Source organism: Numenius arquata, chromosome 5 (genome assembly GCF_964106895.1).
Source record: "Numenius arquata chromosome 5, bNumArq3.hap1.1, whole genome shotgun sequence".
Taxonomy (NCBI): Eukaryota; Metazoa; Chordata; class Aves; order Charadriiformes; family Scolopacidae; genus Numenius; species Numenius arquata.
The window spans coordinates 14,805,233-14,871,829 of record NC_133580.1 but is presented as its reverse complement, the minus strand read 5'-3'; the positions used below and the strand labels follow the sequence as shown (position 1 = coordinate 14,871,829).

Below are 66,597 nucleotides of genomic sequence, written 5' to 3'. Positions count from 1 at the left end.
TCACATTGAATCCCTTTACTCATCTGATTAAATGGATGTGTAGACACATTCAGATAAATCCAGTAGGGCATGTATGTGCATGCCCGTATTATTGACGCTCTATAACTGCTAGTCTGAGTATTCCTCAGCAAGCATTTTTGAAACAGGTACCCTCACAGTTTGGTAAAAAGCCTGCCCTTTCAATTTTATACCAAATAATTATTTACTCTGGTGAATCCTTATTCATACAGTATGGTAAATAATGCCCTTCATTTCAGTTAGAGGTCCAAGGTATAGCTCAGAAAATCCAGTGTTGGGGAAATAACATGGTATTTTTGGGGGGGTTTCCCTTTAATACTGGGATTAACTCACAATTTTAGGTTTTTCTCAGTCTGATCTGTTCCTCCCTCACTTTTACAGCTTTTTATTTTTATTTTATTGTCAGTGAGCTCTGTTCTTTCAGGTTTTTTTCTGACTCTGTGTTGTCCTCGGGCACGGGGAACTTTTAACAATGTTGTTAAATGCCAACTGCATAAAGGATAGTAGCAGTTTTCAGTTTCACAGTTCTGGCTGCCATACAATTCAGTTAGCTCCCAAAAGACCTCTTATGATCTATTCTACAGAGTAACCCCACAAAAGCAAGCTCTTGGGTTTGAGTTTAGGCGTTAAACTCAAGAGCAGAATCCCAGGAGAGAGAGGAAAGGCGCTGTGCAACCGGGAGGTGAGTGATCGGTTATTCTTCCTTTCACTGCTGAGCTGAAATGTTCCATCCTGGCTGGCAGACACGTCCTTACAGCCTTCCTCAAAGGAGGAACGGTATTTTACATGCCTGTTGAAGTGACCACTAATCAAAAATTAATTCAGGTTTGTGAGCAAAGATCACAGAACTATCCTTCAAATGTAAGATAGGGCTCAACCGTAATTCTGCTCTCTCTGAAAAAGTCATTTATAAAGGGTTTTCTATACTGGGTTAACAATGCTTTCTGTTACTGTTCTCTCTAGATAGGAAATTTGTGCCACTGACAATGAAACCTCTTGTTTTCTCTGAGCTCTGCTGAAATAGAAAAAAAATAGAACTGTGATTTGACACTGTTTGAACTGTGTTTTCCTGCTGCTTTGACTTAAAATTCCCATGACAAAAAGCAGGATACTCTTAATGAGCGTTCTTGGTTTCATGGTCAGTTAAGTCATCCACCTTTATACAAGAAAAACTTTCATTGATGATTCACATTTTGCTATGTCTTGCTTTTATTTCATATGCCAAACAAATAGAAGGAATTAATTTTGAATGAAATACTACCAGATTCAAGCAATTATGTAAATCCTTTTTTCTCAAGGAAGCTGGAATCCTCTTTAGGATGTGCAGCTGCAGTAACACCCATCTTGTCCCCTTGGGCATGTTGGTCTTTGGCCCTTTTCTTCTGTAGGGTGACAAGACAAAAGTGGTCGTGTTTTCATACCCTGGAACACTGGACAGTATCACAGGATATTCAGGAAGAAGGAGTGTAAATTATATTCCTGTGGGACAAAATGCTATATAGGACAATACTGTACAGTTGTTCATTTTTTTCTTTTTTCCCAATATCAGTGTTTATTTTCTGTCATACGTAAAACAAAAATTTTAATGCTATATTGCCATGGCTGGTATTTGAAATCATTGCAGCAACAATAGTTCTGCTACAGTGGCTGAAGAGCAGCTTATGAGGTCTTGTAACATAACACTTAACCATCCTTGAGAGTTACGGAAATACATATCCAAGCGTGGCACTTCAGGCTAGCACCGCACACATGTTTTATAATTTAGGGGTTTTTTTTGTTTGCTTGTGTCCCTAACAGGCAACTTAATGTGCGAATCAAGTTTGCAGATTGCATCCCAGTCTGTGTAACTTGTTCAGCTGGACCTTAGAACAGTGTGAGAGAATCGGGCACGTTCCTTTCCAACTTCGTCCCCGTGATTGTACTGAGAAGCATCTCACTGACAGGCATCGCATTCTGAGACACAGTCACTGGGACACTCGTTTCCAGATGAAATTCTGGAATGAAGGGGATGGCTCTCTGCACCCATGGCGTGTTAGGATTTGGTTTATGGTTATTTCCTCCGTTCATAGGATGATAACAAAAGCCCACATTTAGTGCTAGTTCATCATTTGCATACTCTCCATGACAGATAAAGCTAATGTTGTGTTCCGTTACGCTGACAGAAATAAGCCCCCTTTGCTCCTTCACTCATTGCGCTCTGTGATTTGAATAACCGCTACAACACAAGTGCCATGTATTGGTATTTTTATCGTCTTTCTGTGAAGGCTCTCATTTGCTTTGGCCGTGAAAGATGGCTTCCCGGCATTGTTTATCCCTAACGTATCTGTCGGAACAGGAGTGATGAAGTACATCTTTCTGAAGAAACCAAAGTGGGGAAAGGTAGTTCAGAACAGACACTTTAACCAGAGACAGGATGCTCACTCTCCTTGGGGAGCAATGGAAGCCTTTGATACTAGCAGGCTTGCTTGTAGTTAAGAAACCTGTTTCCTGAAGTGATGCCTCTTTTCACTTCCCTGCAGATGATGCTTCTGTCTAGGTCTAACAGGAGTGAGTAGTAGTAAATATTCTAATAGGTGATTTTTTGGCAGATTTAAAAGTACACGAGCAGATATACCATACAAGTGTCAATTGTCTTGAGTGCTTGGTTCTTGAAGCAGCACTGCACTTTAATCTTTCCAAGTATTTCTTTTTCGCTAAGGCAATAAAAAGTCTGAAAGTGACAAGCAGATTGTAGGCTTCGCAGTCCTCTGAGGGAAAAAAGGAATATACCGGTTTTATCTTCATCTCTTAAATTGGGAAACAGCTTATCAATTCCATTCACCAAACGGAGACAGCCGTATCTACTGTTATGGTTATACAGTTGAAACGATAGGAGAAATCAACAGTATCATCAACATCCTTATTGTGAAAATGAGAATTACTGCGTAAAATGGATCAGCTTTCCGATCTGGGGTCTCTATTGCACTACAGTAGTAGTAACATTAAAAAGAAACTAATGCACAGCACTACCTTTTCCCTAGGTACTCTAGTCCTACCTGGTTGTTGGTCTCAGGATACTGATAGCGTAAGGAAAGACAATAATATGCATAAATGGAATAGCACAGAATATCTGAAACGTGAAGAATTTGTAACTTGTAATGTTACAACCAAAAGCTTGGTTTACTACCTCTGGTCCCGCTGCCCAGATCCTTCAGGCCAGTGGGTGATCTTCGAGGCTGCGTTAGGCGTTGGAAGGACTGGCAGCTGTCTAACCCGCAACTTGTGTTTCCAGATTCTGCCTTTTCTGCCCCAAATCATCATAAGGTTGAGTAAGGTGCTCAGTTGTGAGATGCCTGATGAAAGGTAGAGGACGGTTAGTGAGAAAACTCCAGCTAGTTACTAGAAAAATCAGGAGCTGGTTTATGGCGTTTGATTTCTCTACCCCATTAATATTCTAGCACACTGGCCAAATGTGAAAACTTAAAGTTTATGAGCAAAAAAAAAAAATGACTAAGTGGTACTACAAAATGGTTTTTTTTCCATGGCAGAATAGGATTTTATTCTGACTAAAGAGTATTTATTTGTCTCTGAAAGGCGGCAGCTGACATTTTGGTCAGAAGAGGACAGACACAAATGGGATAGAAACTTGGGCTTGTAGTGGTGGTGGTTCTTATTAAACAAATGAACAATTCTCTTTGGTAAGAGAGACGCTTAAGAATGTCCCTGGAAGGAAAATGGTTCCAGGTCAGTGCTTTGGTTCTGGGGAGCATTTTACTGTATTACTGAACTAAGTAAATAATTCTTTTCAAATTCTGTATTACATTTTACACGCACTACCTCTGAAACGTGACACCACCTTTAAAACCACACAGCAAATGTGAACTTCAAACATATTTTTTTTAACATTTTATAGGCAATAAATTATTTCCAACACGCATCCTTCAATTTTGTGCTTGTTTTTTAGTTGAGTGTGAGACATTCAGTTTGGTTTTTGTTTTAGTACTGGTTTTATGTTTTTGTCTTAAACACAATCTATGGACTAGGAAAGAATAAGAATGTGATTATTAGGGAGAAAAGATTAGCATATGTTAATGGTAGTAAATATTTCTATTAAAGCTGAAGGATGATGTAGTAACTGAGATACCTGTGCTATTTTTGGTACAGTTAGGGTAAGGAATGGATATTATCCTTTATTCTGGTACTAAATGATTGTTGTAACATTTCTAAATACATCATAGATTAATTTATCAGAGAGAACAGTCAAATAATGAGTCTCAGCAGTGTAATGAAAAGGAATAGGATTTTACATTTTCTGAGACATACAATTTCATAAATACGTCCTCAGATTTTTTTCAGCTATTGTTTCTTCCCTTCTTTTGCATAACAATATGTATAAAGACCTTGTAGAAACTATTTTGATTTGCTTGTAAGCGAGTTTAAAATTGAAATGAATCAGTAGCAAGCTAAGGTCTAAATGTAGATGTAGACCATGTTTTGTAGCAAAGTTTCATCTTAAAAGAGTCCCTGTAATTTCCCCCATCCCATTTCTCTCTGAAATGCATGGGGGAAGGCTGACGGAATGTTCAAGCCTCTTCAGCCAGGGGCTCGGGGGGGAATGAGACACCAGGAGGCATTTCCGCTGAGTGGCAGAAATGAAGATCCTAGGGTTTTATTCAAGAAAATGAGAATAAACTAAAAAAATTCTATACCTTGGAAGACAAGAGCTTCTACTTTATCTTCAAATTTTTGTGAAATACAGTTCAAAAAGTTATTGGCAAATCCACTGATTTGTGTTGGGGAAAAAACTACGCTCCAATGGAAATTATATAATTTTTATGATTATTTCTAGAATTACTGAGTGTATATGAATACACGTAAGCATATTTATAATGTGCACAGATATACTGAACTTGATCATCATATTAGCATCTAAAAAGGTATTTTCACTTAAGATGTTAATGTAATTCTTCTGAAATATATTTTATTTGCTCTCATTTTTATGTCTTATTATATATTGATTACATAGTTTTGAAATTTAGTCAAAAATCCATACAAATATTGTTTATAGTTTAAATCCTTGCAAAACTGGTAACTTTTAGGCTTGGAAATTTATTAAAATACTTATAATAAAGGTATTTCTAACTGATCTTGGCAAGTAAACAAACTGCTGTATTTATGAAGAGATAATGAATTTTCTGCCATGGTAATTTATGTTTTAGTTTCACTAAAGGTATCAGTTGGGTTTAAAAAAAAAAAAATCTGAAAGTTTAAATATTATTGTATACCTTGGATGTTTTCCTTAGCCTCTAAAACATAAGATAATTGACCATCTTAAAACTTGTATCATTTCTTTCTGGGCCAATTTGTTAAGCTTTGTAACCTGAGTGTATTACTGAGTTTCTCTGTGAAAATCAATATTTATATTGCATTTTTATTATTTGTATCAGTATGTGTAGCAAAGAAACTACTACAGATCTTAAACTGAAGTACCTCCGCTATGGTCCAGGACATGTGATCTTGGCTTATTTGAAAGATAGATGCCTAGTGAAATATTCCATACGTTTGTATTGATTTTTTTTTCTGTATATATAAGGGTATTTATAATCTTGTATTAACAGAGTCATCATGAGAAATGCTTATTTCCTTCTTTAGAAGCCTGCTCAGCTATTTTTATATAAAATGTTGGTCTCCGCCTTAATTTTTTTTTTTGTGAAAAGTTGTGCCATCGGTATTTTAACTTCTCCACAGATAGTTTACAGAATTTGCTTTTACTTGTCTTTAGTTAATTATTTTTTCCTCAGATTGTTCTAAATTGTTTTCTCTTCCAAATGCGTTTCAAGGTTGTTTTGCTTTCTTAATTATTTTTTAAAGTTTTGGAAGATACCTTCATATGCATGCGTTGGTAGATCAGGTTTTTTCTCTGTAGTTTATTGTTTCTAGTTTAGCAAAACCTTTCATTGGGGGAAAAACAACAAAAAAAAAGAAGTAATGCTTGTACAAAATGTATCTAGAATGGCCCAAACGGTCAGAGTAAAGGGCTATTTAGCATTGGTAAATTTGTCTACTAGACTCAAGGATATTTTTCTACATCTGTCAAGTTTGGGACTACGGAGAAATGAAATAAAGGTTAACTAACTCCTTTTCTTATATGAAGTTCTCAGTTTCTGTATTTATTATCGTCTTGTACAAATTCAGTCCTGTTCAAAATATCGAGAATTAAGTTAACTTCAGGGCTCAGTGAGGCACGTGCGTGTTCTGTTTCCCTGATTCTTCAGTTCTCACTCTATCACTAGGCAATAGAAGTCTCCATCGAACAGAAATAAAACCAGTTTCCAGTTCTCTAGGTAGAATTTAAGAAGAGGCAGTAATATTGATGGCAGGTTGGGAATGGTCAGCAGCTTCCTCCTGCTGGGCTGCAGGGTCATTGCCCGGCCAGGGCAGGGGCTTAGCAAAAAGAAAGTATTTCATTTTTACTGGAGTACAGTTCTCAGCAGCTTACACCGCTTTCTGTGTTTATAAAAGCGAAATAGAAATCAGGGAAAAAACATAACCTGTGCTGTAGTTTTGTATCGACCTGTCAGAGAGCCCCTGTATTGGCTGCAGCCGTTCCTGGTAATGAGTTTGTGTTCCTTTGGAACAGGGCCAGGCCGGGACAGGAGGGACACGGCACTGCCGGGCAGGGGGGAGCTTTGCCGGGGGTAGGGGAATAGATGCTGTAACACATTCATTGAGTTAGGAATATCTTAAATTAATTTGTTATTACTTTAAGGAGAGGCTTTTCAGAATTATTTGAAGAAGTTGCAACCCCCTGTCTCAAAACCACTTCTGAAATGGTCTGCCTTTCCATAACGTGAATTTATATCTAATGAAAGCAATTAACATGCAACCCTAACAACAGCTCGGACTAATTCAGGTGAACCAGTAATGCTCAAGTGTGTTGTTGTTGTGGGGTATTTAAATTATTTGAAAGACAAATGTGAGCTTTCTATGTTGCGGTTAATCGTGATGCTGTTTTTTATCACTGACAACCTTGAGAATCTCCAGAACTAAATACTGCAGCACTGACTTCAGCTGGCAACCCAAGCGCCTGGTGTGACCTGCAGATGGAAATCGGGCAAAAACTGTTTGTGCCGATTGCTGTTTGCTTTTTGAGCGAATGTAGTTGATGAGAATAATACCAGAGCTGTCCTGAAGAGCTTCCAGCATGGTACCACGACTATGGGAAATAATTTAAAATGATTTCAAGACCAGGCCAAGGAGAGCGAGAGAAGGAGTAAGCGAGGTGCAGCCCAGCACTGTTTGATTCAGGACTGCTTTTGTTCCCCAGCGCTGGCAGGTGGCAGTGTGGCTGCATCCATCCCTGTCGCACGGGCCCTCACCTGACTCTCCTCTTAAACTGCACACACGTATAAACCTGGTCACTGCTTGGAAGTCAACTGAACCCCCCCAAAACTCGGAGCTAAGATGACATCCAACTCCGGAAATGATGGCTGTGGAGGAGGAGGTTAAGAACCAGAGAGAGAGAAGCAGAGGAATGAACAGGAATTTAATCTGCCTGACACTAAAGTGTCAGGCAGTAACAAATACAGTAACAAATTTATAGGCGACGCTGAACTTGGATGCTTTGGGGAAAAGCAGCCCCGAGCGGGGATGGTGGCTGGAGCTGTATCGCCACCTGGTGGCGAAAAACCCCGGTAATTGGGGAAAAGTGCCTTAAACTGTCCCCACATTTCACAATGAGAAACTATTTTTATCTAAATGAAAAATCTAATATTAAAATAAGGAATTTGGAATTTAGTAATGAGGAGACTGAGATAAGGTTGAATGTTGTGTAGCCTTAGCTCTACCCTTTTAGTTACGAAAATGATACAAATGTTTGTGTGGAAATATGTAAGGACAGGAAGGCTTGATACAGAGTTCTGTATCCTTAATTGTACTTTCAGATTTGATTTTGATTACACGTTTTGATAAGATCATCTGCAGAAGTTGAACCAGTGCATTAAAGTAACCAGATCGGTTGTTAACTTGTTGGGGTTGTTTTGTTAATTCAGTGCTGTGCAGAAGTAATAACTAAATAGGATTTTGGGGACAATATCTAAAGAGACTCGACGCCAGTATTTTTGGTAAGCCGGTGAAGAATGAGCAAGTATGTATCAGGTACGCAGAACTTCCTGGATCTCTTCAAACCTGAAGGAAACTGTTCCCGGAAATTAAAGCGAAGCACCGAGGGACTTGCAGCCCGACACGGGGCTTCCAGCCGCTTTGTGTTCTCTCCTGTCTGAACACTGCTTCTGCAAGAAATGCTTGTAAAAGAAATACTATAAAAAAAGATATAATATTGTCTGCAGTCACCTTAGGAGTCCTGCTGAGCTGTATAAAGGGCTAAAAAACTTCCATAACTGTTGGCTTCAGCCAGAGGGAGGTATTTTTCGGGTTTGTGGGGCTTTATGCTGCAGCAGCTCTGCTCTGACCCTATGGCTGAATGAACACCTGTCAGTGGCTGAAGATCATCAGCTGGGAGCATGTTCTGCTTTAGTCCCCTCTACAAGGAATTACGTTTGGGGGTACCGAAGCTGCTCCATCGGACGAGGTGATGTGCGGCAAGTTGGGGCAGCCACTCTGTGACTCTGTGCTCCTACTGCAAATCAAAATGCTCATCTGGCTACAGGTAACGCTGTATTTATTCTTTGTAATGTGGCTGAACAGAGCATACATGGCGCTGCTGGTTGTTAAGATGTTAAGCTGTAAGAGAGATGGGTTGGGGGCACCTTTATACACATTAGTTGGTTCTTCTCATGCAGCGACTTCATCCACAGCCAAAATATTCCCCAAGCCAGCGCGAGTGTGTCACACAGCACATACAAGCTGGGGACACAGAAAGGTAAATAAATCTTTCATAGTGAATGATCTGACCAGGTAAACATGAGCTCTCCAGGAGCTGTTGTCCATGGAGAGCGAGGGTAAGGGGAAATGGTAATTGAAGAAAAAAAAGGAAAAAGATTCCCAACCCCCCAGGGAAAAAAAGGTGTTTCTTATTTACTTGCAGTTTGTTTAAGTGGAAAAGAAAGGGAGGAGGAAAGGAGAGGCTCTGTTATGCCTGCAAAGGAGATTTGAAATTTTTCAGACTTTATTTAATATTTTATCTGATTTTTTGGGGTATTTCTCTCTTTTGCTGGAAGTCTGGAATAATAATGGATTGCATGAAATTTTTCACTAAAAACCAGCTGATTTGAAATTGTTTCTAAAGAAAAATTCTCACTAGCCCCAATCTTCCCACAACGGTCTCCTCCTCCTTTGTTTAATGTGAATTTTCAATTAATGGTCCGTTACCTCTTTCTTTAGAAGGGTTTTGGGTACAGCTGACCTCCCGCTGTGGTGATGGGGGAGAGGAAAGGATCATGTACTGACACTTGCTTGAACCAGCCCTGCCTCTTGGTCTGGAAGGCTTTAAAAACAAGACGGCAGTGTGTGTGTACTTGGGTGTGACGCAGCTGTATCACCTGCCAGCTCCCAAAGGGGTCCAGCCTGGCCAGGCGAATGCTGGAGCTGTCTGTAAAGCCCAGTCTTGCACAACAGCATCGCCCGTTTTCTGGAGGGACGCGCTGGATCCCACCTATTGTGTCCATGTGAACCAAACATAAGGTGATCTTTCTCCCAGCTCTGCTGGTTCCTTGCTTCTCCCGTATCACTTAATTAAATAATTACCCAGCAAATCCCTTCCACGTGCTCTACACATCATGCTGAGGGCGTGCATTTGCTGTTTGCTTGGTGTATGTGTTTTCCTGCAGTGGCCAGGCTGTGCAGCCCCCAGCAGCCCCTCGCCAGTTGATGTGTCTCAGCTCTCAGGCAGGGAGCACCACTGGGCAGAGCCACCCTGTGCCCCTCGAAACCACAAACACAAATCCCTGCAGCGGGGAAGGGTAGTAACGTGCAGTGGGGAAGGGTCCAGAGCATTAACCTTAAGAGGGAGATAGGGAAGGGGAGCTTGGGGGAGACACCCTCGCAAAACAGCTTCTAAATTTCAAATAAGAGGATGTTTTCTCCTTAAGCCAAGATTGCTGCCAAATAGCTGAAACCCTATTTAAACACCTTCTTCCCGGTTTGAGGCTTACAAACCGGAGCAGTCTAGAAGACAGCAGGGAGTGGTAGCCCTGTCTCCCGTGGACTTTTCTCATCTTCCCAGGTGACCACTTGGTTCACAAAACCAAGGCTGTGGCTGTGTAATTGGTGCTTCCTTCCTCTCATTACTTAACAGGTGATGCTGGTGTGAGGCTAACACACAGGTTCTTCCCCATGAGCATCTTTTCTCCCTCTGGCTCGTGTTGGTTTTCCAGGTAGCCCCAGGTGCAGATGAGCTACCAGCCCTGTGCCTGGAGCAGTGCCTGCTCCCTGGGCTCCCTCCTGGGGAGTACAAAGAGGATGGGAGCAAGGCCAGTGGGGAAAAAGGTAGTGAAGGCTAAAAGAAAAGGGAACATAAATTGAACGAGAGAAAGAAAGGACAAATGGAACAAAGTGTTAAAGGTGAGAAAGCTGGTGAGAGGAGGGAAAGATCAAGGGTGGGGGAGAAGAACAAAAACCTCACAGAAGCACTTGGAGCAGAAGGGAATTTAAAGTGAATTAAAAAGAAGACAACCAGCAAGGATACCCTCATCAAAGACGGATGGAGCCTGTAGCAGGAGAGCAGCAACCACACCAGCAGGCCACATCTCGGGATGGCCAAGTGACTAAAACAGCACCCAAGAGCAGATGTTGACCGTCCAACACCGTGCACAGCAGAGTGCTGTGCCTCACAGGTAGCCTTGACAGAGACTGCAGGTTAATCTACCTGTGTTGAATATTCTGTTAATACTTCCACTCTGTAATAGTTACAAAACCATTGCACCCAAAATCCCTTAGATCATATTTCCAATAATAGTAAGTAAATGGCTCACTGTGATCTGAACTATAAACAGACTTTACGAATTCTGCCAGAAATTTAATACTGAATTATTTCTTTATGCCCACATGTCTTTCCTGGTTTTCTTAATTCTGCCAAATATTTAGCTCAGCAATCTCTTCTCTCAGCAACCCACACTCTCCTAGCTACATAATCCCATTTTTGGACCATTATTTAAAATTTCAGCATTTTCACAGAGCTGGCCAAAGAAGCAAGATTGATTGGAGAGGACCAAAACAAATGAACTTGTTCATCTCTTGTTTGTGGATGAGGTTATTCACCCCTCACACAAAATCCGGACTGCCTGGCAGCAGGGTTTGAACCCACCCAGGGAAACCTGAGTGAGCCCCAGCCCTCCTGTCACTGCCTGGCGCAGACCCCTGGCACGGGGTCCTTCTTTTAACCCTTGGTGGGGCGAATCACCTCTGAGTGTCTGTTGCCTTCTTGTTGAGCTCAGTGCCACTAAAAGAGGATGGACACATTTTTTGCATGCCTTGTGATCACACTTCAGAATATATGGTTTTCTGAGTTTCACCGCTTTAAAATGTCCATTTATCTAAAATTCTTCTTATAAAACCCTGAGTGCTTGGCTGAAAATGTCATTTCTTGCTGCTGCCAATGGGTTATGAGCTCACTCAACACCTGCTATGATCTATTTCCTCCTCAAGAAACAGGATGAACACACACGACTTAATTTTCAGAGTATGTATTGCTTATTGTCTGAATGACACATAGAAAAAACTGTGAGAAAATAAGCCTTGCTCAACAATCAGCTAATAAAAACCCCCATTTTGTGCAAATATTTGTAATGAAGTCATATCACCTTTCTATATTATGTTTCAATTATTTTTCCTCCCTTTAAATCAATTTTCAGCTGAGGAAGCTAACAAATACTAAATCATTCCCTGTAGCTGCTTGCTCAGGCGTCCCGCCGTAGCAGGGAGCGGCTGGGGCTGATGGAGCCATTCCCACAGCTTGCTCCCACCCGGGATGGGGACAGGGACAGGGACAGGGATAGGGATGGGGACAGGCAGCATTGCCGACTGCTCGCTTCTCCCACGCCAAAGCGATGTGTTGATTCACTCTGTAATTGATTTGGGCAACTCGAGGCAATTGGTTTCCAAGATACCACATCCTTCAGATATTTAAAAAATCATAACTCTGGCAGCATATTATATTTAAATGTCGATGTATAATGTGTGTGTATATATATACACACACTCATAGGTCGCTATGTGAATTGAAAATGTATGGATGGGCAGGGAAGCGTGTGTAGCTGCTGCACCTCACCTGAGGAGGCTGCTGGCAGCTGGTTCAGTAGGTGGCCCCTCTCTGAGTCACCGCACAGTCAATATCTGAGCACGGCCTTAGAGGTTCCTGTTGGCTCTGCTGCCCTGGGGTTTTCAGTATAGCTCAAATCAACATCCTGACCACGTGCAGTTATTAAAGAATGAGTTCAGGTTTTTCTTAAAAATACAGGGCACTGACCAGTTCCAGCTCAGCAAGGCACGTTTTGTTGGCTGTTTCTGTGGTTCCTCACCATCACCTCCCAACCTCCACATTACTAAGCGGCTGCCACGTTTCACATAGGGATCGCTGCCTTTCAGCAGTGAACACTTGGCTTCCTATATAAAGGAAATTCCTAAAGGAGAGAGGGGAAACTTCTGTGATCTCCCTCTGGCTTCCCAACAAAAAAAAAATGTTTAAATATTGGTTAAATTGGTTTAATATTATGAGCCCCCAGAGCTGCACAAACATCTTTGTGAGCTCTGTTTTTCATTGTATGAAAAGAAAACTCGTGTATGTAGAGGAAGATGGGGAAGCTCTGAGCAGGTAGGAGGGGAGGGATACCCTGGAAGGTGGATGGGGATGGGGACACACGGGTCACCCCATCTTGGACTGGCTCTGCAGGTGACAGCACTGAGCAGGAACAAGGGGAAGTGTTCCCAAACTCCCTGCTTTGGGCTTCTAGAGCAAGAGCTATTCAAATCCTGAGGTCTGGCATGAGCCAAACTTAGGCAATGCAGAGTTTTGCCTTGTTTTGAGGTCAAGACAAGGTGTTAAGAATGGAGATAAAACAAAGGCTTGGATTCCTGTCCTCCCAGGTTTGTGGTCATCATGAGTTGGATTTGACTTTAAATTCAGGATCTGGTATCACCCAAAACCTCATTTCATCCCTCTCTTGGGCACAGAATCAGAAACAGGGTTGGAGAAGTCACCTGAAGATAAGCCTGTCATCCGGGACTGCACTGACTGGGTTTGGCCCGGGTTCAGAAGGAACAGACCACCCCTGGTGCGGGATGTGTGCTGCATGCCGCCTTGACGATGCTGCCTGTAGGAGTATGAGTGGGATGAAATGACGGTTGATTTTTGGCTCAATAAGGAAAAAATCAAACCCAACCTTTTTTTGTTTGGTTATATCCTCACTATAAGCTACATATTGTGGACTTTTTCATTGAAACATTTTAGGACTGTATTACATGCGAAAAATAAAATCTATGCACAAAATAATAATTTGTATTAAAAGCAGTACTACAATTATAGGCAAAAGTTCAAATACAATCCATTAGAAAATCTCCTGCTCAAGAGGTTTTAAAGGCTGTTTTTACCCTTGTCTAGTAGTGACAGTGGGTTCAACTCATGCCCTGAAATAACCTGAGCCACTCCAGCTTTCTCTAGCCAAGATCTGACCCGGTAACTTAAATTTACATTTTTTCAGTGACTCCTTCAACTGGTCAGTCATTTAAAATACACCCACAGGCTTATAAATGTGTATTTCTTACTTGTAGTAAAAGGAGGGATTGTATCCCAAAGGGGATCTTGCAAGAACTGTCTGGCAGCGGTGGAGCCGGCGTTGTGTGGTGCTAGTGGGAAGTGATGCCGGCCATTTCCAGCTCCAACCCCGGCTGAAGCTGACCTTGCTCAGATGCTGCTTCTGAGAGATTTCCAAATGTGCTGCACCGGGATTATGATAACCCATGTGTAAGACTGGAGCTCCCCAAGGAGTCTGAATCTCTCTGGAAATCTGAAGGACGACGCAAAAAGGTTTTCGCAGCTCTCTGTGAAATGGATGCCAACTGAAAGATGGACAGGCTGGAGGCAAAACAGCCAGTTCTGTAGCACTCGATGTTTAATAATTTTCAGCAGACTCGAGAAGAAATTAAAACACCAATTGAGAAGCACTGGACTCCTAGGGAAATAAAACAGAAGAAAGATGTTTTTACATAAAGAGTGGGATGAGGATAAAAACACAGAAGGGCTTAGGGCTGCATTAGGGCTGATCAACCTACTTGTCGTTTGGGGGGTTAAGGACCCCTGTAAAAGCTCAAACCATGATTTCCTGCTCAAAAACATTTTGAGAGAAGAGGGACTGGGGTCCTTGGTGTGTGTGTCGACAGAAAATAACTCAGTACGTGTGAATATTTCAATAAAGTTGAAATGAAAATGTATTAGCAGCTGTTTTGGCAGGTGATTTTCAAAATGAACCACCAACCCCTGAAGATTAATCACCCGCTTTGGGGCTGGGCTCTGCTGAAGAGCTGTTTCGTTGTGCTCAGCAGCCATGGTGTTTTCTAGGTGAGCTCTCTGTTTTTTCCTGTTGTATAGAAAATAATGAAATGTAGGTGTCACTTTGACATGCCAGTACATTAAAAAAGCACTCCCAGAGTCTCAAAACAGCTTTGGAAGAAGCCAGAGCTGCAGGGTTGAAGTTAAACAAACAAGAAGACAAACACAGAATGACAATTTTCATGTCCCCTGAGCTTTCCGCAGTTATCGGTGGGTTAAGCAGATCTATCAGTGGGACATAAGGGCGTTCGGAACGAAATGCTGAGCACTCAATGCAATGTTTTAGGGAGGAAAAATCTTTTACAAAGAAAATACTTAGGGCAAAATGTTCTCTTGTATAGAAAAATGATATAAGCTGTTGAGCCCATTGAAATCGTATCTAACTTTGTACCGGGACTTAGGCACTGCAGGAGTCTTGTGCTGGTTCTGCGCTCAGGAAAGCACCACCTTGCTCATAATGCCACCTCTCAATATTAAATGGGTACATGGTTTATTTGTAGCTGTTAATGCAGATAGAATCATCTCTGAGTGAAAATATCTTCCATCTAGTAAGCTAAATAAGCAATATTAATAGCTGGAAGTAAAATCTCTGTAAAAACATAAAATACTTTATAATTGTCTTATAAAAACGCATTAAGCAATGAGGACTGTCATAACAGAAGAAATATCTTACTTACTTAATAATTGTGCTTAATGACCCATTGTTTGGTGACTCAATATTTAGAAGGGTGTTTTGATTTAAATTTTTAAGACTTCTCAGAGTTCATGTGCTTTAGAAAAGCATCATTGGAAGACAGTTGTGGCACTAAAATACACAATTTAGCACTATATCTGAAGTTGCAGAGCAGCTCACCCAGCCACATGCTGCCTAAAGCCCTCATTGCTGAGCTCAGTGACAATTTTAGCTTTCATTTAACAAGGCTGACTTCTCTCTTTGAGTTGATTTGAACTTCAGCCCTTTATCATCTGCCTCTGTTTATGTGCATTTATACATGCTTTAAAATTTTCAAATTAATATTTCAATGTGAATATTTAAAGTATTTTAATTCTGACTATCTCTTTCAATGGTTTCTGTAAAATGGTTTCTGTAATTACAAGGTACGTCATTCACTTTAGATTTAAATATGCTTCCTTCCCACACAAACCCAGCATTATTTCTTTTTTCCTTTATATTACTGTTAGCATATTTTAAAAGTGAGTCTTATTAATTTTTTATGTTAAGAAATTAGATCCTCCTCTTTTTAAGAGTCCTGCCCTGGTGCTTTTTGCTGTCCTTCCAAAGATGGTACTAGATTGTGTTGGTCGCAGGAAAAAATATCAAGGGCTCATCCTCGTCCTTTTATGAGATAAAGGTTGATGCTCAGAATTACATGTTTTTAAAAAATCACAGTGTTTAATAAAAGTAGAATGTTATTTCCCCAGCCATAAGATACACTGGTGGTTCTAAACTCTCGAGTACTTGGCATCCATCCATTGGATGGGGTCAGGGTCAGCTGAACCACATTTGAAGCTCCAAAGAGGGAAGGCGCAAAGCCAGCCCTTGAGCACTTTACAGGGGTGCGGCAGAGTCTTACACTGAGGGGGTTATTGGTGCAAGAAAGTAATTTCATTACCTATTACCTACATCACTAGAATAGGAGCAAGCCTGTTACCCAGACTTTAAAGAGAAACAGCACTGCCAGGTCATTGCTATAGAATTGCATTTAGGTACAGCCTCTGCCTTTTCCCCTTCCCCATGCTCAGTGCCCAGGTGACAGCAGCACTTCAACAGTGAGGCTCTAGACATAACTCCTTTTTGCTGTATTCTTTAAACGCTTGTCCTATCAGCTCTAGGACTCAGTTCTAATTTGCTTAAATTCAGTGAAAAACCACTAACTGGTGAAATGTTGTAAACTTACACCAGGCTGGAGCTGACCTTTTGTAGCTTCATTAGGGTTTTCAAGATACCCCCTACTAGCATTATTCTTCCTGTTAACAGAAGATTATTTATTGTTTACTCTGTAGCAATCTGCTGATGTTCTGGTTTGCTGGGTAATAGCCATTCTTTAAAAGTCTGACCTCATTCTATTAGACGCTTCCTCCGCTGAGTGCTCTCATTTCTCACTGAAGCCAATACACAACGTTTACTAAAAAAGCCTGCCATTAAAGGCGGTGAGAATCTGCCTCTCAGATGGCGTGGACTGTATTTTTTCCTTATCATTAAGAAGTCTGTTCGTCTGTCATTTTTTACTGCTTTCATCTGTTCTGCCATGGCTACTGATCGATGCCTGTGACAGCTCATCATTAAAAGGAGAAGCAGCTCTTTCAGTGTCAAAGTCAACTTGTTGAAAACTCTTCATAATCGCTTGTCCGCATAGATTTATGGCAAATGAGAAAATATTACAAAGAACTGGGAACAGTCGCAAGTAATGTCCTTTCTTAACTTAGCATTCAGCTGCCCCATGACCACTGCTTTTTATTAAAGCAGTAGAAGAAACAAGATAATGAAATGAACTGCGAAACATTTTGTGGCATTTCCCTGTATGAAAGATACTGTTTAAAGATAAATTGTCAGTGTAATTGCTGCTTCAGATTTGTCCTGGGAAAGCACAATGTGACCGGGATAAATAGTTTTGACTTTGCTGGCAGTGCTGGGTTATCAGATAGCATTGACAGGACCGAGAAGTTAACTCCTGCAGAGCAGCAGTTAAATTAGAAAGAGAAGTAATGAGCAGTTTGGAGTTAACGGTAGGTAGAGATTCTGTATTTAATACACATGTATAATGTGAGAGAGTAACGTGAGCCACAGGCATGCTTCAAAGTCCAACTCGCATCTTCCCTTAGTCTTTTAAACAAACCAGTACGTGACTGTAAAGGTTCCTCAGCCTGACATCCAGCCTAGTATCGAGTTTCAAGTAAGTTCTAGTCACTTACCTGCTCATCTGCATATAATACTGTTATTTGTCTAATTGTTTCTATTCTTATATGTTTGGTATGTAAAAATGCAATAAAGCCATTATGCAGGAAAAGAAAAGGAAAGTAGTTGAGATGATTATTCTGTTATCAGTCATGACTAAGATGAAGAGATATATACTAGCAAGACATTGTTCCTAAAATAGATATCTTGCAAACAAGAAATGTCAGTCAAACGAGGTTTAAATTAAATTCCTGATAGCAATTACTTACAGAATGATCATGTTCCCATTGAAATTATTATGAATATTGTCACCATTTTTAATGGAAAAAGAAGCTGGGCTTCAGATACTGGTTCTGAAATGTATTTCAAAATGTCCTCAGTTTTTACCATGTACTTACATCATGCTGAACCCAAAGTCACCCTCCTGCAAGATAGATACTGGGCTGACTGGTGCCTTTAAGCAAAACTCCTGGCACAGGACAGTATGAAAGTGAATTAAACTGAGAAACGGGTACTTGCAGGAAGTATTGAATGGCTACAAACAAGTGACCTCACTGGGAGGAGAACTGATGAAGTGAAGAAATGTGATGTGCATTCCAAATAAAGAACTGATGAGTCAAGTTGTGCCCCAATTGGAACAGAAGCAAAGTCAAGATGTCTTGAAAATAACCTTGAATAGCGGAGAAAAACTAGCAATCAGTTCCAGTTATGTTGACCTCCAGAAGCTACAAGAACAGCAGTGGGTTGGGAAGGTACGCTGGTTTCTCTTCCTCCAGCAGTGGGGATTCTTTAAGTACTACTGCTACAGCAATTATCTGAAGACCTAAACTAATATTACTGAAGTGGTATTCAGTGACTTACTCTCTGTTCCCAGTAATGGATCTATTACTCATGCAGTCAAGTCCTTTTGTTCCAAAATAAGGAGAAAACAATTTCTAAAAAAATTATTTTAAATCAGTATCTTTATACTGCAAGACACAAACAGCTGCTGATGATTTTTTTCTGACAGATACTAAGTCCCTATTTCATCTTGTATGTTGAGACATTTTTCTAAGCATGGCTCAGTAGGAAGTTAATTATAATCTTCCAAAACGGGAAGAATTTTCACCTGAGATGATTAGGATACTGGTTTGAGGCATGATATGTGGGCTCCTAGCTAAAGTTAGGATCTGGAAACATACTTGGCTCTGTACCATTTCAGAAGTAACACCCTCTGCTGTCACAAAAACTTCCCTGAAGACTGAGATCACAATGATTTTAGATGTAATCAATTCCTTAAGTATTCATCATTGTTGATACATTTGCATATTGGAACATCCTAATGGTTTATTCTGTGCTCTGAAGAAAAATTCACTGTGAATTCAAGTTGAATTTTTCAGGCTTGACTTCAGCTTCAAGGATTAAGCAGGTTTGAAGATAAATAATGAAGTCGGTTTTGGAAAATACCAAAGTACATGAGATTTGGTTAAAAAACCAGAAAAGATCAATTGTTTGCGGTAGATTTGCCATCTGTTGTTGTATGCACGCTGCTGCAGTGACTTATTTCAGTATTTAATTACTTTTTCTGACCTGCATTTGGCTCAGCTAACCTTGGGAGTTTATACGAGAACTATAGTTGGTTAAGTTTTCTTCTGTAGTCTTTGGAAAGAACTGAATTACCAAGAAAATTCTTGTTGATGAGTATTTAGAATGAGGTTGGATAAAGCTGGGCCTTTGGGTTTTTCCATGTCAGTCATTACGCAGAGGCTGGAGTACATTTGTGGTTCTCTGCTGGGCTTTTCTAAGCACAGACTCCAAAACTGTACATAAAGCCCCAGTAGCTGTCTCCACATTGTTGCTCTTGTATATTCCTTACTCGATCACTGCTGGTGTATCCAGTCCTTGCTGCAGGCTTGTAATTTACTTTGAGTTGCTTGTCATTTCCCAAAGGACTTAGATAGCTAATGACTGCTCATTACTTTCCTTTCTCTTTGTAATTTGTGCATGTTATTGGTAGTTATTTTATATTTACTTCCAAAACACTAGTGAAAATATGTACAGAGAGAGACCGGAATTTCCCCACCCTTCATTTACGAATGACTAAACAGCCCAGGGATCTTCAGCCTGGGAAATAGAGCAGAGCAGAGCATGGTATGGTAGAACGGTGGTGGTGTGATGTGGAGAGGGTGATTAATCAGTCTCCCTTACAATGTAAGGCTAGGGAACACCAGGTGAAACTAAGCAGTAGGCTCAGAGTGAGGTACTTTTGACGTAAGGAACAGTTGTGGCACTTGTGAGAATTTACAGTTGCTGAAAATTTAGACACTCAAGAAGGCTTGGGCAAATTGAAGGAAGAAGTATCCATCAAGACTATTCCGTGCAAGATACTGCCCCTGGCTCATGAAACCTGAATTGCTGGAGGCTGAAAACAAATTCTGGAGAAGTATTCTTAGCTACCGTGTACCCTGTTTGTATTTTTCCTCTGGCATCTGGCCAGCATTGGAGACAGGATACTGGATCTTTAATTCAACTGTATGTAGCTTTTCGTTTGACCACAGAATTTCTGAGATATATCAATTGGTTGGTTTGCAGCATTCATTCAATTTTTTGGGGAAAAAAATATTGTAGGACATTTGAATTCAAAATGCATTTTGAAATCAAGAACGACTAAGAAGTTTTAAGTGAAAAAGATTTAGACAAGCATCAAAAAATCTAGCGCCTATCTGCAGGTTTCATTCACTGCTTAATGCAGTATGATCAGCAGAGATAAATTCATTGCATTCTCCATATGACTGAGATCTTTCTTTAGTTCATTTTGGACAAATGTGGCAAAATGTGCTGCTCAGTTTGTCCTGTGGTCATAAAATAGGCCAAAAGAAGAGTGTTTGCTTTGACGGTGAGAGCGAAATAGTATCGAGGATCTTTTTTAAGGTGTTGACCTAGGAGCATTGTCTCAAATTGCCTTCCTTTTTCATCTGTGAGATTTTTTTTAATAATCTGAGATTTTTAAAAAACTTGCTACAAAAGTACAAAAGATGTAGATGGAAAAATACAATCATAAAGCTGAAGCAGGCATTCAGTAAGGGCCTCTTCACTTGTGCTTCATACATTCAGCATAACCTTAACTGAGTATTAGTGATTCTTGTTGTTTCCTCAAATAAGTGACTTCTCTTGCCTCTGTAGGGTAGGGCAAAGTATATAATAGATTGTTTAACAACATCAAACTGTTTATAGTATATTTTATACCACATGTATATACAGGATGGGATATGGACTCTTGTTTCTATTTCATATTCAGACTAAGATAGTATTGACTAAAGGTTTTGTCATGGTACTCTTCCATAACTCAATCCAAATACACACAGATCAGCTCTTTCTCTGGTCAAATTCTGGTGTAGACACGGGCATACAACTATACATTTTCAAAGCATCAGGACAGTTCTTTTTCTTTCTCGTACGAGAACGGGTTATGCTAACAGAAGCTTGCTTTGTACCCACGTAAATTCATCCACACAGTAGGATAGAGTTGTGCTGTTCTGACTGTGCAAGTGTTGTTAAGTTGTATGGTACAAAAGATTAAAGGTGAAATGATGATGAACTTGAATAAACTTGCCCTGAGAAATTAAATGTATCCCCCCAAAAAATCCCTTTTACAATCAACACTGAAGTTCACAGTCTGCCTTGAATTGAATCTACAAAACCTAAATTTGTACCTGTTCCCTTTCAGGGATTTTACCATCGCAGGAAAAACAGAATAAAAACGTCAGTCTCGGCTTGGGCAGCTTCCTCAAACTTTGCCTTTTGTGTAGTTTCCTTCCTGGGATCTTGCTGAACTAGATACTATTCACATATTCCTATATTCACACTGTTTTTTCTGCTTTGCTTTCCAGGGTGGAGTGGCGCTGTACTTGCCATGGTTAGCGTGGTTCAGATTCCAGTATCATTAGCTGGGGGGGGGAGAAGGGGAACAAGACTCTGGCCTGATGATAATATTCTTATTTTTCCTTTTTTGAAAAATATTCTGGGTGAATGAACACAAAGTTTGCAGGATTCTTCTGAAATAACCTTGTTAAGGGACAAAGTCGATAGAAATTGACAGAAAACTTAAGACAGAACACAGTTCTGTGTCACGCCTCTCTCAGAAATGTCCTACTAGGCATGATATGCAGGAAATTTGCAGGGATTTTTTTACCTCATAAATAATCTGTTGCTCGTATTTTCAAGTATGACTGATACTTTCAGAGAAATTGAATGAGTAAACTAAGCAAGGATGTTGTCAGTTGGCTGCAGCCCTGAGGTCTATAAAAGGGACAACTGAGTGGTTGGAGTTCACACTACTGACACTGAACAAGCTGAATTTGGGCTGCAGATCCCATTTATTATTATTATTATAATTCCTTTCCTATTAGGCTCAGTAAAAGAGCATTGTCAGCAACTTTGCCACGTCATATAATTTATTTTAAAGTGAATAAATATTTAGAAACTGGTTACTTTGAAACCTTCATCTAATAAAAGCACTTGACAGAGGAAAAAGTGGTTGTAATATCATGCTGATCATGGAACGACCTGCTGAGGAACATAACAGGCAGAACCTGCTGAACAAATTAAGGTGCCGGAATGTAAAAAATATTCAGCTGAAAACTGCGCACCAAATGAGATGTGATATCCTCATCTGAAAACTGCACACCAAATGAGATCTGATATCCCTACAGTCATGGACACAGGCTAGATTAAATGTTCTAGAAAAACATACCAAAAATATCCACATATATAATATTTAAATATTCATTTGAAACCCGAGACATGAGGCTTTGGTCTTCCTAAATTAATAAATTGCAATTATATTTTTGATGCTTTATTTTTCTACGAAGGACAATTTGGGGGGATATCTTCCTAACTTTTAAATTTAAGTGACATATTGCCTTTTTATTTACCTTTTGCTTCTTTGGTTGTGAGACCTAGAGTAAAAGAAAATCTGAATTTACTTTCCCTTATTCGGTCATTATTGTATCTACATATATCATAATTTCCCTTTTACAGTCTTTGACATGAATAACAATCCTAACGTTTGATTATTGCTTTTCGCCATATTTCTCAAACATTATAGTGTTAAGACTTTGGGAATGCAAAACACTTGTTTGCAATCTCTTATTGTTTGAGGCAATAAGAAAAGTCAGACACATGGAAACGGCATCAGCAACACAAGTTTTAGACACAAGTTCTTGCTGAGCACTCAAGCACATTCAAAAAGTCACTTCATTTCCTTTATATTTAAATTAACATCTGCCTCCTAGCACTACTCAAGTACAACATATTTAATCTCACAGAAAGATTTGGCCATTTGGCTTCTTGTTGGATGCACAGCAGTTATATGAACAGAGGCACAGGGGTATGTAGCTGTGTGTGAACCAAAGGCCCATGAAGCTGGGGCTTGTCTCTTCATCTCCAGTCACTTAACTGCTCTAAAAGCTCCATGTTCACACATTCCTACTGTAACAAAAATGTCTACAAGTGACCTAGCCTAAACAGTTGTATATTTAAAATGTAAATTCTCTCTTGATAGTAAGTACTGGTAACTTTGGTTCTACATTTTCTTGCATACTTTTTATTTTCCGAAGGATGAACATTACTGGTACACAGTCCCCTTTTCAGTCCAAAACTTTTGTCTTCCACAGTTGAGTTACAGACCTTTAAAAATAGGTTCGCAATGGAAATGCTGACATGCCAGCTGGCTGTTGCTGCAATGACACATTCACAATAGGCAACGCTCCTCAGCAGGCTCAGTGACAGGAACCAGTAATGGTTAGCTTTGTCAAACACGTCGCTCTAATTTAATCAAGGACTACAGCAGCACAGCGTCTTGCACTATATGTTTGTACAATGATTGACTTCCAAGTTAAAAAAAATCCACACAGGAGAGCATTCTGGACTATGGGGTTTACCAGCTTGTTCCCTTGGTCATGCTAATTTGATCAAAATTGTTTGGCAATTAAGAATTGTTTGAGACTTTCATTGCTAGCTTTATGTAAAGGGCTGGGCTTACTAATAAGTCATGCAGAATGCTTAAATAAAAATGTACTGACGTTGAGGCAGTTTTCTATCCTTAAAAATATGTATTTTTGATAGTGTCATCTAGTATTTTCCAGCTCCTAAAAACAAACAGTAATGGAAAAATATTATTTTTTCATCCACGGCCTTTTTTTCCTACCCCCTCAGATTTGTAAATACTGTCGTGTTACTCTCTGAACACACACCTGGACACAAAGGTGTCTGTCCCCTGGGTGTTTGTAGCCAGGGTGAAGCAGGCTGCTCAGCTCTCCCGCAGACCTGCACAGTTTATTGGCACCTTGCGTCTCACCAAGAGCCCAGTAGGAACCAGGCTCTGATTCTTCCACATTCCAGCCGCCCGTACTTTGTATCCTGCCACCTTTAAATGTTGAAAACCAAAATAAACTTGGTCGGTTTTACCCTGTCACTTCATGGGGTAGGAGAGCCAACCTCTGAGGTGTCGCCTTCCCACGCAGGAGCTGGGCCCGCCAGCGTTCGTGAGGGGAACTCACCGCACCCAAGGCAGGGGCCGGCCGCGCCCCTGAGGGCCGAGGGGTCTCACCGCCCTCACACGATCGCTTTTCTTCCCCCTTTTGTTCTGATTCGAACGCCCCCCGTCCCCCGAGGCCCTCTCTCAGTTTCCCCTCAGGTGGCGCTGGTCCTTACTGCCCTTCACCGCGGCCCCTCAGGCGGGACGGCAGCGCGGCTGGGCCGCCCTCACCGTCGCCCGGTGTCCCCCCGCCCCATCCCCTCAGCGAGGCGCCGCGCGCCCGTGGGAGCGTTAACGGCGCCTCCGCGTCACGGTGCGTCACCGCCCCCCCGCCCCATGCAGGGGATTCTCCGGCCCGCCCTGACGTCATCCCCACGCCGCGCAGACCCCGCCCCCGCCGGCCGCCATGTTGGGGGGTGTGCGCGGGGGAGCGCAGAGCCGAGCCGCTCCCGCCGGCCGGCAGCAGCAGCAGTAGTCCCAGCGTTGCCGCCGCCGCTCGATGGGCGAGAGGAGGGAGCCCGCCGCGGCTGCCCGTCGCCTCTGAGCCGGGGAATGCGCAGCGGCTGCCCGGTGAGGAGGAGGAGAGCCGGGACATGGTGCCGTTCGCTCCGCTGGAGGAGGCGGAGGAGCCGGAGCCCTGCCACAAAATGGAGCTGTACGTGAGCGGCAGCGAGGTCAGTGTGGGGCCGGGGCGGGCGGGGCTCCCCGCGGCCACCTGCCTCCCCCGCTTCCCGGCCCCCGCAGACCGCAACGCCCCCGGCCTCTCCCCGCCGGCCCCCGCCCCTCCCCGCCTTCGCGGGTCTCTCGCCTCGCTGCCCCCGCTCCGCACGCCGCCCTCCCCCGAGATCCCCCCCGCCCCGGTGCTGCCGCCCAGCCCCCGCCGCCCGGGCATCTGGCCTGTTCCCGCCCCCTCCCCCGGAGCAGCCTCCCCGGGCGCTCGGCCCGTCCCGGCGAGGCGGCGGCCCCCGGGCGCCACCCGCAGCCCGTCCCCGCTAGCCTCCCTCGGGGGCCGCGGCCTCCCGGCCCGGCGGGCGCGGGGCGGGTGGCCAGGCCGCGGCCCCCGGGTGCGGAAAGCGGTGGGGAACCGCGGTCCCCGCCGGGGTGCAGCGGTAACACGTGTGGAGTTAGAGCAGAGCCCGCCGAGCTCGTAGGAATAACGCTGTTAAAGAGCACTAAAGGCCGGCGTGCTTTGTGCCGCCTTCCTGGCGGTGTTAATGTCACAGCTGTCGCTGCCCGGCTCTCATGCCGCTCTGGAGGGTTTCTGTAAACTCTCAGTTTTATAGCCGCAGTTCCTGTGGAAAGTTGCTTTAACTTCTGAAAATTTGATTGTACTAATCTGGGTGCGCATCCAGGTAGGTTGTCGCTGGGAGAAGTCCCTTTGCTTTTTCATTGGATATATACACAATAATTATCATACATGCAAGTAACAGAAAGAAGCAGGAGTGCGTGACAGGTTTGGAAGCTTGAATGTTGTGAAGAACGAGGAACAACTTCAAGAGTGTCTTTTGAGCTTAGCACTCTAGGTGCATCCGTAAGCAAGTACCAAATGCTATTTAAAAACAAATAATTAAATGGTAAAACTGATAATAATGCATGTATCTCAGCAGAATGTGACACTCAAGGATTAAAACTTTTGCACTTTTAAATCAGAAGCGTAGGATTGCGTATCAAGTATCATCAAGTATGACAAATAAAAGATTGCACCTAGGCGTGTTAGACACATAAAAGATGTTATCTAAATAAAGCTTCTTAAAACTGGTTGGACTTGCTTTCTGTGATGCAGTAGGCTTTTCTTATCGTAAGTAAAAAGGTCTGTAGCAAATTCATCTCTCAGTACAAAAGCACACAAAAGAGGCATAGGTTAAAGTTTTGGGAAGAGTGAAAGGATATCCTTTAAAGGAAATTGGTGAAATTTTATTCTCTAATAAAAATGTATCCATGTAAAAAAACCCAAACCAATAATTTACAGTAGAAATAAAGCCATGAGGCTTTACATTTCTTAGTGGTTTTTTTTTTGTTTTCTGTGTCTACAAAGTGCCGCTTCCAAGTCCTATAATTACTGGGCATGCACTTCTATACCATGGCTGCTACATGTTAACACTTTAAAATATTCTAATGGTCTAATAGTGCTTGATGCCAGTCCCTGTACCTTAATATTAGAGAAATCCTAATTATGTTAGTGAAGCTACAGGTAAGGATTAAAAAGTCAGCAAAAGTATTAAAGCTTATTTATTAATCCCATGGTTTGTAAAAATAGTATGCTACAGTTAAGGTATGAAGCTTCTTGAAGGTCTGAGAACTTTCTTGGCCCTGTTGATCTGTTCATTAAGAATATTGCGATACATCAGTGCTAAAATAATTAAACTTATTTTGTATTGCAAGCTGGTATTGCAATATTGCAGTATTGTAGCTGAAATGTGATCATTTGTGGTTATTGTGCATCTCTTGGTGTTTTTTGGCAGGACAAATACCCCTCCATCAAGGCTGGTGCAATTTTTGGAGTATTGTGTTCAGTTCTGTCCTTGTGTACAGGTTTTGCAATAAATGCTATGTTGGCAGTTAGCAAGGGGCTGGAAAACCAGCCCTAGCTCCAGCGCAGCAAAGCTCAGACAGGTGGTTCGGCTGCTTGTGGTGATGTTCCAGGTATCTTCACATACTTTACTGGGCTTGGGCTAATAAAGAGACGTGAGCTTGACAGTGCACCGCTGTAGGAGCCTGGCTTTGAAGTCGTGCTCATCTAGCTAACAGGGCATAGGATGGTGAATGTCTAACTGAATTAGCTCTCTGTTCCTAACATCTGAAGGCAACTGTTTGCAACAGTTGTTTAAATTGTCTTTTCCTCAAGCCCGTACGTGAACTTCTTACTTAACAGGGTCTGTGTAAAACTATGTCAGTTGTGCTCTGATTACATTTGGCTAGCAGTGTTTGAGACTGTTTATACCATAACCAGTTTCTTCAAGTTGCTTATGAAGTTCCAAATTACATTAACACATACTTGTTATTGCCATAAAACTTTATATTAAAGTGCATCTGAGGGATATGTAGTACTTTTCCACTTGTTGGAGTCTGTGTTTATGTCATTTGGGGATTTAACAAAGGTTTATTTTATGTTAAAAGGAATTTTTGGTTTGGATTCTTCACGTAAATTTTATAGAATTATAGTATAGAGCCTATAGTACTTACTACAACCTTACGTTGGCAGTCTGGTAGATCTCGGTGACCTTGGCGTCACTGAAACTAGTCAACAGTATTCCTGTGAAATCGTCCTCTGTTTTGAAGACAAGCTTATTTGTGCTTATGAGTGCTCTTGTCCGTCAGTTGTAGCATAGGAGGAAAAATTTGAGAAACAGTTCTCTCTGAGGAATCTGCTTGTTGATTAAATTTAGGATTGTGTTATTAGAAATAAGTGCATTGTTAGGGAAGTAGCACTCGTGTCAACTTGATGAAGTAAAAACAGTTGGCAAGGGAAAGATGTGGTCTTGAAGGTAGGAAACAAATTTTCATCCTTCAAGGCATAAAAACAACATGAAGTTTTGGAAGAACTTTAGGATTGAATTATTTTGGCCTTTTCATGTTGGTGGTCTTCGAGTGTGCTAAGGGTTACATTTTGGACCGTACACTGTGCTGTTCCTGTCTGCTTTTATATTCCTGTGGCGGTGTCACTGGTGAAGCAGTTCTGTGACTGTGGGAATTCCTTAAGCGTAGGTAGAAAGCGCCAGTGTTATGCAGTTTAAGCTTCAAATATTGAGTGAGCTTCTTTCCTCCTAAATAGAGGATTAATAAGTATTTTCATGTTAATAGAAAATAGGCACTAGGGTGTTGATTTATAATCAACTGTTGTAGACTATTAAAATATGATTGCAGTCTATAAAGAAACAGGAAAGTAAATGTTAACATTTTATTCACTGAGCTGAATGAAATGCAACAGTACTTCGAATTGGGCAGAATACAGTAATTTTGGAATTTTCTGCCCATTTAATAGTAGTAGTCTTGCAATTAACAGAAGTATAATTGACATAAGTGTGTGTTGTTTGCAATACATTAATACTGTGAATTGCATAAGTGCGACCTCATATATTTATTTTTGAAATAAATACTTCAGAAGCCAGTTGCCTAATTGGCTGACAGTGACAAGGAAGACAAGGCTGGAACAACAAAGTGACCAGAAATCAAAGTATTCTGCTAGAAAACTGGGCTGCATTGGAAGTTGCTGCCTTCTGAAAGGCATGTTCATGAGTTGATCTTTGCTGCTGTTGTACATAAGCTGTTGCCTGTGCCAGTTTAAATAAATACATCTTTGATTTTGGCCAGTGTTTGTAGCCCGTCCTCTTAAGCATGTTCTGAGTCTGATCTGTCAAAGGCCACTGAATTTTGTCAGTGTTGGGAGTTGCATAACTCCGTTGTGAGTAATTACTGGCAGCGACGTGGATGACTCAGCTACCTAGTTTTGTGCATCTCTGAAAATCTCCACAATTAGGTGGTGGTATGGTAAGAAAAAAAGTAATAGTATTGCACGTGACTTGAACTAAGTGCCCTCAGCCATTGCAACAATGTACAGGTTTTATAGAGACTTACGAGAACAAACTGCCTTAAAGAAAAGCAACCACGTTAATACTCTGATGGAAAACAATGAGTGTCTTTATGCGTTGAAAAGTGCTGCAATATAGTAATAATAATTCTGGTTTGGTATACCAGTTTTGAAGATCGCTTTGGAAATCTGCTATGGTGTTCTGAGTCTCTAAATGGAGCAGGGGGTCTGTTCAAGGTAGCTCACCTCAGTTCCCACAGAATAGCTTTAGAGAGACTTTGCAATAACCCTAAATCAAAAGAATGGTAAGATTTGTTAACTCATAGTATGCAGAATTTTAATACTTACATAGATGTACTTCTTTACTACTTTAAGAATAAAATTTTAGATATGTTGTTTTCATGAAGTTTAAACCTTACACTTTTCCAGTATTCTCTAATCTGCCATTAAGCATGATTTCCAGAGTGGCTGCTTTATGCCCTTTGATTATGGGATTCCTGTCATCTCCCAGACAGGCAGTAGTGAAAAGATCTCAAGTCCTTTTCTAGTTCAGTGATCCCTGTGCTTACGGTTCGGTGTGTGTCTTGTTATTGCTGTAACTAGTCTGAGACACACGTAATTCTCCCCTGATCTCCAGTAATGGGAAGGATCAAAATATTCTCTTAAAATCAGTAATTATATGTGGCTGACGGTTTGTTATCCTGTCTGAATGTATGAATTATTTGCCACAGAAAGAGCTTTATAACTTTCCCTCGTAATTGGTTACGGGTTTAAGTATTTTACAGGTTTTTTTTAAGGCAGGTGGCTTTATCTTCCTCTCTTGGTATGTTTAATGAGAGAGTGAGTTACCTGCCCTCTTCCTTTTGTGGGAGGAACTGAGGAACTTAAGATTAGCACGGGGTTGAGAAGAAAATTCAGCGTAGACCTGCAGAGTCTCACGTGGGCGCTGCCATCGGGGAGACATCCTTCCTCTGGTCACATTGCGGTGGGGTGGGACTGGGCTGTGGTTGGTGTAATTCTGTGATGGGTAACCTTAATCACTGCTTCGTCTTCCATGTCACGGGGCTGGTTGCTGCACTGGGGGAAATTCTCCCTTCCCAAAAGCATGTGAGCCCAGGCAGTAAAGAGCACCGAATCCAGCTTGGGCACCTGCATGCAATAACAATGTCTACTTTGAAAAAAAAAAAAAGACAGCTGTTGTATGGAGAAAAGCTGTGGATGTTTTACAGGAAGAACAGGTACCTTGAAGCTTCAGTTTTGTTCACAGTGACTTTTAGACATTTTTTAAAGATTAATAAAACCCCTCACTTGTTTGGCTGTGCACAGAACCCCCAGATTTCTCAAACCTGTCTCAGGAAATAAGATTCAGTAGGCCAGTGTGTTGCTAATTAAGTTAATGATGCAAACTCTCTGCAGTTGTAATTCAAAATAAATGAGGAACAAATGTGGTTGTCTTAACAGGGGTTTTTTTTTTCAAAGGATTTTTTTTTTTTCCAAAGTCTTTTCAAAGTAATTGGGGTTTCTAATGTAAGCTTCCACTCTCACATTTTGAAATAAGTATTTGAAGTAATACTTTTGTATGTGGGGAAGCAAACTGGTTTGTCTTGTGCTTGTTGAGAGGTGTAGGTCTGGCAACTGTAGCTGCAGTAGCATAGCAAATTGAGTGCAGCGAAGGAAGAACTGTGGAGGATGCAGAAGCTTTTGTCGATCCTTATGTAGAATTTTACCTGTTTGAAGCCAGACTAGATCATACATGAGTGGTGATGAATAGCACTTTCTACTTCTAATAATACTGTGATTATAAAGTTCCAAGTTCTGTTTTTTCTATAAAACTTTTATTTGTTTGAATATTTAAATGAAGGCACATAAAAAGAGGGCAGAATGAACAAGCTTTAAATCTTCTACTGTTTTTCTTTGTAGTTAGGCGTTTTTGCTGTCCATTCATCTAGCTTCTTTCAGCCAAAACCTATAGAGCCACCAAACCATAATGCATTTACCATGTAAACTGTTAAAACATCCCTAATATGGGGGGAAGATAGCTCTAGTCTTTGGTAATACTGGTATTGCTCTGTTCTGCTGTAATTACCAGAGGAAAAACATGTGCAATAGTAGTTAAGCTTTTTACCAGCCCACAAAAGCCCTTTGGATGTTCTCCCAAGGTAATAGGGTATAGTCCCAGCTAGTCATGGGATCCATGGCAGCTATTTAAATCAGAAGCCAGATTGCACTGTGTTACCTCAGAGGCAGTTTGGCATTGGAGAATTGGGTCTCTTAGCCTGCACCTCTGGAAAAGTAAGTTTCTTACCTGCCAGGTTGTCTGACCCTAACTTTGTTCTCATCTCTTTTTTATGTAGTGACTTTGGTTATTTTTATACTGATCAATAATATGGAATACTTCCTCAAACTTTAAATTTTTTTATTAGGAAAGTATTGATACTGTTTGCCTAAAGTCTGAGTTTAGTTTTTAGTTTTTAAGGAAAGTTAATATTTGAAATGTTCAGTTAGTTGTAGTACTTCAGCACTACTGAATGAGAAAATGATTCAAGGATGAAAGAATCTCCTTAGAATAATGGTACTTGCTTCCTTTCACCTGTTGTCTTTATAGACATATGTGCTTTCTAATTCTCAATAATAAATTTGTGCATTCATAGATAGCAAGTAAGTAATGACTTAGAGGTTAAAATAGTTCTGTTCTATATGTTTGTGCATAAATATTCATGATTAAATTACTAAAAGGGGTCCCTCTTGGCTGCGGAAGCAGAATTTTGTATTTGGTTTCTGTAGAGGTGGGAATTAAGTATTAATTGTAACTTCTCTTTTTTGCCTAATATGGGGTACAGTGGAAACTCCTTGTTACTGAAACTTGGCCAGTATAAGTAATTGTACAGAACAGTAATGATTTGATTTTTGTCATTGCATTTTCTACCTGAATAACTAACAAACTACTAGACTTTGGGTTGTAATTTAGTGGTTTTGTTGTTTTGGGTTTTTTTATTGGACAGTCACCAGGGTTCACAAACAATTAAGGCAGAAGTGTAGTCGTGTACATCAGGCAATAAAAGTAGATTCATGCGCTTGAACATAAAATTCTTTGGACTAAAAATTGGCAGGTGTCCCAGTCTCTGTAGTTACAGAGTCTGGACAGGAAAAAAACCAAGACATGAGCAACAGTGATGGGGAAATGTGTATGATAGGAAATTGTTAATTAAGATGACATTTGATTACCTGCCATAAAAATCCAATAACTTACTATATTTGATTTGCCATAAAGCTGGAAGTATGCTTACATGGCGTGCTCAGGAGCTATCTAGATCAAGTAACAGGCTGATTTTTGGTTCAAACCCCCATTCCAGCAGTGACAGCTTTCTGTATCTGATTGCCTGTTGTTAAGCTGCTGTTTTCAGTGTATCTGCAGTTCTTCTGGCTAGTGGTATTGGTTCCAGAGTTTAAGTAAAACACCTTGGAAAACATTGACCATATTTAAAGGGAAAAAAAAAGGGTGAAACACATGCTAAATTCACTTGAAATTAAAGCCCATGAGTGAGGAATTGTATCATGTTTCTGAGTACCTGGCGTGGAAACTCATTTTCTTACTAGGTCCAAATAAATTTTTAGGACAACTTTGGGCCTTGCATGAATTCAGGCTTGAATGTAATCTGGTGATATTGTGAAAAGAAATCACATGGCAGTGAATCGTCTGAAATTAGGTTGGAGTTCATATGTGGTATGAACTCAGGCGTTATTTCTTGATGCATTGAATTAAATCATACAATAGTGAGTATAGTGGGTGTCTTATCCCTCCCATTATCTAATTTGGAAGAAATAGTTATGCAAAAAAAATAAATTATGTAGTAAATTAGTTAGTAGCATTGGTTTCTGTAATGTATGTGAGGTTTTTGAATTCAGGTTAACAGGTTAGTGATTTTTGGCCCTTGAGAAATTAGGGTGGCAATGCATGATACGTATGAATGACGACCATGTGTTGAATATGCCAGCGCTGGGTTAAACTGATGGTTTATAGTTAATGTGAAGAGTGTGTGTGTAAAGTGTGGTTAAAATAAATAGAAACTTGGAGGAGACTTTTTTTTTTTTCTTAGTGAAGATATAGTCCAAAAATAGGTGCCAGTATCTTGATACAAAAATTGGAGAGTTAATTTTATCAGTCTCATTAATTTAGCACTTAGCTCTTAAAAGCTCTACTTGAAATCAAGAGTCCTAGAAGCAGCAGTGGCAGTGGTTGAGGGTTACTTAGATGACGCAGACATGGTGATAGAAACCTGTCCCTTCAGCCCTACCCGTTTGTCAAGTTTTCTGTTTTGTTTTTAAACAGGGGCATGGTCTAGATGGCATTTCAAGATTCTTTCTAGTCCTGTGTTTTACCAGTTAGAAACTGATAATCATACCATATTGCAGTATCTTAGGCATGTATTTTAGATAAATTCAGAAGTACAAGAAAAAATGTCATTGCCTGGTCTAAGAGCTTCATTTGTTCAACTTCTGTTTCCAGGAGAAAAGTAGTTTGAGTCTTCTTATGTTAATTCTAGTTAGTATTTTGTTTTGTGAGACCTATGCCACATGAAGGTAGGGCTGCTGAGCAATTAACATATAAATAAATTAGCAATTACTACTAACAAAATCCATAATTGGCTTCACCTATTTTGTCAGGTATTTCCAGTTTTTAATTAATGCTTTGCATGTTGAAACAGAGCACGTCCTTTATATTTCTGTCATTATTTTTTTTTTTTGTTTCAGTTGTTAAAAAGCATTGGATTGTTTGTTACTTAGGGAGAGCTTTAAACTAAATAACTTTATCTATAAATTAAACTCTTTTTACTGTGACTGGGGGCTTGATATCTTCTTTGTTGCTTGAAGTGCGTGAAGGGGGGTAGGCAAATGCTGGCAAGTATTATGCTCATTTGAGAACATGTCATTTATTTGCTTCTGTCCAGATGCATATCATACTTTTTTGCCTCTTAAAGGTGTTATTTTTTAAATCGATCCACAAATATTTTAATATACAGATGTACAGTTTCTGAAAGTACTTTGTTAAAGTTTGAGTATTCTATTTGTTAGATACTTAAATAACTTTTGATGCAAGCAAATTTTTAGAGGAATCTAATTTTTTAAGGAAATGGATAATGAATTTTATACATAAGAATTCTGTGGTATGTATCCTCCATTCTGCCTGGTATTGCACTTCTCCCTTTTGCCCCCAAAGGACTTGAAATCACTTTTGAATCTTTTCTCCTTAAACTGCAGACTAAACAGCAGGAGATGTTACGATTTTAGGTTTCCGAAAAGCATCCGCAACACAATTTTTGTGCTTAATGGAAGAATTTTACATTAGTGTTATCTTGTATGGATGGTATCTATAGCTTTTAAAGAAGGAATTTTAAATTAATTCCAGTTAAATAACTACTGGATGGCATTTTACGAAGGGATAAGTTACATGATACATAAGGGAGAGCTAAATGTAGCTACTAAGCAGTAGTATTTGCTTGAAACTACAGGTTGAAATTAGAGCAACAAGGACACCAGTTTTCACTTGCATGCTCTGAAATGTAAATTGGTCAAATTATGAACTCTGCTTATTTGAAATTGTTATGTCTTAATGTTGTTTTCTGTTTGGTTTTTTTTTTTTTCTTATACATTCCCCTTCCTTCTCTCCAGCTAAATGGCCTTAAAATGGCAGACGAGCCTATGGAAGAAGGTGAACCATATTCCTACCACGTAAGTATATTTGATAGATGTTCACTTTAGACACTCATTAGCATGATTTCCTTTTGAAGCAAAATTTATGCATTCCCTGCTCTTTAATAACTTCTAAACCTATCGTTTTATTTGACCAGATCTGAAGAGGCTCTAAGTCTCAAAGATGATTTTGAAAATTAATACCTTGGTAGGGTCCATAAGTGCCTTGTTTGGGACAGTTTGCTGCATGAGGCAGTGCTTTATGGAAAACAGATTCTGTGTGCTGGAGAGAGAGCGTTTACACATCCCTCAGCCTCAGAAAATGCTCGGTCCAACCTTGAACCTTTTATACACCATGGGCTTAATGTTGCTCTTATTACACTGTCATCTGTTCTTCCTTTGTATTTTTTAATGTAGTTGCTGTACATTCATCTAGAAGGTACTTAATTCCTGCTATTTTAAAACAGAATTAATTTTTTTCACTGATATGTTAATTTAACTTTTATGTAGAAATATCCCAGATGAACCCTGTTGAGCATGATTTTTGTCCAGTGCCTTGGTCATGTGCGTATTTAGGACATGCTGAAGATCAGTGTTGTGTATGCTGGCTAAATCTTGGACTAAACTTCAGGCTAATTCTGCTATGTGGTAAAATGCCTGACTTGTCATGGAAAAAACAGCCATCATTTTTCAACACACCCATCCATATATTTTTTTGGTCAGGATCATGGAAAAAAGGTATCAAGTAGATCTACTTCCCAGCTGTAACCACTGCTTTGTATTGCAATAATATTTTTTTGAGTGATTTGGAGAATAAACTTGGGGGTAGAAACACATGGTGCTTGTACATTTCCTGGTGTGGAGTAAGCAAATAAACCGTCAGTGTCATTGTCATCTTACAGGTAGGAAAGATGAGAAATGGGTTGTCTCAATCTTTCACTGTACTTGAACCAGAAGGATGTTGCTGAGCTTGTTTGTTAGGTCCTTGGAGCTACATACCAGTCAAGCTGCAACGAAGTAAGATGGCACAAAGCTATAACCGATCACGCCGTTTCTTTCAGCGCTTTGTCTTCTGTTGAACCTGCTGGGAATAGTTACTTCTTGTGCAAGGCAGCTCAGGGGAAGCCGGTACCCGAGCCCTGAAATAGATTTGCTGCTCGAGCAACAGAGCACAGAATCAGATAACGAATTTGCAGTTCATGGAAGCCAAACTAGAAATGAAAATGAAACTGGCTTATGTATCTGTTCAACTCTTTACCTGCTCATTTCTTGTTGATGATGCAAAGGTCTTTTTATGCTTCAGTCATGCCAATTTGTAGTACTTTAATGGTAGTTAAGTAGGTGAAATTATATAGACATCTATTATGAAGGTAAAACACTTCTCATTTCATACATCTCAAGTTATTCTCTATTTGCATGGAAAACATTTTTCTCCTCAGTTCCTGCTTAGAAATACTCAGTTTCTGCAGCAACCACATGTGATGTCACAGGCTAATGACTCAGGGTGAGTGACAAACAAGAGCAGGTGAACTCTGAAAGATCTTTTCTCATGCAAAAGTTCACAGTGTTAAGGAATACAAATTACAATGGTGAAGTCAAAAGGCTTCTAAATAGAGTATTTACATATTTCATAGAATGAACCAGCCATTAAGGCTGTTGTGCAACTTGGTGTATAACTAAACAACTTGCTGCTTTCATCTGTCATCGGATGACTTGAAATGCTAGTGTTCTTACCTGTCTTAAATTCCAGGCATGTGTTTAAGAAAATAAATGAAAAGATGTGTGCATTTTTCATATGAATATGTATCTGCATAGTCAACAAGATGGATGGATGAAATGAAGTTGGGATGTATACACTGTATCATCAAGTGTATGTCGGCTGCTTTTTTTGTGAACAGAGAGGGGAAACGACTTGTGCGGTAACAGCTGTAATACAGTTTGTGAAAGTGCTAAGATGTTAGTTTGACCTCTTTCTTTCCCCGTCTGGACAAACGAAGCAATTAAGGGATAGACAGTTAATGCAGTGTGATGCTTGCCCCTCTCCTGTTTTTTAATTATTGCAGTAAGTACCTACACATTGGATGCGTACATAGATTTCTACCCTGAATTTCTGTGTAAACCCACCTGTGTAAACCCACATCTAGATACTCTAGGTTCAAGTCTGATAATGCTAATTAGAAGTTTTCATGCATGGTCTTGGGCAGCCAGGCTTTCTGTAGCCAACCTGGCTTTAGAATGATGTTCTTCCCTTAAGCAGTCTCATCAAGTGGTGAGGCCTTTTTATGATGGTGTTCTACTTGGAATTGAGCGAGAGCAATGTACTGTAGGTTGGTAGGGTGTTTTCCTGCTCTCTGCTAAGAGAAGCTTTCAAGGTGAAGACCTAAAGAGAGGATAGGAGGACCGTTAATAATCATTCGGATACCCTAAAAGCAAAGTACTGCAAATCAGATGGGATTTTCTATTGTGATAGGTGTGTGCTTGCTGTGTACAAGAAGTTCATTGATATTCTTCATAGGGCTTGAGAGGTGCTGCTCCTTTTCTGTATGCAAGCTGAGGTTGCTGTTGTAGGTTTTAGCACGTAGCGTGTAGTTTCAAGGGTGCTTATTTTGACATCTTGTTTTGGCTCACAGAAGCTTCTCTTGCACCATAAAAGCTGCAATACATCATCTGATTTGTTTTCATCATGAATGTTTGTCTTTTCACAATTGTAGCTGCTGTGCCCTGCTTTGATAAAGGTGAGAGTAACAGGAAGAAGTCAACAGAACACTAAGTCTTTTACCTACTTCCCAATTACCCTCAGCTTTCTGAAGGAGGTCTCCACACAGGGTAGTCTTTCCATGAGCTCTGCACTCCAGAGCTGTTTCTTCTGTTGGATGCAAGAATTTGCAGAGCTCTTAAGATGACTCATATCTTATTTATGCCCTTCAAATAATGCATATTCCTTTAGCTACAACTGAATGACCATATTTATTATTTGCTGCTGTGAAAAGCGGTAATTACCTAAAATGATGAAATTCAATTTAGATTTCATTAATACTATTTCAGGAAAGAGAAAGGTGAGAAGAGTAATCACTGGGAAAACTAAAGGCTGCTAAAGCAGAGGTGAAGTGCAGAAGGATCACCTTGTACTTGGTTTAAAAGTCTGCATATTTATTCCTTTCATGTAAGAAAATCCATCTTTGCTATAGTTGTAGTATTTGTGACAAAAGGAAATAAATGAGCATTCTTTGAGAATTTTGCTTCAGTTTAGAAATCTTAGGTGCATTTATTTAAGAAAGGATGGATGGGAAAGCTTCATTTGAACAGTTTTTTACACCTTGTTAGAATTTCAATTATATTATTAAAAAAAGCCAACAAAAACCAAGAAAAGATCAGAAATTTACACATACTTCTAACGAGAGTTGCTTAATTAAGGCCTGTTCATTGCTGTATTTTTCTTTGCCTTGAAATAATAGGATGAAGGAAGTGTGAAAGAAATTCCTATTACACATCATGTGAAAGAAGGATGTGAGAAAGCAGATCCAGCACAATTTGAACTACTTAAGGTTCTTGGTCAGGGATCATTTGGAAAGGTAAGATAACAAACTGTTTTCATGTGATGTCCACTCTGAACTTGCTTTGTCTTATTAATGTTTTACTCCCCTTACTTCTTTAATACTACGAGGTTGGGTATAAACCTGACAAATCTGAGTATAGGTAGATATCTTGTGGAAATTTCCCTGTTTTGAAGGAAGTTATCCATCCTGTTTTGCAGTTGGTTGATGTGGGGTTTTTTTTGTTTCTGTTTTTATTATGACAGCCTTTCTGGCTTCACCTTTTTTAGAGGAAAAGCAATGTCTATCTCAATAGACCTTTCCAGACAGTCAACCTGGGAGGGGTTAGCTCAAGTATGTTTTTGGATAAAGAAGGCAGTGCCATAGCAGAGTCTCTGGGAATGTTTGAAAAGTTATTGACAAATTTCATTTTTTCCCAGTCTTGCTTTAGTGCCAAGGGAGCACTGTTTATAGCAGGACACCAAATCATATCAGAGACAGAGAGGCAACAGCTTCAGTTTCTAGGCAGAAAAGGATGAGTCAGTGGCAAATTTTAGGTCTGCCATGGGAAGTTACATGCCTCTATGTTCAGTTAAAGCAAACTGTTTGTGGTTCATCTGGACTGGCAGCTGCAGCTTCGTGAGAGCTATGGCACCAACAGCAAGGGATTTTACCACTTGGGTTATAGAGTTCGGGTGGCTTTTATTTAACAGCTCTGGTGTTGTCAAGCTCTGTTTGCCTAATGCCATGGCTATTGGAAATAAAATCGTGGTGGTTTTGACTACTTCAAGGCTTTATTGCAGCATGTAGTGAGGAATCAGAATGAACAATATTTTTGTTCCAAATAGGTTGCCTCGCGTCTCCTGTAGTTTAGCTTGATGCTTGGGTGGCATGAGCACTGTAATAGAGATCGATAGACACTTCTGGAGGAGGTGGTGATTTGTCTGTTATTGATGGTACTTGACACAATGTTTGACTTTCTTCAATATATGAAATCTGTATTGATGTGGGTACAGAAGAATGATTGTGGTAGTTTGGAACTTGAACCAAAGTAACAATAAAGTAAATAACCTGGGAAATGTATTTCGGTGTTTCTGTTCTTCTGTATTTGTCAAGTGATCTACAGCCAAAAGACACTAAATGAACAATTATTTAAATAGGTTATAGAAGAAATATGGGATTTTTTTTTTGGTTAAAATAATTTCTTTTTGTAATGTGCCACTTGGTGTCACATTGCAGAAATGAAATTAAAAATCAAATGTCTCAGTCACTAGTTTGAAACATGTTAATTAAAATATTAATCATAATGTATAAGAAGCTAATTTATTTTTTAAACCCAGACTCTTAAACCAGGTCTCTTGCAACACACAAAAGCCAGACAATCAACTCTACGTATGTTTCCATTTTCCTGTTCTTCTGCTGCTTTTGCCTGTCTTGTGACAGGAGTAAACCTCTACAGAGTTGTATGAGAGGAGGGAAAAAATGAGACATTAGGAGGGCATTCTGTGAATAAGTGATAATTTAGAATAATTTAGACTTTAAAATATTTCTTGGTGTTTTACAGCTTAAGAAACATTTCTTTATCTGGTAGTGTTTTTGCCAACTCTTTCATATGCCCCTTGTCTTCAGGGGCTAAAAGGTTCCATGCGTTTATTACTCCTGACTTGAGATGTCTTAGGCTATCTTAGGGTTCAGCACATCTGGTATGGACATCTTAGCCCTGACTCAGACAGGTTCTTCTACTTACAGAGTTCAGACTTCTGGCTCAGAATCCCAACAGCTTGGTGAGACATCTGTTTTAGAGCTTTTGAAACCTGGCAGTACTTGGTTCAGAAACCAGCTTTAAGAATTGGACAGTAACTGTTGCCCGTCTGAACAGAGCTCTTTTTAGCTAGTATTTGTTGCATTCTATTGAAAAGAAAAAACAAACACCGAAGATCAATAGCTGTTGCTTTCCTGGTGTGTGTTTTCTCTCTCCAGTTCGTATTTCCCAGGGTTCTCCCCTTGGATTTAGCAAACACAAGGTTTGTTTGCTTTGGCTAGTATAGTGCTGCAGCCCATCCTCTGCCTGACTTTTTTGACACCTCTGCAGGATTTAACACTGCTTTACAGAAATAAGGGGTTAAATCTCATGTCTTACTGAGTTTCTTCAACCTTTGATAACCTTCTGAGGCTTCAGCACTCAAGTCTACTGAGAATGGTCTTCCATTCCCTTAGGTGAATCACTTTGGACAAGATGTCCCCATCTTGATTTTGCTTTACAATTGAACAAGGGAGCATTGTATCTCCTTTGCAAGATGCTGGATTATGGAGACTTTGTCTGCAAAGTAAATAGACAGTGCTTGAGTTGTTTTCAGTGGCTGCTATTTCGGTCCATAGTAGCTAGAATTTGTAACTAGTACTTGAATTCCTTACATTCTTACAAGCTGCTAGTTATCAAGTACTAAAATATTTGTACATGCTTATTAATATTTTACTTTTACAATTGTGGGTGTATTAATCTACAGCTGTTTTCTTATTTGCTGGGGTTTGAATTACTCCCTTTACTTACTGTGAGTATCAACATCATATAATAGGAGGGCAGTGCTGTAGGTCAATCATTGGACAAAACTTAAATAAAACGCCTGATTACCTTGAAACTTGATGACATTTTTCTTCTAACCAGAGCTTAAAATGAAACAACCCCTCTCCCAACCTTATTCAGCTTAGTCAGTGACAGTGTATGAATTTCTGATTCTAGAATGGCAAATTTGAAAAGCTTGTTTGATTGTTTCTCCAAAAATAATTTCTAGATATTTAATAATTTCCAACAGTATATATGTGAATAAATCCAGTGTTAATGAAAATCTGAATAAGATAAGATCAGAGAGACAATTTTGAGTATCTCTTGGCATTCTCTTGTGACTTGTACACTTATTTTATTTTATTTTTTACAGTACAGACATTCCTTATAATTAATAATTGCAATTATAAGAAAAACAACTTAGGAACAGGAGCACGTACCAAGCCATTTCATAAACTGAAAGACCTAGTAGTTAGAATATTAGTCAATGAAGATACATGTATTTGTACTGCATTATTTTGTCTAATATTACGCTTTTCTTAGTGTCAAGTTATATACCATCTATCTTCAAACTCCTCTGGAAAGAAAAAGAGTAGAAAAACCTGTTGGAGTTGCTATTCCCAGAGGGAAGGAGTGCTTTGATCTTAGATGGCGAGGTTTCCTTGCTTTCATCTCGCCACTCTTACAGAATTCATTAGTATGGCCTGTTACGTATTTGAGACTTGGCTCTTAAACCTCAAAAATCTCTTATGAGGTGGCAGACCAGGCAAAATGGTCATTCTCCAAGAAACTAATGTAAAGAAACGCATTTATCTAAGTACTTATTTGATAAGTACTTATTTAAACAGCTTGCTATAGGAAAGAATGTATAGTTTGAGTAGTCTGAATACTTGAGAGAGCTTAGTGGTGCATGTACCTCTAGTCTGGTTAAGGAAATGTCATTTTGCCCTTTCTTTAAAGATGTGTACTTAGGAAAGAACACTGAAAACTGTCTGAAATTAATAGGCGGTTTGTAAATCCTTTGTGGTAGTTGCTTATTCGATTACTAAGCTTGCATATGCAAAAAGACTTGCTATGAATATTTGGCATCTTTTCATTCCTCAGAGTTTTTGAGGAATGGGATGGAACTAGGGATAGGCTATCTCCCTGTCTGTATTAATGAAGTTAAATGTAAAGACATAGTAATGGGTTTTAGTCAGGTTTGCATAAAATGTTTTTCGCAGCGATTTTAAAAGTGGTGTTTATATTACCAGGTCTTCCTCGTACGGAAAATAATTGGTCCTGATGCTGGGCAACTTTATGCGATGAAAGTATTGAAAAAAGCTTCTTTAAAAGGTATGTGTATCTTTTGAACTGGAACTTTAGAAAATAGTTTTCAGTGCACCTGTATCTCTTAAATGACTCTTATAAATACTTCTTTTTAAAATTCTTTTATTACTCTTAAATATTTTTCAGTGAGTTTATAATTCTTCTCTGAAAGCTTTTTTTTCCTAGAGTAACTTGTAAGTTCATGTTTAAGAATTATTTAAAATCTGGCCAAATAGCTTTAATTATGTGGTAAAAAGTACTCTTTCAAAGTTTAAAATTGCATTATTTAATTCTGTTTAGTCTTTCCATTACATTAAAATGACCTAATTTAATAAACAATTTTCCTTTTGTCTTTTGTTAAGTTAGAACTCTACTGTGATTAAAATTGTTAAGTTACCTTTTGTTATAGGTGCCATAGCAAACTAACTTACTGTTTCGGCTTTCAGAAGACATTTCAATGGATGCAACTTCATTGTGTGTAAATAAGGACTGTTACTAGTTGAAGAGGAAAAAGTAATCTTAAGAGACAAGATATATATTCAGTACGGATAGTTAATTCGGAGGTTGAAGTTAGCTGCCTGGAAGTGTAGATGTGAGCTTTTTTCTTGAAAGTAATATGGTTAATCACAAAATATCGGGATGTGTTGGGGGGAAAAATGTAGACGTTAAGGACATTGGGACAGGTAAGAAACAAAATAGAGTTGTCTGAAAGTATGTGTTGTGTGGGAGACTTAAAATTTTAAAACAAATAATGTAACAAGGAAAAGTATTTCTTTAGATAGCAAAGACTTTCCGTATGCTAATTTCTGCTCCATTTGTATTATGCCAAATACATTTGTTTCATACTAGTCTTTTTTCTTTTTTTTTTTTCCTCAGTTCGGGATAGAGTTCGTACAAAAATGGAAAGAGATATATTAGTAGAAGTAAATCATCCATTTATCGTCAAACTGCACTATGGTTGGTATTTTTTTCCTGCTACAATTTCTTTCAATACTTGAAGGCATAGCTGATCTTGTTCTTTCTCAGTTTTGTGGTGTCTCTTTTAGTGCCCAAATTAGGTTCTTGCAAGTTTAAATCACAGGACTGAAAAATGTAAATACACATGTATACAAAAATTTTACGTTAAGTCCTTTGGAAATGAAAAGATTTCCTGGAAAATTATTATAAGTTCTGTGGAGATTTTTTTTTTTTACTTTTCGTTGAGTAAAGCCAAAACACAGTAATTCACATACTTGGTGTTTCCCTGTTTGACAAAGGAGAAATAAAAGAACAGTATTTAGTGATCTCTTATGACTAAGATTGTCTTCTGTGAAGAAGCAAGTAATCATTCAATAAATTACCTCATGAGCTGCTGAATTATTTCAGTTCCATAACAAAAGTATTCTCTTTCACTGAAATTCCTAAATTGTAAAAGCATTCAGATCTGTTTTGTAGATCATCTTTGTTACACAGTGATTGATTATTTTAATTTTTTTGGAAGCCTTTCAGACTGAAGGGAAGCTATATTTAATATTGGATTTTCTCAGGGGAGGAGATGTATTCACGCGATTATCCAAAGAGGTAAGTACCTAAAATTTTATCTTTGTTCGGTGTTAGGCAGGTGGGGTTTTTTTGTCAGTGTAGGGTTGCCTCCTATAGCTGGTTCCCTCATAGTCTTGTCATAGTTTTTAATAATTTAGTTGGGATTCCCTTACATGTTCTAGAATATATTCTATAGCCTTAAGAAACAGGAGTGTGTGTTGATTAGTAGTTTAAGTTTTTCTTTGATATCTGCAAAGGACAGTTCTTTTGTCTAAAAATGTTTTGTTGCTTGGATACCTAACTGAAGTGAATTAAGATTTAGCAATAAGGAAAGGGGATGTATGGTTCTCACGCTCGTAGTAAGCTTCGGTGCTCCTCGAAGCCTAATCTATAAGAGGTTTCTGCTGCATTGTAAAATTTCGTAATGCTGTAATACAAACCCTGATGCTTAGTCTCACGAAGTGTGAAGGTTGAGTATTTTGGAGATCACTCTCCATCTAACATTGGCAACTGGAACTTTAATTTTTCATTTCTATTTTTGTTTTCTGGAGAGCGCTTCAGAGGAGGGAATATCATGCAGCCTGTTGCTGGGTTGTTTTTTTAACATTTGTCAGCAAATATTTGTTATATATTGCCTTAAATATTATGAACATGTTTATAAGACTTATTTTCTTTCTGCAAACCTTTCATAAGGATCTAAATTTTTAATGCAATTTCTCAACAACTTCACAGTAAGAGAGCTTTTCAGTGGTTTCACCAGTGTGAATACATTTAGATTGCTAATGCTTAGGAAAAACCACTTTCTTAAATGAGGAAAGTGGATATCTGAGTGATCTGAGTGACATGGAGGAGGTTGTATCCCCAGTATGAAAGGACATGAGCTAGTTCTTTTCCCATATACTTTTTATAAAAATAAAGCTTTACTTTAAGAATAGGCAAAAGAGAAGGAAGAATTTAGAGGGGGGTTTGTTACCTTTTTTATAAAAAGCAGACCTTTGTAAAGGAGTTATCATGTTGCAGAGTTGAACTCAAAATTAATTAACCTTGAGGCTAAAATGAAGGTTAAAAGCTTAAACAAACCAACTTCACTTGTAAAGGGTTATTGGAACAGTAGGTAGGAAAGAAATCTTGGCTCTTATATAGGATGTTTATTTATAGAGGAAATGCTGGTATAGCAGGAAGAACTATTCTTTTGTACTAACACAGCTGGAATTACCGAGTATGCAACATTCTTAAATAAGAGATTCAAGTCTATCCATAATAATACTAGCTAGATGGTTGAAAGAGAGATGTATTTTCTTTGGGAATAAAGAAGTAATAATTGTCAAGTTTTCTTACTGTTAAGTCTCAATGACTTTTTTGGAAGACTTCAATTACCCTCTATGTTGACTTTTAAACACTTACTGTGTATATAGATAAGAAAAAAACCAATCAGGTCTTTTTATTTTCTGTTGGGAAGACAAGGTATTTTCAAAAGTACATGGTGAAACAAAGACAATGGACAATACACATCAGGGTAAATTCCCCATGGCATTTCATACTTCCCACACAAGGATTATTTTAAATTAATTGGGTTTAGTATGAGGTTATTATTAAAACACTTTTGTTGGTCTTTAAATTCTAATGTGGGTATGAGTTTCATCTGTGGAAGTGAAATGAGTATATAATGAAGTTTTCATTGGTAACATCTAATGAAGTTGACTTGCATTATGTTTCATTTGACACACAGAGCAGTTTTAAATGAAGTTATTATTGGGAGATTGTAGATTACTGTTTAGCATCATTGTATTCTGAGATTTGCATTTTGTCTACTCCAAGGAGTAATGGTATCCAAGACTTCCTCTTGCTCTTTTGGATATAGAGGAAAAACAGTATTAACATTGCTCTTTATAAAACCAAAGCGAAACTTTCTGTAGCCTAAAAGCTTTGTCATTCGTACAATGTTGATACTTATCCCTGTGGAAATTAGGAAGATTTCTGTTGCCAGTAGAAGAGGTCACATATGTGCAATTTGAAGTACAGATCAGTGTATTACTAAATTGGTAAACCGAGTTACCTAACAAGACTTAATTTAAGGTATCTACTGTGCAGCTGAGATGGCTGTTCTCCTTGTTCCTGGTGTTTTCAACAAATAAGGGAATAGTTCGCTTAAACCTCAAATTCAGTTCCAGTAATTTAAAGATTACTAGCTTGTAGAATATGACAAGAGCCAAAGCAGGTATGATTCTTGTATATGAAATGAGAAGCAACCTTTTGAGTATTTAGGATAGAAGTGCATCTCTCAAATGCTCTATACGCAACGTCAGTCAGTTTTTCAGTATCTCGCTAGGGTTCTTCACATTTCTTTTCCTAAGAAGGTTCTTCAGCTCCCACTGTGGATTTTCATGTTGTTATTTTCACCGAAGTGTTTTTGCATACTTTTTTTCTAAAATATACCTACTTTTTTCCCCCTAAGTATTGGCAATATGAATTCACAGAGACAATACAGCAGTTGTGTACTAAATTTTATGATGCAGTTGAAAACAATCTGTATAGGATTGTGGTAGAAGGAGTGCTGGTGGTCAATAACATCAAATATAATAGTTAAATTTATTACCTTAAAAGTTAGTTAGTGCTCTGCAGTATTTGCTGATGTTTTTTTTTTAAGTATTGTAGGTAATTCTTTTGTGTACTTGATGATTAGCCTATATTAGTATATAATTTCTGTTAGGTGAATTCATTAGTTGTGGGTTCATAAGGTACTTCTAGAACTTATTTTGAAATTTAGGCAGACAGGAGTATTTTTTTTAGATTGCAGTTTTAAAAACTGAAGACAAGATCAGAAGGTAAATCTATACAGTTCTTATTAGGTTATGTTTACAGAGGAAGATGTGAAATTCTACCTCGCAGAACTGGCCCTTGCTTTGGATCACCTTCACAGCTTGGGGATTGTATACAGGGACCTGAAGCCAGAAAAGTAAAGTAAAATGTATTTTACCACTATTACGTGTATTTTGCTTGCTGCTTTGAATTTTCCACTAAAATATTAAACTAAGAATATTTTTGTTAGACTACGTAAACAAACATAAAATGTAAAAAATACCTGTGATTTAAGTGAAATAATACTGGCTTGTTAATTTAGTGATGGAAGTTGGAGATCAAAATTGTTAACTATTATATTTTAAATGTTATATGTAAACATTCCCCTTTATGTGTATTGGTGAATGTGAATTTTAATTTTCAGCATTTTGCTTGATGAAGCAGGACATATCAAGTTAACAGGTAGGTAACTTTTATTAGTATAGTGCTTTCTGAACATATTGCTGTATAAGCTATAAACTTTTATTATAAGCCTAAGAGAGAGATAGAGATATATATATATATATTAGTGATGGCTGGAGTATGTGTGAGCTGGTACTTAGCTTTTTAGAATTTTTTTATTGGACAGACTTCTTATAAGAAATCTGTATTCCTTCCCTATGTAATGATTCTTTATATAGTATTAAGTACTTTTATTCAAGTATTTTAGATAAACAGAGACTGATGGTTTTGGTCTCTTACTAGATCCTGATGTCCATGCAGGTTCCATTGAAGTTAGTTTTCATGTTGGCTAATATTTCCATGGATAAAGTTGCAGTGTTAGCAGCAATATTACTGTAAAGTGCAGATCCTAATTGCTGTGGTAAAAATGGAAGAAATGTAGTTGAAAATACAAAACCAGGCATTGAATGTGTTTTTTTTTTTAAGGCATTTTTAGTTCAGGTGGTGGTATGTTAGTAAATAAAACTATCCACGATTCAGGTTAGAAAATGAGCTGTCTCAACATGTACTGTCAGATGCCTTTTAGGTGAAGGTAAAGAGGTCATAGAGTAAAAGTTGCTGACTGCGAGACTTTTAAAAGGGAGCAGAGGTGCTGTTTGTGTAAAAAGTTTTTAGCGCACAGTAAGACTTCCAAAATGCTGCGCTTTTTTTTTTTTTGCATTCTGGATTATCACTTTCAAAGGCATATAAAATTGCAGAAAAAGTTCTATGAGGAACAATTGAAATGCATATATTCTAGGAAGCTATATATACAAAAGACTGACTATTTGGAAAACAAATTACTATGAATTTCTGAAAGCTTTAAATTACATTTAAGGTGATACCTTTGTATCATAAATTTCATTATATATTTTGATCTGTAGATACTGCTATTAGATTCCAATAGAAAAAAGTTCTTTAAACTCTCAAAGATTGATGAAATAATGGAAATCATGTTTGTAAAATCCATAATTTTTAAAATTCTGCATGATATATTTAAATCCCCTGCAAGTCTAATATTCTCACTTCCTTCTGCAAGTGGAAATAATAATTGATGGGATTATTGATTATCATTTACCCTTTGAAAAAAGGGATGCTTGAGAGCCCCCTCTGGAGAGTTGGGCTAATATCAAGGACTTGTGTATTCAATGGCAGCGTTCAACTGGGGTGGGGGGAATATTCTGGGAATAAAGTGAGCAGATATGCAAGACTCTTTACAGAACTCGAGTCAGGTTGCAGAACCACATCTTATATAACAACATTATTTTTAGTCTGATTTTATTTATTCATCATTCAGTGATACTAGACCATGCAGACTGTGTTCTCTTTGAAAGCCATTTTTACTTGTATCCATTTTTTTTGTGTGAATAAAACAGTCAGTAAACAGAGAAAATGAGAACTTTGGATTATCCTAAGGCTCTAAGTGTGTAATATTTCAAATACCGAGTAATTCTGAGTAGTAAAGTTGGTGGCTAACAATGACTTATACAATGGTTTTGGTGGTATGTAATAACCTAAATGTCTGCAGTATTTCTAGATACTTGCAGTTTCTTGTTTCATTAAGAACTACAATAATCACATAATATTCCTGAAAGCAAAGAAAACCTGTCAACGCTTTGATTTTTAAATACTGTATATGGTATTGTTGTGGTTTTTTTCTTTACTGGCTATATTCCTTACAATTTTTTTACTGGCTATGTTCTTGTAATGCTGTTGTTGTAGACTTTGGACTCAGCAAAGAATCAGTAGATCAAGAGAAGAAGGCCTATTCTTTCTGTGGTACTGTAGAATACATGGCACCTGAAGTAGTAAACAGGCGAGGGCACAACCAGAGTGCTGACTGGTGGTCCTTTGGTGTTCTCATGGTACTGTATGCTCCCTTCCTTACCTTGCTTAAGGTCACAAATACACTGCATATTGTTTAAGTGAATGTGGAATAATGTAGTTAGAATAAGCTTGCCCAGATCTGATTATGAGTGCTTGGGTAAGGGGAAGAGAGAATTCAATAGTTGTATTGCTACTGAAATATAAACTGACTGGAATAAAATTTCTTTTCATCTGTTTAGCTCTGTAAGGAGTACTTACCAGGAACCACAAAAAAACATAACGTGTAGTTAATACTTTAGAAACTTCAATTTGTATATTTATTTTGCATAGTACTTGATAGTTAAAAAAAATCTAAAGACTTGGTTTGATGGAATATTAATTGCATTTTTGTAAGAGTAAACCTGTTGAATGTGTACTGGAGCGGAGCAGTGAAATAAGCCATTAGCACTAGCACTTACGCCTTTGCTGTGATATGTTAAGAGCATAAGGCTGAAATACGCATGTTAACATTAAAAACAAAGTACTGTTTTAGAATTTAGTCTCGCTTGTTTTCATAGTACAGCAACACCTGAAACTATGTTACGAAGGGCATTTTTATTACTTCAAAGTAGCTTATAAAAGTAAAATATTCCTACATCATCATTATATTACACTCGCCACTTATTATCATGTAAACTGCCAATGAAAACACAATTTTACTTTTGTGACATTTTTTGATAATCCACTAAAAGCTCAAGGCAGTATGTCTAATGTACCAATAAGGAAGAATACAGTACTTAACACTTTGTTTGAGCAATTGGGGGAAGAAGTGTTGATTAACATTTGTTCTTTTCAGTTTGAAATGCTTACTGGTACACTACCATTTCAAGGTAAAGATCGAAATGAAACTATGAATATGATTCTGAAGTAAGTATATCTTCTTACTTTTTGCAAAGTCAGAAAATGTAATTTTTAAACGTGTTTTAAAAGCTTATTATAACTTGTGCTTGAAGAGCATTAAGCTAGAACAGGAACAAAAAAGCCAAGCCCTGCCCTTGGGCTTTAGATCACAGACCATGCAAATACTGTTAAGTGGCTGCAGGAATTAGAATCTTAGGGATGAGCTTTTATTTTCGTCGTAGGTGTATGATAAAGATAAAAACAGTACAGTGAATTAGAACAGCATTATTTACCACTCATGTGGTTATGCTCTCTTGCTGCTGTTACGGCATACCTTATTTTGTAAGCAACAGTTAATCAGGTGTTGCTTTGTGTACGTATATATGGAGAGTGCACTTAACATGCTTGCATTTTTCATATTAAATTACCTCAGTTACAACAGAAGCTGTCTAACAAGACAAACTGGGTAAACTGGTGATTCGTAAGTGAAGTTGTTGGGCGAACATGTTCTTGTCTTCATTTGTGCTTAGCTAACAAAGAATTTCCTTTAGACCACATGCAGAGCCGTGGGCCTTCTGAGGGGGTGATAGGGAAGGAGGTGAGAGAGAAGCTCTGCTCCTGCCAACATACGGCAGTTTGAACTTTCCCTGGGTATAAGTTTCTAGTGATACTACCTGTGAAAGCTGGTGGATTAGATCACTAGCCTCACTGGGAGCTCTAAGTGGTATTACAGTTCTGCAGAAGAATTTCTTGCCTTAGTGTAATTGTTTTCATAAAATAAGATGGGTAAAGTCCTCAAGCTTTTATGTGATGGTTTCATGAGATCCTCTTGAAGCAAGAGCCTCAAGAAGTAATATTAGCAATCACTTCAGGGGCAAGTAATCTGGGATTTGGTGAGTCTCTTCGGGTGTTGATTCTGGTAGAGGTTTTTTTGGTGATAACTTACTGGTGACATGAAGATATCTTTAAAAATACTTACGTATTCCTGAGATGATTTTTTTTTTTTCACCCTATTTTACCCTAAAGCTTGTTTGGGGGGCTTGGGTAGGGTTTGGGGTTTTTGGTCTCGTGTGGTGGGGGTTTTTGTTCAGTTGGGTTTTTTCTTTGCTTTTGAAAACCACTCATGTAATGTGAATCTTAAAAGCTGATGAGTTAAATGCGTACACTCTACAAAACTTTGGAATAGATACTTGATGCATCAAATTGTGCAATGAAGTCTATGTGGACGATTTTTAGATACATTTCTTCCTCTTGTTATCTATTTTCCTTTAGAGCAAAACTTGGCATGCCTCAGTTCCTCAGCCCTGAAGCACAGAGTCTTCTGAGGATGTTGTTTAAAAGGAACCCATCAAATAGATTAGGTTGGTTCATTTATTTGGATCTTTGAAATAAAAGTAGTTGGGTTGAGTTGATTGTTTAAAGTTGATGCTAGAGACTCTCAAGCTCCAGATGGTCAGTTAGATTTGGGTTTAGATAACATTTCTTGTTAGCTTGGGTCGTTACTTCCTGGATTTGGCCAATGAATGATTACTTTCTTGGACCAGTGACTCTTAGCAGTGAACCAAAGCTTTCACTGTGTCAGAGCAAAGAATATTGACTCTGCATTTGTGGGCTCATTGTACTCTGTTTGCCTTCCTGATGAGGTGTACACTACTTCATGGAGTATTTTACTTCCTTGGAATTTGTGTATTTACAGTTCCCTCAAATAACCATGTCTATGCGGGTTTTTTAGAAATGAACTATTTTTTAGTGCAATCTTCTTCAAAGACTACCTGAAAGTGTTTTAAATACAGTATTTTCTTTGTTCAGGAGCTGGTTCAGATGGAGTTGAAGAAATCAAGAGACATCCTTTTTTTTCTACTGTTGACTGGAATGTAAGTACAAAATTATCTGAATGATAAAGCTGTTTTTAATTTTTCTATATGTTGTAGCATAACAGGTATTTGCATTTGAATAGGGCACAGTAAATACTGCAGTACTGCAGACTCTTATGTTCTTGCCTCTACTATAATCTTACTTGGCATCTGGAGCTGTAGTGTCTATGGTATAGAGAGTATTAGTTATATATTGTACATTTTACTTGTTAAATAATTTAGAGTTGCAGCATTCCAAAGCTTTAATTTTCTGTTGGAGCATTTGTAGTTTGGAGAGGATGCTGGTGTTCCCTGTGTGCAAGAATCCTTTAGTGTCTGTCTAGTGCTTTCATGCAGGGCACACAAACTCACTGTGACTGTAATTCACTTTGACTTCTCTCTAGTTACCCACAGCACATTCCTATTTTATCAGTCATATTCCATTCACAGTTGAAATATTGACTCTCATGCTCTGAGATGATCAGAAGTCTGTACAATTTCATGATTGCTTGCTTAATTTTTTAACAAGTACCTTGATGCTTTTCCTCTGCGGTTCTCTAAGTTTTTGAGATGTGTTTCCCAGAAACATTCAGGAAACTTAAGATGTTCTATATAAAATAAATCCACTCTGGAAACACTCTGTTGTTATAATGCCTGCAGACGGATAGACACAATAAATAAGATGTTACTGTGCTGACAGGACTACCTGCAATGCTAGCCAGTACTGTGCTCAAATGTTTCTTTAATGCTTGTAGTCATTATCTTTCTCTTTATCTCTTGTATTTACTTCTGAGAAGGCAGTTTTCTAGCTGTGTTTATGCAGCATCTAACATAGAGTCCTGATTAGCAAGTAGAGTTTTCAGTAACAGCGAATCTTCACTGTTTTATCTGACTACACTTCAGAAGAGAAGGCTATGTTGTTATGGCTTGATTATCAACTTTAAGGGACTAGTATTGAAATAAATACCAGCAAGGAAGTGTGAAAGACCTGCAGTTCTAACTCTTCCCTGTTCATAATTTTTTTTTTTTTTTATTTGACAGTGCTTTGTATTTATTTCACTGTGGTGGTGTTCATGACCACTTCTATATTGTATCTCATTATTTCTTTGAGATGAATTCAGGTCCCTCTTCCTTGTTTGTGGGTTTGGTTCTTTTTTTCTTTTAAATTGAAATACATTGCCTGTTCTTGTACAGGGAATATTAAATGAAAAGAACTGGGGGGAAAAAAAGAAGTCTGAAAGGATGAGAGAAATGCCAAGAAAATGTTCTCAGAACTTCCTGAACTTTGCATGGGGCTTTGACATCATTTGACATGAAACTTTCTCTTCCTTAACTGTAAATGGGACTAATTGGTGATTTGAGATCACTTGGGCAATGCATTTTTCTAAAGCATGTTGAGTAAAGCAGAAAAAGAGGAGGAGCCATTGTTCTGCTTTCCCTTTGCTCCCCCGACTTAGTTTAGTAGATTAGGGAAAACCTGGAACAGAGATTTGAGAATTGGCAGTTTCTTGCCGAGAGGGACACGCCTGTCACTTTTGAGAGTGAAAAGTGAGAAAGGTAAAGGCTGTATTCTGTATCTTCCCTTTGGGGTGGGTGTTCCAGGGTGCTGGCAAAATAGCTGTGACCTGGTCTGAGGTGGTGATAGAAGGTAAGACGCACTATGGCTGTTCTGTATTCTTCTGAATGAGCCAAAGATGAACTAGTGGTAAGTAGCAGCCTGCTGTTGTAGTTGTAGAAGTGCAGACCTGTAGATGAGGCAGCTTCAGAAGAGTGAGAGCTGTGTATTACTTGGTTTGTTTGGTAACGTTTCCTGTAGCATTTCAAATCAATGGTACTTGGAAGTAGCTCAGTCTTCTGTATATACTTGTGAATTTTTCCTTGCTATATATTATTCAGCCTTTCAGAAAACCATGCAAGTTTCATTCACTCTTAATTATATGACTTTGTTCTTCTTTTTCAGAAACTGTTCAGAAGAGAAATTCAACCCCCATTTAAACCTGCTTCTGGAAAGCCAGAAGATACCTTTTGTTTTGATCCAGAATTCACAGCAAAAACACCAAAAGGTAATTGTGCATGGTTATAAATTGATGAGGGGTCAAATTAATGTTACAACAACAAGCTTATGAAAAAAGAGAAAAAGCCAGTGACAAAATTGAAAGGAAAGTGTGCAACAGGGTCCTGGTACTCTTGAAGGAGTAAATTCTTCTAAGCGGGTTCCTAGTCTTTGAAATATTCTGCTAAACTTCTATTCACAACCACCAACAAAAAAAAATTAAAAGCTGAATTATGCTTTCTAGTTATGGTTTAAAGTCAGACATAGAGTGTTGGGGGGGGAATTATTTAATACTAAAGGTAGACTAAATTTGATTCCAGCAGTGATAATTACCATTATTAAAATTAAATCTCAAAACTAGCATTACAGTAACTTTTTTCATTGAGCTGTTCCCCTCACTGCTACCCATCCTGGATTTGACTTTAGTTTTGAGAAAACAGTGATTCAAAGGTAGAGAAGGGTGGGGAAAATGTAAAGTGGACTTGGATATCTGTACTACTAGCTCAGTTGCAAAGACATCTCAAATAGTTTCAAGTAGTTTATGAAACTTTTAGCTTTAAAATATCCTTAGATTATTGCAGTACGAAAATTTCCAAGTAACTAAACTTTGAAACAAAGACAGTAAGTGCAAACACTGCTTAGTATGCTTCATGTTTAACTTCAGCTTTTCTTTTGTGAATTTTTTCCTTTGCTGCATCCAACTTCTGAAACCACTTGTCATGCTTGTTTGGAGGTTGTCTATGGTTCTAATAGGCTACGCAGAATTACCAAGCTGTGCTTACTGTGAAAATTTCAAACAGTGAATTCAGAGGTGCAAATGATATAATCTGAGGAAAATTTTGGTTCTAATTATTCAGTAGTATTACTAATTGAATATTCTTGTACTTGCCTCACTTCTGCCTTGCCAGCAGCACATACACCACTGAAGCAGCAAAATCTATGGGTGCTCTTCCTTGTGATGCAATCCTTGAACATAGGACTATGATCTTTATTTCTCATAAGTAGTGTTGTCCTTCAATAAACTTCCTAAAAACATGCATACTGTAGTTCCTGTGGTGTTTTGCAGTTTTAGGTAAAACCCAGGAATACTTGCTTTGTGTCTCTTACTGAAATAAGACAGGTAACTGTCTAAGAAGTCTTATTCAACATCTAGAATTGCCTTTGCTTGCTTCCCTTCCCTCAAAGTGTTTCTTCCCACATATGTCCTGAATGTTAAAAACCAGCCTTGCTAATCAAATGTGTATGCCACTAGATTCTCCAGGAGTCCCGCCTAGTGCAAATGCACATCAGCTTTTCAAAGGATTTAGTTTTGTTGCAACTACTACTGTAGAAGATCATAAAATATCACCACTCACCAATATACTGCCAATAGTACAGGTAACGTTTTATTTTTTGGGAAACTTTTTTGACGTGCCAAAGATTGACCGATATTTAGTGTTTACAGTCTGTTCTTTTGTGGCTGGGGAGACTACTATAAAAATATTAAAGCATTATTAAAATGCTTCCATGGGATATTTTTAAATTTTAAAAAGCAAGTTGCTGTTTTTCTGGAGGCAGAATGCAAAAGAGAAAGCATGGGTAAGCAGAAGAAACTTTTCCTGTTGGAAGCAGTATTATGGCAAAGAGCATCTTGTTGCTTTAGGTGAAAGCTTGTATGTGTTTGTTTTTTAAAGCAACTTCATGGAAACAGCGCGCAGTTTACTGATGTATATGAACTTAAGGAAGATATTGGTGTTGGTTCCTACTCTGTTTGCAAGCGATGTATACACATAGCTACAAATATGGAGTTTGCTGTAAAGGTACTGTGACAGTTCTGAAATTAATGTGTAGTAGATTTGCAAATTTAAATGCATGGATTTTCTAGTTACTGTAGCTGTTTACATGCTGTGAGAAATGAAAAGCAGTATTTTCTTCATTTGTTTAAATTGTGTATTGGCTTCTATAGCTCTTCGTTTTGTGGGTAAAGTTATGACCTTGAAGAACTGGCTTTGCAGTTACCGTCTTGAAGCTTGAAAATATTGTATGATGATGAGCACACCTGAAGTAAAATAAGAGCAACAAGGGTGGAACTGGGCTACAGGGAAGTAGCGATGCTTCAGACAGTCCATTGCATTTCCTTGTCCATTGGAGCAGAATAGACTGCATTAATGATACAGTTTTAACAGGTAGCAAGGATAGAGCAAGAAATGAGTAAACAGTGGGATGTGAAGCTGGAAAATGAATTAGTCATGATTAGCAAGAAGTAATGAAGTCTAGAAATTTTTTTCTATTCTGTTGTTGAAGTGAGAATATAATAACAAAAAATTCTTTATAAAATAGACCTTGTTTAGACAAGTTGTTTTTCCTGTTGCTATATTTTGCAGATAATTGATAAAAGTAAGAGGGATCCCTCAGAAGAAATTGAGATTCTCATGCGTTATGGACAACATCCAAATATTATTACTTTAAAGGATGTATGTACCTCTTTTTCTCTGCTACCTCTTATTACACAGTAGTCGATAAATAAATATAGATGTAGGGAGTTTATTGGAATTTATTAAATTTCTTTTACATAATAAAATAGATTGGGGAGCAGTACATATATTAAAGTGTTGAGTATTTCAAAATATGACATTGTCCTGATATTAATTTTTTTCTAAATGCTGTTTAGTGAACTTGAAGTGAGAAATGATGTAAAGATTAGAAATTTCGTATTTCCTCTTATTTCAAAGGAACAGCTAATGTGTTGTTAATATGAATCTGAAAAAGCAGTTACATGTTATTCTGTGCAAAGTGCCAGCAGCTAAAAATTGTCCGTGTAGGGGAAGAGCAATAGGGAGTGGTAGAGCTGCTCTCCTCTTACAATGGAAGTGTCTAGACCGAAAAATTTAATTCAGAGTCATGAATTAAGAATTGATTACCTCAACATCTCACAGAATGACACACAAGCTTTCTTATATTTCATGCTTTATGGCTTCTGAATTGCAGAATTAAACTTTTCGGTCCCTGGTATTCGTGCTTTATGTCCATGTGTCAATAGGAGAACAATCTAGTCTGTAATTTTCACATCAGGATGTATAATTATAGATTATCTTTTTTAATATCTATGTGTTTGTTTATATACGTATGCACTTGTTAAACTTCTCGTCAGGTGTATGATGATGGTAGATTCATATACCTTGTCACTGAACTGATGAAAGGAGGAGAGCTGCTTGATCGAATTCTCAGACAGAAGTTCTTCTCGGAACGAGAGGCTAGTGCTGTGTTATACACTATAGCCAAGACTGTGGACTACCTGCACTGCCAGGGAGTGAGTGATTTCTTCTATGACATAGCTGCTTTCACATTTCTGAGAATTAACAAATGCCTTTTGCTATGTGCTTTTGTTGGCTTATTTTTACGGCAGAAGATTTCTGAGTATTTTATGACAAAGGTGATTAATATAAACAGCTCATCCTGTTATTCTGACAAGCACTTTTGACTCTACTTTTACAGTTTATGAAACAGCAGATATTTGTTCTCTTATGCTTGTTGGCAAATGGTTACGTTAGTTGCAGTTGCATTAAAAAAGCCTACTGCCTCATATGACATTATGTGAACTAGATTTTTTTATTACTTGAAAGTTATATTATTGTGTAGAATTAAGTGTATTAACACAGAGAATAGTTTTTATAAATTGCTAGTTATATGCAAACAAATGTACATGCAACTTCTAAATGATAGATTTTAAAATTTCTTTGTTTAAAGGTAGTGCATCGAGACCTTAAGCCTAGTAATATTTTATATACGGATGACTCAAATAATGCTGATTCTATCAGAATTTGTGATTTTGGATTTGCAAAGCAACTTCGAGGAGAAAACGGGCTACTCCTAACTCCGTGCTACACTGCAAACTTTGTAGCACCAGAGGTATCTTAAGCTGCCATGTGTTTTTTCTGTGCTGTTTTTAATCTATCAAGTACTTAAACTTTTTAGCAGTGCTTTAAAAAAAAAAAAAAAGAAATTCTGCTAGTTTTCCTTAAATGTGATGATACATACTTTATAAGCACTGCTGCATATGTTTATAATAAACCCAGTTTAAAAATAGCAGAATCCACCCTCAAAAATAAGATGTAAGCCTTTTGAGAATCTTAAGACATGGTCTTTTGGGAATAAGAAATATTGTTGATAGTTACTGTAATCTGTATATTGAAAAATAAATAATCAACCCTCTGAAATATCAATCAACCTGGGATTGACTTACCCTTCTGTAAGCGATGTAGTGGTATTGGTTGTGGTTCTTTTTTAATATATGAAAAGTCTTTCACTCTTTGTTTTATAGGTTCTCATGAGACAGGGATATGATGCTGCTTGTGACATATGGAGCTTGGGTGTTCTTCTTTACACAATGTTGGCAGGGTGAGAAATATTTCTTCGCTTTTTTGTTTACCTAAAATTCCAGCATGCTGCCTGAATCCATGTTTTCGTTTAAAAGTTCTAAGATATTACCTCATTGATTTGAATACAGAATGACGAAGACACTAAAGTAGAACAGGAAGCGATAAGTAAATGCATACATAAACTAGGCGTATCTTACAGGTAGGGTCAAGACTTCTCTCTTCTACAGTGCATGACTGGGGAATGCTGAAGACTCTCCTCAGTTTCCAGGAGAGAATTTAGTCTGTGAAAATACGTGGTGGTTTTCTTTCTCCTTCTGCCTCTTGTCCTCCCACCCTAGTACCCCTGTAATCCGCCTCGTATCTCCTGCCACAGGCTTGACTCCTGGCCCTTTAGTGCAACACACTGGCTTTGTAACCGCTTAAGTTTTCTAAACCTCTAAACTGTCATAAAGCACTATAGCACTATGAAGCGCCTAGTGGCTGAGTGATAAAAGGTTTTCTGAATTCTGCTCTAACAGAAAAGTATCAGATTTTTTTTGTCTTATAGGTAAATACTATCTGTTGGAAACTGTTCCTCTTGATAAATTTATACTTCTACATGTAAATCACCACCACTACTATAGTTCTGTCATCAAAACGCAGGTTGCTGTATGATTTAATTGCAAGTGTGCAGATATTGGGCAGTTTACTGCCTGCACACTTGAGAAACGTTGTCTGAACAAAAGGTATGGCAGGTCAAAAGTATGGGGGAGGAATGGTCCAGCATGAATTCCTGTCTTTCCCTTTTGTTCCTCTTAAGTTCATGAACCGGAAGATTAGAACTAACTAGGTTCCTAAACCTCTCTTGATGATGCTGGTTGATTTCTTCTGTGCAGAGCTTTCAAAGTACTAAGATAGGGTGCATGGAGCTTAATTATTATTATTTGCAAGCTAATTTGAAATCTAAGGGGTATTATGATGTAACTACTTAATCTGAGTAAGATTTGAGTTTTGGAGTTAAAACTAACTTGGTACCAGCCAATGACCATAGGAGATGCCAGAACATTGTAATACTCTTGATATTGTTAAAAGATTTAAGTGATTCAGATCAATTTTTCAGATTTGCCATTTTAGTTCTTTTGAGTTCACCGCAATAGGATTTGTAGAAAGTATGCCAAATTTACAGGAAACCCTGTAAACTGTTATAAGCCTCCAAAACCAATGATCTCATGGTTTATTGTGTAAAAAAAAAAAACAAAAAAAAAACAAAAAAAAACCACACACAAAAAAACAACAACAAAAAAAAAAACCCACCAAAAAACCCCACAACTTTCTTGTAGCTTTTCCCAAAATGATAGTCTAATTAAAGGCACATACCCTAAACACTCTAGCTTTATTGTGTCATTCTGTTAGAGTAGTATTCCAGGTTTGGATTACTTTACATGCTTTGGTAATCTAGCATAATTTGTATTTATGAATCACTTCTATTTAACTTGAAAGTCTGCACTAATTAGAATGCATTATTAAGATATTAACTTAAGACGTCTTTTTAGTCTGCATTTCCTGTTTATTTTACTTGATTAACCACAACTACGCGGAAAAGAAAATAATAGAGCTTTGAAGATTAAATGCTAATGTAAGAAGTATGTAATAGTATATAGTATATTTCTGTCAGCAGTGGGATATCTGCTTAGAAAGATTTATGAGATTTTACCAATTCCTTGCAGCTTCTTATCTATAATGAGGCATGGTTTTGGTGTTTTTGTTTTTTCTTTCAACAGCTATACGCCATTTGCCAACGGTCCTAATGATACTCCAGAGGAGATCCTGGTACGGATAGGCAGTGGAAAATTCTCTTTAAGTGGAGGCAACTGGGACACTGTTTCAGATGCAGCAAAGGTGTAAATGTGTTTTGGTTTTGTTACTATATTTTTGTGGAATTCAAATGAATATTTACTGAACTTTTAAAAACAGGCTTGTCTAACACAGTAGTTTGCTGTTATTACCTACAAACTTTATTGCATTGAAGGTCACTTAGTCCCACCTCCTGCTCAAAGCAGGGTCAGCTATGAGGTCTGACCAGGTATCCTCAGGGCTTTAGTCAGTTGGACTTTAGAAACCTCCAAGAGTCGAGACTGAACAGCTTGCCTGGGCAGCCTTTTCTACTGCCTGACTGCTGTAATGAGGAAAAAGCTTCTCCTAATTTCAAGCGAGAACATCTCTTGTTTTACTTTTGTCCTCTGTCTCTATTCCTTTGACCCTGATGACTAAAGGAATGTCAGTCATCTTGGATGCCAGGTCACACTGGTAGTTCAGGTTCAGTTTGCTGTCTGCCAAAACCTCCCAGTCCTCAGCGAAGCTGGTCCCCAGTCAGTCCCCACCCTGTACCTTGGTGACAAGTTCTTCCTTTCCAAGTGCAAGACTCTGCATTTGTCCTTGCTGAATTTTGTATGGCTCTGGTTAGCCCGTTACTCCATTCTGCATAGGTCCCTTTGGACAGCTGTCCTGCCCTTGAGCTCGGTAGCTCTTTCTCCACGCCTCCAGCTTGGTGCCCCACTGCAGACTTGGCAAGAGTGCACTCTTCCTTCCCTCAGCTCACTGATAAAAGATTTTAAATAAAGGAGGTCCTAGTATAGGCTTTTCTAATCATTAGTGGGTTTTGTATTCCTTGTTTTTATTGGACCAAAATTAGGTGTTCTTGGGATTCCTTAAGTGGAGGGATGACTTTTTAGAATTGTCTGTTAATGCCAGTAGCTAACTAGTCTTGTGTTCATAGGTTGGGTTCTTTTTGTAGTGCAATTTCTTAAATGTTGTTCAGTGCTGAAGTCATCGGGTCTTTTGTCTTTGTTAGTACTTTCAGCAATTAAACTAGTACTTGCACCACCAAATATATCTGGGTATCTTGGAAAAAGTCTTGATCAGCTGTCCTTTTATTTAAAGAGTGCATCTCTCACTGATCACTGTATGTGTTTTCTGGGTTCGGTGTTGGTCTGGTCTGTAGGTATCTTAGTCACCGCTGTTACCTTTTATAAGCTTGGCATTAATATTAAATCTTTTCCTGATCCTTTGGAACTGCACTATTTGTTCATTTCAGTAGGAGTGATTCAGAATACTTGTTGGCTGATGCTGTCTTAGCACAAGTAATTCACTTCTATATTTTTAAGAATGCTTAACATTTTGTACCTAAAACAAAGGGAATGTTCTGTCAGCTTGTTCATACTTTGTTTTCTTTCAAGCTATTCCTGTCTCTGTTCTGTGCCCTTCCCACCCAGCTCTTCTCTTTGACCAACGTTGTAATTGGTAGCTTATTGGTAATGCTTCTAAACAGGCAAAACCAAGTGCCCGTTTCTGTTGACTTTATTTTATATAGCTCCTTGAAGGAAAAATTCTTTGATAGTATATCACTGTATATGAATTCAATTGTAAGATGTGGTCAGCAGACCCCAGATGTGTAGTATGAAAGAGGAGAGACATTTGCAAATAATAGCTTTCTTCCATAAAATCTATCTGCTAAATTTTAATAGAATTTCTAGTCTTTTAAAGATTATATAAATAATAAACTGAAATATGAAACACACAAACAGCAGCAAGTTTCTTTACAATAAAGGCTTGCTCTGTTAAACCGATTAAATAGTACAACACATTGTTTTCAGACTTCTGTGGTGTCAAGGCACAGAAAGATCCAATTTATCTGCTGATCTTTTTGTGTGTGTGTTTGCATTGTGTTAATTCCTGCCACAAAAGTACCCACAAGGGTACTTTTTTCATTGCTGCCGTAATTAATGCTTTAAAGTCTGTATAAGATTATTTTAACTGAATAATATTTGTGGTTTTCCTTTTTATCTAGGACTTGTTATCACACATGCTTCATGTAGATCCACATCAGCGGTATACAGCAGAGCAAGTATTAAAACATTCATGGATAGCCTGTAGGGACCAGTTGCCGCATTATCAACTAAACAGGCAAGATGCACCACATCTAGTAAAGGTAAAGCAACCTGAAGGTGGAATGTTGCTGGAGCTGGTGGATGTGCAGTGAATTGTGTCTCTTTTAGAGCTACAGGCAGATCTCATTTTTTTTTCTTTAGAAAAGAAATAGGCTTTCTTTTGTTTTTCCCAAAACATACATATTTAAGTTATATAAGCAGACAAATTATTGGTAAATTAATTTTTCTGGATGTTTTGTTTTCAAAGATTAAGGTAGCTTTGGCCATATAGAAGCCTGATAAGACAGTTATCTGAGACAGCTTTCTACAGGTCTCCTAGCACTCCTGTTCAGGAAATGTTTTGGGATTTGTTTCTACGACTGGCTCATATTGTGCTTCCTAACATAAATTAATAAACTACACCACGCTTTTTCCATCAGTATTTTCTATGTTTGTTCTGTATCTGTGTTTCTGACTTGACACATAAACATTGTATGCAGCTGTATGCAGACAGTTTCTAAGTTGATTTCATTAGTTTTGTTGGATTAAAAACCAAGGGCCTGTGGTAGCCAGTCTTAATTGTGTTGTCTTCATAAGTCAGGACCTGGATAATCACTGAAGTGGCTGTATTTGATAAACTGATGCTAACGTTGCTTGTAAGATACTAATTCTGACCCACGTTGAAAGGTTATTTCTACACCTAAGGTATGTGAAAGAAAAAGACATGTCAGATGCCCATGCTTAGAAACCTGGAGGATTCGGCAATAAATGTTGTTTTCAAAACAAACTTTAGAGAAAGTGCATGACTGGCCATAAGTCCTGGGTTTTTTTATAGTTAATTAAGAATTTAATATTCAGTTGCCTTATTTTCTGATAAAAATGACCTTTACAGCCTTTTACATGTTTCATTGTTCCCTAGGGAGCCATGGCTGCTACATATTCTGCACTGAATCACAAGACATTTCAGCCGGTGTTAGAGCCTGTTGCAGCCTCAAGTTTAGCTCAGCGACGGAGCATGAAAAAGCTAACATCAACAGACTTATAGATCCACTGGGACACCTTAGCAAACAGAAGCAAGGGGAAAATCCAATAAGTGGCTCTATTTTGCCTGACCTGTGATCAAAAGGCATCTATGGTTTCCTGCTACACTACTTGAATTCTGTAAAAGTCCTTTTTTAAAAGAAAAAAAAAAAAAATCCACAGGTTCATACTGTGTTGTTTTACAGGCCGTATCTGTTAAGTTAATTTAAACATCAGGTACACCATAATGAATTTCTTTACACTGTCCTTTAAGAGATCTGTTGCAAATATTATTTCACATTCTGTATAGTTTTGCTGGGTTCATTTAAAAAATGGTTTAGGGGACCGTTGCCAATGACCAAGTTGTACATAAAGTGTCAGTGTAAGTTTTCTTCTCTTCACACCTTTAGACCCTGTTGTGAAGGACAAATTATTAATTTTGTAATTGGGCATTTAGTTCATTCAACTTAATTCGTTTAACTTGTTCATTACTATTATGAAAAGCTGACTAATGTATTGTGCCAGTGTTAAATGCATTAGTGTTAATTTGGAAGGTCTGTGTTTGCATGGTGGCAGTAACTGATAAGTTTATGTGAAAAAAATAAAGAAAAGGAATGGGTAAGATTCTGCACTTTACCCATAAACTTAATGTGATCACTTGTGACCCAAAAGAAATGCTGATTAACAAATGGCCTCTTACAGGGAAATGAGCATTTCTAGTTGTTACCACAAATGGTATTGTCCTGCACTGAGCTGGAGAAAGTAAGTATGTGTATAAACTGTCAAAATTAAGGATCTAAATAACATTGGTACCACTTTAAAACAACATCATACAGTCCAATAATTTTTGTTACTTATATTGTCTATCCATTTGTACAACGACTATGTTACTGTTTCCTTGGCAGTTGTTTCCACTGAATATACCCAATATTAAGTTTGTTTGGCATGTAAGACAAACTGACACTTTATTATAACAAACTTGGCATGTGGATTTTATTTTTTATTTATTTGATTTTTCTAGAACACTGCTTCTATCTGAATCTCTTGCCGCATGTACAAATATTACAGAACATAAATGCAAAATTCTATTTGCCTAACTGTAGGGGTAGCTTGGGAAAAGAAATAAGCCTTGCAGCGTGCCCAGGTAAGGGAATTCTGACCAAGAAACTTCAGTTCTGGACAAGTTACTGACAATATTCACTTGCCCTCTCTGTCTTGGTGTTAGGACTTCAGCTGTTTCTAAATGCTGTGATGGAGAAGAAATTAATTTCGGGGCCAGAATTATCTTGGGGTTTTCTGACTCAAAACCAGTGCTAACTGCTAGTAGAGTGGGAACTGATGCATTCAGAGATGATGAGCATAAAAGTTTTTCAAAAGTTGTAGACACAATTGTACTGTCATAGTAGGATGATATACATTTTATATATAAGTATATTTAAGTATATTAGTGACCAACAGTAAGACTGTGAACAGTTAGAGAATCCAAGTGACCAAAAATCAAACGTAGTTCAGACTGATTTGCCATCATTGAATTTCCTGTTCCAGATACATTTGGTAGCCAGTTACAAGACACGAGTGATGGCAGAACTCGGCATTTTGAGACAGGAAAAAAAGCTTTCAGGAGAATTCTGTCCCAACTGCCAAGAGTGGCAGTAGTAACTCAGATCTTAAAGGCAGAGGGTGCTGGCTGGTTTTTGCTTATATCCGTGAAGTACTTGGTGGCATTGGAAGTACTATTAAGTAAGCTACTTTCTTTTGTCGTGGTGGGGGAAGATGGAAGTTACCTGGCCAAATAGGTATGAATATATGTAGATTTGAGACTTAATAAATATAGCAAACATAGATGTGCTATTTGTATCATGCAGAACATACCCCATACTAAATTTCTTGAGTGTTTGATAGATGTTGGAAGCTTTAGGGGCCATTTGTGCCTAGTTTTGAGGTGCCTGTTTGAAATGCTTGAAAGCTTATCAAAGAACACAACTGCTTCCTGGAAAGTTTATTGTTTAGTACAAAATCTGCCCCTTATGCAGCTGGTTCATCCTTCTTTTCATTACTGAAGACCTTTGCCAGCAAGAATGCCTGTAAACCTCTTATCTACAGTCTATTGGTATAATTTCTGGGTAAATTTAGAAATGACTGCCAGAAGAATTTGAATTCACTCTAAGAGAAAAAAAACAAAAAACCACCACCAACAAAGTAGTGGAAATAAAGCCACCTTAGCCAAGGTCAAGGTATAATGTGGGTTGAAACATACTAGTAAAAACTGTGTTGGGGATAAGGGTAATGCAAGGCGTGGAACACAGCTAAAATGTCAAGCTTGAATGGTCTTCAGCTTTCCTGTAAGGTAGCAGCTGGTCTTTAATGGCTTCATTCATGAATCATTTAGCAGTGTTTATATTGGTATTTTCTTTTAGCTTGCTTAGAAGCACCACATTATAAGCACCTTAAAAGCATTTTGCACAAAAGCAGTTGTAAGCAGCTGAAGGTACTTAGGTTCTTCTCGGTGTGCAGCACAAAGGTGGTAAGACAAAAAGTACACAAACAAGATGGATATTCTGATTCTTAGCAAAGAACTTAAAAACATCTATGAAGTTATCCCTGCTGGTTTTATGTTGTTACTAGCCTCTAGTGCAAGTGGTACTCCTGGGGTAAAAGCAAGGTTTTAGTGACTGGGACATTACAAAGTTTTATTATCACAAGGAAAACATATGGACAAAAACCTTTGTTATATCTGATAGGCTGGCCAGTGTACCCTGGTGTGCCAATTTTAATCATTAATTGGGGGGGGAAGTTCACTTGTTATGAATGTTTCAGCATATCAGTCTTTCAAACTTTTTTGGATATGCAGGGATACAAAAGAGTTCACTTGCGGTTTAATGATCATCTTTATGATACTTGTTTTAGAATTTCTTGCATACTTCTCATCTTTCTTTTCCAAACAGGTTTTGTTCAGTTAAGCAATTACGTAAAAGTAGCATGGTCTGCTCATGAGTAAGCAGTTAAATATTTGAAATGGAAGAACGCTTAATTTGAACGTGCTCTTGGCTGGACTGAAAGGTTAGTGTAAATTGTTTCACATTCATATCATCTCTGCACAGTTCAAGGTTACAAACCAGTTACAATCTTTGATTTACTCTTAAAAAAAAAAAGTAAGAGTGAAATTATGACAAAGGCTTATAATTACAAAGAAGTAAGCATACATACTGTGTAGTTAGAGGAATTTCAGGAGAACTAATTAATATCTTAAATGATAGAGTATTTTGGATATGGCTTCTGCAGCTGCCAGCAAAACAGCTTCTACTCTGATGTTTGGTAATGGCATTTATAAATAAGTGCTAGTTGTCAAGTGCACATAGAGCCTGATAGATTCTCAGTAACGATAGTAGATTCCCACAAACATCAGCTATAGCTGGAGCACGCTCCTGACGTGTTTTGCTGTTCTTTCACCCCTCTGATATCGCAATTTCTGTCTTCAGTTATCCTTTTGATAAAAAGTGGGGAACTCTGTTGTATTCCTGTTAATATATCCAAAAAACTATGCATCAATATCAGCCAGTGGTGCATAATGAAGAGTGCCTGTACCTGAGAGCATTACCATGGGTGGATTCGTTTAAGCCACTGTTTTGTGGCTTGTGTTAGTCTCAATGCCATTGTTAGCGTGTTGTGTGTTTTTTCCCATTATGCTTAAAACTAGTAAATTCTCTTTGACCATGCAAAGAGCCTAAAGTGTAGGTGGCCGAAGCGTACTGTCCAGCTGAGGCCTATGTTGTTGTATGGTTTAAATGTTCTCCTTGCACCAAGAGAAGGCATCCAAAACCTCACCCAAGTCAGTTATATTGAGCTTGAATTCTGTCTTCCATGTTTTATTTCATTTTCCAAAGCTAATCTTAATATGTCCAATAGTTAAAATTACCTCTAGCAAACTTCAGCAATTGGAAGTTACTTGCCATATACTTACAAACTGGTCATTTGCAGTGACAGATTGCTGCATCTAGTACTTGGTGCTCTGCCCTCAAATGTTACAATTAAAAAGTTGAGATAACTTGTAAGAATTGAGTTAAATGAATTACAAAATTTTGTAGTAATTATCCTGATATGTATCCATGAAATTAAGCTAAAACATCAATGCAAACATGGGGTTTTATGTACTTCTGTAGCACTTAAGTTTTTCAGTTCTATACAGAATTAGAAGTTTGCAAATATTTGTGGGAGGGGAGGGAGGAGCAGGTTTTTCTTCCTCAAAATTTTCAGAAGGCTTCTGAAGCCGTGATAATAGAGTCCTTATGTAATCCTGTGGGAGCTCTATATGATTAAAAAAAAAATTCTACTTGAAAGTTTATTCAAAAACTCTCTGGGGTGTGTA

The 66,597-nt window shown here is 38.3% G+C and overlaps 1 protein-coding gene across 2 annotated transcripts; it reads left to right on the top strand.

Annotated features, from left to right (window-relative positions):
• The first annotated feature begins 24,322 nt into the window (after window positions 1-24,322).
• RPS6KA6 (ribosomal protein S6 kinase A6) lies at window positions 24,323-64,396 on the top strand. 2 transcript variants are annotated; one of them, XM_074148287.1, is made up of 22 exons: window positions 24,323-24,587; window positions 34,112-34,171; window positions 37,588-37,704; window positions 41,482-41,563; window positions 42,413-42,493; window positions 43,017-43,096; window positions 45,907-46,013; window positions 46,281-46,318; window positions 48,059-48,201; window positions 48,999-49,069; window positions 50,315-50,403; window positions 50,852-50,916; window positions 52,856-52,958; window positions 54,201-54,325; window positions 54,622-54,747; window positions 55,312-55,401; window positions 56,079-56,237; window positions 56,675-56,836; window positions 57,249-57,325; window positions 59,067-59,184; window positions 61,133-61,273; window positions 62,131-64,396. In XM_074148287.1, the coding sequence occupies exons 1-22, from the start codon at window positions 24,507-24,509 to the stop codon at window positions 62,254-62,256; spliced, it is 2,241 nt and encodes a 746-aa protein (XP_074004388.1). In that variant the 5' UTR covers window positions 24,323-24,506; the 3' UTR covers window positions 62,257-64,396. The 2 variants fall into 2 exon arrangements, with proteins under 2 accessions (XP_074004388.1, XP_074004389.1); XM_074148288.1 differs by lacking the exons at window positions 24,323-24,587; window positions 34,112-34,171 and adding an exon at window positions 32,938-32,955.
• The last annotated feature ends 2,201 nt before the right edge of the window (window positions 64,397-66,597 follow it).

Bases quoted from the DNA above. Each gene is read 5' to 3' on its own strand.
- RPS6KA6 (XM_074148287.1), top strand. From the start codon at position 24,507: ATGGTGCCGTTCGCTCCGCTGGAGGAGGCGGAGGAGCCGGAGCCCTGC. The intron at 54,748-55,311 runs GTACTGTGACAG...TATATTTTGCAG, and splicing joins ATATGGAGTTTGCTGTAAAG to ATAATTGATAAAAGTAAGAG. The intron at 61,274-62,130 runs GTAAAGCAACCT...ATTGTTCCCTAG, and splicing joins ATGCACCACATCTAGTAAAG to GGAGCCATGGCTGCTACATA.